The sequence below is a fragment of the Gossypium hirsutum genome, chromosome D12 (genome assembly GCF_007990345.1).
Source record: "Gossypium hirsutum isolate 1008001.06 chromosome D12, Gossypium_hirsutum_v2.1, whole genome shotgun sequence".
NCBI classification, from domain to species: domain Eukaryota; kingdom Viridiplantae; phylum Streptophyta; class Magnoliopsida; order Malvales; family Malvaceae; genus Gossypium; species Gossypium hirsutum.
In genome coordinates this window covers 45,851,028-45,923,116 of record NC_053448.1, presented here as the reverse complement: position 1 = coordinate 45,923,116, position 72,089 = coordinate 45,851,028, and the positions used below count along the sequence as shown (strand labels likewise).

General features: G+C 32.7%; 2 protein-coding genes, 1 long non-coding RNA gene and 1 pseudogene across 5 annotated transcripts; 3 read left to right on the top strand and 1 right to left on the bottom strand.

Annotated features, from left to right (window-relative positions):
• Nucleotides 1-19,106: 19,106 nt before the first annotated feature.
• LOC107943503 (ELMO domain-containing protein A) lies at nucleotides 19,107-24,655 on the top strand. Of its 2 annotated transcripts, none has more exons than XM_041106882.1 (10): nucleotides 19,107-19,358; nucleotides 20,442-20,544; nucleotides 21,214-21,317; nucleotides 21,744-21,812; nucleotides 22,035-22,150; nucleotides 22,334-22,388; nucleotides 22,481-22,601; nucleotides 23,026-23,073; nucleotides 23,172-23,266; nucleotides 23,760-24,655. In XM_041106882.1, exons 3-10 carry the CDS (start codon nucleotides 21,222-21,224, stop codon nucleotides 23,859-23,861), a joined length of 702 nt encoding a protein of 233 aa, XP_040962816.1. In that variant the 5' UTR covers nucleotides 19,107-19,358; nucleotides 20,442-20,544; nucleotides 21,214-21,221; the 3' UTR covers nucleotides 23,862-24,655. The 2 variants fall into 2 exon arrangements, with proteins under 2 accessions (XP_040962816.1, XP_040962815.1); XM_041106881.1 differs by lacking the exon at nucleotides 19,107-19,358 and adding an exon at nucleotides 19,434-19,905.
• A 4,458-nt stretch (nucleotides 24,656-29,113) lies between these two features.
• Nucleotides 29,114-34,366, top strand: LOC107943493 (pseudouridine kinase-like; annotated as a pseudogene).
• A 734-nt stretch (nucleotides 34,367-35,100) lies between these two features.
• Nucleotides 35,101-39,821, bottom strand: LOC107946158 (uncharacterized). Of its 2 annotated transcripts, none has more exons than XR_005921693.1 (4): nucleotides 39,333-39,821; nucleotides 36,906-37,042; nucleotides 36,345-36,567; nucleotides 35,101-35,413 (listed from the first exon to the last, which is right to left on the bottom strand). It is a non-coding gene; the product is annotated as an uncharacterized lncRNA (long non-coding RNA). The 2 variants fall into 2 exon arrangements; XR_005921694.1 differs by having other exon boundaries at nucleotides 36,906-37,105; nucleotides 39,333-39,817.
• Nucleotides 39,822-59,990: 20,169 nt separating this feature from the next.
• LOC107947569 (4-hydroxybenzoate polyprenyltransferase, mitochondrial) lies at nucleotides 59,991-64,443 on the top strand. Its single transcript, XM_016882183.2, has 8 exons — nucleotides 59,991-60,487; nucleotides 60,586-60,721; nucleotides 60,929-61,050; nucleotides 61,316-61,385; nucleotides 61,815-61,964; nucleotides 62,043-62,178; nucleotides 62,271-62,367; nucleotides 62,525-64,443. Exons 1-8 carry the CDS (start codon nucleotides 60,111-60,113, stop codon nucleotides 62,592-62,594), a joined length of 1,158 nt encoding a protein of 385 aa, XP_016737672.1. The 5' UTR covers nucleotides 59,991-60,110; the 3' UTR covers nucleotides 62,595-64,443.
• The last annotated feature ends 7,646 nt before the right edge of the window (nucleotides 64,444-72,089 follow it).

The window sequence follows — 72,089 nt, the reverse complement described above, 5'->3', positions numbered from 1 at the left end:
AGGAAGAGAGTCTCGTTAACAAGGCATGACTAAAATATTCAACCTTCCATTTCTACTTTGTGGTTCTGCTTTGTGCTCTTAAAGTGGATATTAGGAAGTCTTTTGACTGGGTCATTTGGAGTTTTATTTATCAAATTTTAAGGGTGCTTGGGTTCCCAGAAAAATTTTGCAAATGGATTAGGGCATGTAATTTTCAATTACGATTAATGGTGGCTTGCTAATGTATTTCTCAAGGGCTAATGGATATGAATGTGTTGTTAGGTTTATTAAATATTGCTGGTGAGTAGAAGGTTTTTCAGTATCATCCAATATGCCAAAAATTACAGCCAACAAATTTGTGTTTTGCTAATCACTTGTTGGTTTTTACGAAGAGGACAACTGAAACTTACCAAATTTTTTTTTATATATTTTATACTTGATTTAACAAAAACATAAAAATTTTGTTTAATTCAGTTAACCGACTGAATTAACTAAAAATAATTAAGTTCGGTTAAGTTTTTCTGAAAAAAATTTGATTTGGTTAACGATTAAGGGTTTAAAAAGTTTGATTAATTCGGTTAATGGTAGTTCAGTTCGGTTAACCAATTGAACATGCCTACCTATTTATACTATTAAACTTAAATTGCTATGTATTGCATTATTACGCATAAGCATGCTTTGAATAAATTGTCACTTTCTGCTATGCTATAAGATTACTAATGAAACGTATATTGTTATTACTTATGATTTGATTACTGATTGGCACTAATTTACTTGTGATGGAACTTACACTGAGCGTCAGAGCTCACTCCCCCTTTAATTTTCATCCTTTCAGATAACTCGCCAGGTTAGGACATAGACGCGCATCCAGAGGGTCTCGGCTCGATTTTTCTAAAATATTTTTAGATATATTATTTGATATTTCATTATTCAGAGTTTGTATTATTATTTTATTTCAAACTTTGGCATGAGATTTATGATTTGAGTTTTATATTGCATGACACTTAATTTAATTTTAGGATAACAAGATATGCTTATTATTGAGTTTTGCATGAATCCACAGTTTTATTAAAAACAGCCACTTAACATTTTTCCATTGTTAATTTATAATTTTTTTAGAAATAATTAATTGGCATTTAACTAAGTTTTCTACTAATTTAAATAAATGTTTTAAAATGACTGTTTTCAAAACTCCTATAACTTACTAAGTCACTTCGGTGGCTAATGTAATTTTCCAAATTCGGGTCTAACGTCTAGGTCGGGTTAAGGAGGTTGCAATTAAAATTGTTTGTTAAATTTTTGTCACATAGTTGCCAAGTGAGGATTTAGTTTTTAATTTTATAGTGCCACACTAGTTAATTTAATAGAGTAATTTTAACGGTGTTAACAATTGACCCCAAATTGTTAAATTCAAAAAATAAAAAGATTATATTATTAAAAATAAAAACATAAGGATTAAAATCCAAATATAACTTTTAAATTTAACTCTACTAGTTAATTATAAAACAATGAGTATGATCAAACTTTTAATATTCTTTTTTAGATAAGTATTTTTGGTTGCCAAGTTCTCAATTTCTAGAAATGCGGTTTGTCTTGCCCCTACTTTTTTTCTTTTAATTTAACTGAGATTTAATAGAGGTGGGTTAACTGATTTATATTCAAATATTAAATCGATTAATTAAATTATGAAATTTATAACCAATTAAACTAAACTTACAATCAATTTAATTACTAAATCGAAAATAGACTTATGCTCTATTGCTTCATAGATTGGCACCTTTTCTTTTAGCAATTATGGTATTTTTGAAGTCAACATTCTAATTTCTTTTCATATTTTTGTTCATTTCTTGGGTTTAAGAAAATCCATTTGAAAGATTTCATTGTTGTTACATTTATCCTTAATATCCGGGAAATCAAGGCAGAGAAGCAATTGAAGTCCTTGAAAATTTGTAATGTATTTTGATTTATAGAAATAGAAGCGTCTGCTGCAGTTTATCAATGTTTCCAAAACAGCTCAATTCTTGCGTCCTTATTATTTGTAAACCTTCAAATGGTACTATTAGTGCTGCTGCTGTAATCTTTGAGGGGTTGTGAGATGAAGAATAATAGGAAGGTTCCCTTCATTACAAGATCAGCCCAGAAAACCCAACAAAACATCGACCCTATTCATGCCTAGAAGCCATTGTCATCACCACCTGCTGCTTGGGTTGTGAATATGAAGAATTATCTCAAAGCATTTTTAGCTCAATAGAACTCAGACAGTGTGGAGCATGCAAAGAAGTATAAAGTTGTCTCTTACATTCAGTTAGTTGTGTGATTCTGATAGCATAAAGGACTTGGCTTTTTAAAAAACAAAAGGAAGCTTGTGAAAAGGTAAAGGAGGAGTTCTAAGGACGTGACAATGACCAAACAGGTACAAGTCGTCAACCTTGGAACAGATTTTGCGGTTCTGAAGATGGAATATGATGAAACTGTTATACAGCATGTTATATTGACAGTCAGGTACACGGTGAAGCAGATCAGGTTGCTCAACAAGGAGTTTCACTGATAAAAAGATCCTTGAGAAGCTTTTAGTCTGCTTGCCTGAAAATTCTGTCAAAAATCTCATGACATGAGGACTCAAGGGATAGCTCACTTATGTCTTTGACAAAGCTTGTTAATTCATTACAAGCTCTCGAGCAAGAAAGATCCATCAGGAAAAAAACAAACTAAAAAGGTGGTGGTAGGAAAGGCAAATAAATACATCCTCCATGTTTGCATTGCAATAAGAGGGATCACATTGAAAATATATACTGGTTTTCAACCTAAAGTTCAATGTACATCATGAAAGAAGTTTAGGCGTGTCGAGAATTTATTCAAGAACAAAAGAAGATCAACAAGGCCAGCAAGCATAAGTTGTCAAAAATCAACAACAACAAGAAGGGCAATTGTTTGTTGCTTAATGCTATGCTATAATCATCTATAAAATCTACAAACATAGCCAAGTTTAGTAGATCCACATCTGTACATGATCATATATGAATGTAACAATTTCCGGAGTAAATATTGGATAACTTCATCAGATTTCAAGAAGCTGGAATTTGAGGATAACGGACCACATTACACTTAAATTACGACCTTTAAAGAACTGAACAAAGGGTTGCCTCTGTGCATAAAACAGCAACAGTCCTTCCCAAAAATGGAGCCTATATAATCATTGGGATGATCAACCTTTTGGAAAAGAGGGTTCCATAAAGAGACTAAGATCAGTCTGGATATCTAAACCCTTGCTCCAATCTGACTAATATTATAGGAATGCTTTTGGGGCTTATAGAGAACAAGGATCAACCTTTTGGGGATATTAGCAAAAATCCATTCTTCATAGGCAGAGAGGCCATAAAGACAGACAACAAGTTAACATAGCACCACTTCAACAGAAACAAGTATTACTCAAGTCACAGCAAAGTTAATACATTTCGGTTCAACATTGGCAAAAGCAAAACTTAAACCGATACACATATCCACACCCTTGGGCCTAATCATACCTCATTCCTTTAGGAATCATTGTATAACCCAACAAATAATATAGGAATAAAGGAGTTAACTGCAATCAAATAACTGGAAAGCAATCGTTGGATCATAAATACAAATTCTAAGTTAATTTTAGCTGCTGTTATTCACCTAAACATACTAGTCGAAAGTTAAAAAGTTGAGAGAATATTAACTAGAGAGAAAGTAAAGCTTACAGCACAAATTTTACTCCTTAATCATTCAACAACACTTCTTAATGGCGATAGGAGCAGCTGCACAAATTGCTGATCCACAGTTACAAGATTTGAAGGAACCAATTCGCATAAACGACACCAGTGATACCACCACGGTCTTAACCTTAAGCACCATCTTCTTCAGTTTCCGCGACTTTGGCTTGGGTTGTCCCCAGTTGTTGTCCACAGCTGATAACTTGTATGACCTCAAGAAAATCTGCCTTTTCTTAGCTCGATCTCGCCTGTAACTCAAGGAAGCCACCACGCTGTGAGGCCTCCTCTTGGAAGACGTCCTATATTGAGGGGGATTTTCTTCCCTTGTTTCGCCGCTTTGATCCAACAGCTCGTACCCATCCACTCTACGGCTAAAATTGGATGTGGCATTTCGAACAAGAGAGTTCATAGCTACCCAGTGTGCGGCTGGTAGAGAGGAAGTGTATGTAAATGGAAGATGATTCACCTTGACGGTCTTGTTATAAATAGAAAAAGGGTCATTTTCAAAATCATAGATTATATTATTATAGGAATCACCATTTTAATTTGATGCAAAAACCCTGTTGAAATCCATGTTTGACACTCGAGAAGGCGGCTCCTATACAGCATCTGATGGCACTACACGTGGCAGTTCGCGGAGAAAGGAACGGTGAAGATTGATCTGAAACAATAGGGTTGAATTCAAAGACCATTTAATGGGCCCTTTCCTACTGCACATTTGGTGGTTGTTGACCATTGACCATAAGTGATTTGGTGATATTGCTTTACTTTTCCAACCTGATGAGGAGAAAAACATCACATTTTTCATTTACTTTGATGCTAATTAAGGCTTTATTATCAATTAAATTGAACTCAAGATCAAACTATTTAATTAGTGAAATCCTTAAGCATCTCTAATGACTCAAATCCCCAAATACATCTCACCTAACCTACTGTATACAATAGAGAGACAATTAAACCAGATACGAAAGATTAATGCCACAAATCAAATGTTATCCTTTGCTTCTTTCTAGAAGCCTATATAGGGAAGGGAAAATCTGTGTCATTCGTTTTCATGACTTCAATTCTTAGGTTAGTTGGTGTAACTTTCCATTCCCAGGTGACCATAATAATCTAACCAAATGTTTAATTTCTGCTGTAATTTATAGCATCTCATCGATGGTATCGACCAACAAACATTTACTACTTAATTATCAACAAGCTCAAATATTTTTTATTAAGAATGGGATGGAGTAATACGATTCAAATTCGTGTTTAAGAATGGTATCAAGACCTCGTTTTTATAAATCGAGCCGTAAATATTTTTTATTAAGAAAGGTAGTATTAAAGTTTTGTTATAAAATTTTTAACGTTTTGATAGTTAATTAATTAAAAATAAATTAAAAAAAATACAAAACTTGTTAATTATAAGAAATAGTGATTAAATGAATTAAACTCTAAAGTACAAAAAAAAACCCTTAAACTCTCTCTGTTCCCAAGAGTGCTTTGCTTAGAAGTCCTAGAGAAAGCAGTAACTGCTGCGGCTTGGATGGAAGCAAGTGGTGGCGACGACCGAGAGAGGAGGGATGAGATCTCTCTTCTTGCCGAAGAACTAGTTCAGTTATCAGTCAAAAGCTCGATGGTGGTACCAAATTCCAAACCTACATTGATATGTACGTTTTGGACAGAAAAGATGTATAACCCAGATAGCTTTAGGGCTCATATGAAAGGTATATGGAAGACAAGGAAGAAGTTTGAGATCAAGGTGGTGGGTCAAAATTTATTTCTAATAATTTTTGAGTTGGAAGAAGATCTGGAGTTGATCTTGGAGGGGAGGCATTGGCTTTTTCGGAAAAGTTTAATTCTGTTTGACAGACTATGCCAAGCGATGGAGAAGGATCAGATCAAGCTTACTTCATCCCCGTTTTGGATAAAAATTGAATCGTGTTCTCCAGAATTCGATAAGAAAGATTTACTGCATGCTATTGGTGGAACGTTTGGTGGGGTTCTCAGATCTGAAGTTAGTGAAGAATTTTGTCAACTCAGAATCAATTTAGATGCCCAGAAACCACTTAGAAGATGTATTTTTGTCTCTACTAATTATGTTAGTAAAGTTTGGATCCCTTTTAAGTATGAAAATCTGCCATTGTTCTGTTTTGGATATGGAAGAATGGGGCATGGAATGAGTAACTACACTCAGATACCACCTGCAAAGAAAAGCAAAGTTAGTGAAAATCCTCCTTACTCGGTAGCATTAAAAGCAGAATCAAGATTAATTGGAAAAGAAAGTATGAAATTTAATAGTTTGATGAAGCAAACGGGGGTGCAAAGCTCTTACATTGGATGGGAAAAGAAGACGCCCAATAGTATAAAACATGCTGAGGACCGATACACTGAGTGGGGGGTTCACAGGAAAATTTATGTCTAAAGGAAGGGGGGAGATGACGAGAAGAGTACAAACTGGCGCAATAACAACAAAGGCTGAAAGTTACATGAGGAAGAGGAAGTTCTTAGAGGCAGATTTGACAAGTTGTTTTCAAAAAAGTGTTAACAGAGATGGAATTAAGAGGCTGAAATGAAATACTCAAGAGGATTATGACACTGGTCTTTCAGTGATGATGACAGACAATGTTGAGCAAAATGAAGCACAAGACATAATGAGATCGGCAGCTGCCAATAGGCAAGCCAATCGGACACAATGAAAATTGTAAGTTGGAATGTTCGTGGATTGGGGAGTCCACGAGCTGTTAGAAGGCTGCGTTTTTTCCTAAAGCAGCATAATCCCCAAGTGGTCTTCTTAATGGAGACTAAAGTTAATAAACAGAATATGTAAAAGGTTAGACGGAGTTGCAATTTTATGAATAGAATTGATGTTGAGGCTGAAGGCTGAAGGCTCAAAAGGAGGTTTATGCTTAGCTTGGAAAGGAGATTTGATAATTAGTTTACGGAGTTTTTCTAAAAACCACATTGACGTTTTGGTTAAAGAGGAGCAGGTTAAAGAAGAGTGGAGATTTACAGGGTTTTATAGTTCTCCATATGTCCATAATAAGAACGTTTCATGGGATCTATTGATGACTTTGGGACTTGATAAGAATTATCCATGGCTAGTTAGTGGTGACTTTAATGAGATCTTGTATTCTTTTGAGAAGTGTGGGGGCACCCCAAGAGACAAGAGTAGAATGCAGGCATTCCGAGAGGCCCTAGAACATTGTCATTTAGAAGACCTGGGGTGTTCAGGAGTATGGTTTACATGGGAAAGGGGAAATTTACCATAGACAAATATTAGAGAAAGACTTGATAGGGGGTGATAAACGATAAATGGAGGCTCCTCTTTCCGACAGGAAGGGTCAACCATCTCTTTTACACAATGTTTGATCATTGTCCACTTCTAATTAGTACCGAGGGTGATAGTAATCATAAGGGTATTGCAAAGTTTAAATTTGAGGCGTGGTGGTTGATGGAAGAAACGTTCGAAAAAGCTATCATAGACTCTTGGGAATCAGGTACAGGTACTTTTGACGAGAAAATTAGAAAACTGCAAGCTGATTTATTAATTTGGGCGAGAACAATCAAGAAAGGAAGAGAATGACTAAAGAAGAAGTTAATAAAGCAGCTTGATAAGTTAATGGGATAGGAAATGAATGATAACACGTTGGCAGAAATCATGGATACCAAGATTCATCTGAATATGGAAATTGATAAAGATGAAATTTATTGGGAACAGAGGGCAAGGGCGAATTGGCTTCAAGCAGGGGATAAGAATTCAGCCTTTTTTTATAGATTTGCTACATACCGTGGACGTATAAATACAATTTCCAGGTTGGAGAAAGTTGAAGGAGGAGAAGCTAATGAAGAGAATGAGATTAATGAAGTAGTGTCCTCATATTATCAAGAGCTCTTTACGACAAAAGGAGTGGGAGATTGTTCACATCTGTTATCGGGTATAAAGGAAAATATTTTGACTGCTACCAATAGAGAGCTAATGGCAATGTTTACAGCAGATGAATTATATGTGGCATTAAAGGGAATGGGATCTACAAAAGCCCCAGGACATAACGGTTTTCCAGCTATTTTCTTTCAGAAATTTTGGCATATTGTAGGTAAGGAAACAACAAATTTATGTTTGGATATCTTAAATAACGGTGCCAGTTTTGGTTCTTTTAATCATACAGATATTGTGCTGATTCTAAAAATCTCAAATCCCACAAGTATTGTTAACTTCAGACCCATTAGTTTATGTTCGGTAATTACAAAATGGTAGCAAAAACGATTGCTAATCGACTTCAACGAGTTATTGGAAGATGTATTGATGCAACTCAAAGTGCATTTGTTCTGGGAAGGCTAATAACTGACAATGTGCTACTAGCTTATGAGATATTGCACACTTTTCGGCAGAAGCGTACAGGAAAAAAAATGATATATAGTAGTAAAAATTGATATGAGCAAAGCTTATGATAGGGTTGAGCGGGGATATTTGAAGGACGTAATGTTACGAATGAGTTTCACATCAGAGTGGGTCAGGCTGATTATGAATTGTGTTTCCACGACATCCTATGCAGTTAATATCAATGGAAGAAGTGGAAGAATCTTTTCACCAACTAGAGGATTACGCCAAGGGGATCCTTTGAGTCCTTTTCTATTTTTGATATGTAGTGAAAGTTATCATCCTTGATGAGATTGGCTTCAACGGCGAGAACGCTAAAAGGTGCAAAAGTGAGCAGAAGTGGACCAAAAATTACACATTTTCTTTTTGCAGATGACTGTATTCTGTTCAGGGAAGCACCGGATAGGGGTGCTAGGATATTAAAGGATATTTTGAAGGAATATGGAGAGTGCTCTAGAAAATGTGTTAATTTCAATAAGTCTTTAATATTCTTTAGTATGAATACAGTTGAGGATAAGAATGAAGAAGCATCAGCAAAGCTGGGGGTATGGATTTCAACAAATTTAGAACGTTACTTGGGGCTTCCGAACATGGTTGATCGAAAAAAGAAGGAAACCTTTCAACAGTTAAAAGAGAAGATTTTTACTAGGATTGAGGGGTGGAGCACTAGATGGTTATCCCAAGGTGGTAAAGAAATCTTTATTAAATCAGTGTTACAGGCCATCCCTACCTATGCTATATCATGTTTCTTATTACCAAAAACTCTTTGTGGAGAATTTGAAAACATATTTGCTAAGTTCTGGTGGCAGAAAGCGCATAAAAAAAGAGGTATCCATTAGTGTCAATGGAAGTATTTATGCCGTCCTAAAGATGAGGGTGGATTGGGATTCAGAAATATGGCTCAATTTAATATTTCTCTTCTAGCTAAACAAGGGTGGCGTATCTTGAACAACCCAAATTCTTTAGTAGCAAAAGTATTAAAAGAAAAGTATTTTCCAAAAGTTGATTTTTTAAATTCAAATTTGGGAAATAACGTTTCGTATATATGGAAAAGTATTTTTGGCTACTAAGGGTGTCTTAGCTGAGGGATTATGTTGGAGGGTGGGTACAGGTACAAATATTTCGATCAGTCGTGATAATTGGATTCCAATTTTACCGCGTGATAGACTACCAGATTTGAATATGATTTTGAATGATAGTAAGGTTGTGGAATTAATTGATTCAAACAGTAGAACATGGAAACAGGAGTTGATAAAGTATACCTTTTCGGAGGATGTAGCCGAGATGATTCTCAGTATCCCGCTGGCTGAAAGACCACACGAAGATTTCCAAGTTTGGAGTGCTGAAGCGTCGGGGGAGTTCACAGTATGTAGTGCCTATAAACTATTACAAAATACTGCAAATGAACCTAGAGCTTATGCTTTACAAGATCACTATAAGGATTTCTACAGGAAACTATGGCTTCTCGATCTACCTTCAAAAATTAAAATTACGGTTTGAAAGATCTCGTGGAATTTCCTAGCTACTCGCGCTAATATGCTACTTAGACGGCTAACGAGTAATTCAGTGTGTCCTCGGTGTGGTTCTGGATCTGAATCTATGGAACATCTTTTCGAGAATGCCCTGTTACAATATCAGTGTGGAGAGAGTTATCATTTCATAGTTATATGCAGGATAACCAGATGGGGTTTCAACAGTGGTTAACCTAGGTTTTTTCACAATGTTCAGCATCCCACCGTCGGATTTTCTGTGTTGCAGTTTGGGCCATTTTGGGTGATAGAAACAACAGATTACATAACAAAGGAGGTAAATCTGCAAAAGAAATAGGGAGATTTGTTAATAGTTACATTTTAGAGTTAGATTCAGTTGATAAAACTAGTCGACAAACTTCCATAACTGTGAAAAAATGGGTAAAACCAACGGACAGATTTGTCAAAATCAATTTTGATGCAGCTTATGAAAGATGACAAAATAAAGCGGCTATAGGAGTTGTGGCCAGAGACAAAGAGGGTTCAGTTCTCTTATCTTGTTCAGAGGTTCATCAATGGGTTTCGTCAGCCTTTGGAGTGGAAGCAATCGCATGCAGAAAAGCTCTCCAGATCGGCGTTCACATGAAGTGGGACAGAGTTATTATTGAAGGAGATTCGTTATCAATAATAAAGAAGTGTAAAACAAAAAACCCAGATAAATCACTAGTTAGTGCGTTTATTCATGATATCCATCAGCTTTTGGTAAACTTTAAGGAATGTAAGTTCGAGCATATCCCAAGATCTACAAATAGCCTTGCGCATATTGTAGCATCTGAAGCGTTTAAGAGCAATAAAGGAGATTACCTGGTCGGATGAGTCCCTGGAGTCGTAGAGATTCAAGCAGAAATCGAAAGGATGAGAGAACCAGACTGAAGCAGGATAATGGAGAAATGAAGGGATGGTTTCGGAGTAGAGTAGATTTCAGAGTGATTATACTAAGCTCTTGGTTTTTCAAAACGTCTTGAAGGAGAATAGAAATTGAAGGGACAAGACGTGTTTAGACTTTTGAGATTGATTGGGCGGAGGGAACGGCTGAATTAATGTGCTGCAGATTTTTTTCCTTTTTTCATTTCCTAGGTGATTAGGTTTCTTTTTTTTTACTATTATCGTTTTGTTTTTCATTCTGGTGGGCCTAGTCTGATCACTGGGTCTTGTTTTCTTTTTATGTTATAGAACTTTTATGTAATTTCATAGTTTTTATATAGCCCAATCTGAGATTTATTTCAAAAAAAAAGTGATTAAATGGCCTAAATAATAAATAGAGCAAACTTAAAAGGACAAATATACCCAAATTGTGTACTGGACCGGCAAGATAATGAAAAATAATAAAATAAAGCAAAAGGATGGCAAAATTGTAAATTGTATGAAATTAAAAGAGAATTCTAGACAATTACCTTCTTCAACTTTAGTAAACCGACATGGGAGACAGCTTTTAAGCTGATTTTGCATATTTTTAGTGCACGTGAGTATGTTTAGCTCTCATGAGCTTCTGTTCAGCCTTCGGGCTTCTGAAAGCGATGTACTCTTATCCATAAGCCGTTCTTCGATTTGGGAAGATTTGGTAAGTGACTTATGTAATTGAAATTGAAAGACATATTGTTTGTTATTGGTATTGATTTGAAATAAGTGTATTCATTGATTGAAGTTGTGATTGGCAGGGAGTTTACATTGAATGAATTTGATTTAATTGATGTGTTATAGTAGGTGCAGTAAGATTTATGTTTAACCCAACGAACTTATTAAGCTTCATTAAGCTTACTTGTGTTGTTTAATGTCTTTGTAGATTTTCGTGAGGTCGGAAGATCGGATCAGCACATCAAGTCACACTATCCAGCTTATTCCGACAATTTTTGTACGTTTAATACGGTTTATATGGCATGTATAGGGCTGGCATGGATTTGACCATTGTTTGGCTTGTATAAATGTTAGGAATGAAGTTTTTTTATATAACCAACTTAAAATATATATTGATTAGAAAATGAAGTAAATTGGTGATGTGGGTGTGAATGATATAAGCTTATTTGTATGTAATTAGTAGTAAACTTTAATGAATTTATTAAGTGGATTAAATAGGTAAGTTTGAGTATTTAGGGTACATGTGATGATATATTGGGTATAATACATAATTTTGGCTTGTTTTGAATGCTTTGTTCTGGTATTTTGATATGTTAAATATTGTGTTTAGGTTGATACCTAAATGGGTGAGAAATGTGGTCTTGAAATGACCTATTTTCGTCTGCACAAGCAGAGACACGGGCGTGTGTCTCAGCCGTGTGTGACATACTGCCTAACACACGGGCGTGTGGTCTGGCCGTTTGTCCCCTGCATCTTTTAAATTGAGAAACAAAATGCTCAAAATATTCACATGACCTAGCAGACGGGCGTGTGGCTTGGCCATGTGACCCCTGCACCTTAATAATACAAGTCAGTATGCTCACACGGCCTAGCACACGAGCGTGTGTCTTGGCCGTGTGACCCAAGTTAGAGAGCACCCAAGTGTTAACACGAGCTAGGACACAGCCGTTGATACGAGCCAAGGAGGTGACACTCAAAGGGTTGTCTTTCCTAGTGGTCCAATCACTCGAAGCAAGGCACGCCAATTAAAATCAAAGATGAATGCTTTTGTCCAAGACTTTGTTGCGACAAATTTAATTCATCATGTTCGTGACATTGATAAATACGGGAATGCAATTCACTGGACCAATCTTGGAATAGTAAAAGCCCATAAATTGGTGGATTAATTTTTTATGTATCTTATTATTATTATTATTTACTTAATTCTCATTGGTTGGGACACATCATTTATGAGTTAAGTAATTTTATTGGTTAGGTTATTATTTATTTATTTTCTTAGATAATTTTAAAGAGTTTTATTAGGATTCAATTACTCTTTAAAGAGTTTTTATTAGGATTCAATTACTCTTGAAAGAGTTTTATTAGGATTCAATTACTCTTGTAATTTGCCTATAAATAGGCTTGTTTTCTACACATTGAGGGAGGAATAAAAAGAAGAGTATTTGTTTTCTTTCAAATTTGTGTGAGGCAAATTTTTTTAGAGTAGAGTGATTCTTCTCTTGCTATTTAGTTTGGAGTTTGTTACTTTCGAGGGTATTTCGGAGTTGCAAATATTCAAATTTCTTTCCCGTTGATCGGTGTTTCTAGAGGTTCTTCTTCTAGGGGTTTCGTAGGGAGCCGCTCAATCATTGGCGTTTTTGGTTACAAGTTAACCAAGGGTTCCATAGGGCAAATCTATCCTTTTTATTTATTTATTTATTTATTATTTAACTAATTTTATTCTTGTTTTATTTCTAATTTGTGTTTCTCTTGTGTCTAGATCCGGGATTCCGCATCAGTTGATGATACGAGCCAAGGAGGTGACACTCAAAGGGTTGTCTTTCCTAGTGGTCCAATCACTCAAAGCAAGGCACGACAATTAAAATCAAAGATGAATGCTTTTGTCCAAGACTTTGTTGCGACAAATTTAATTCATCATGTTCGTGACATTGATAAATACGGGAATGCAATTCACTGGACCAATCTTGGAATAGTAAAAGCCCATAAATTGGTGGATTAATTTTTTATGTATCTTATTATTATTATTATTTACTTAATTCTCATTGGTTGGGACACATCATTTATGAGTTAAGTAATTTTATTGGTTAGGTTATTATTTATTTATTTTTTTAGATAATTTTAAAGAGTTTTATTAGGATTCAATTACTCTTTAAAGAGTTTTTATTAGGATTCAATTACTCTTGAAAGAGTTTTATTAGGATTCAATTACTCTTGTAATTTGCCTATAAATAGGCTTGTTTTCTACACATTGAGGGAGGAATAAAAAGAAGAGTATTTGTTTTCTTTCAAATTTGTGTGAAGCAAATTTTTTAAAGTAGAGTGATTCTTCTCTTGCTATTTAGTTTGGAGTTTGTTACTTTCGAGGGTATTTCAGAGTTGCAAATATTCAAATTTCTTTCCTATTCATCGGTGTTTCTAGAGGTTCTTCTTCTAGGGGTTTCGTAGGGAGCCGCTCAATCATTGGCGTTTTTGGTTACAAGTTAACCAAGGGTTCCATAGGGCAAATCTATCCTTTTTATTTATTTATTTATTTATTATTTAACTAATTTTATTCTCGTTTTATTTCTAATTTGTGATTCTCTTGTGTCTAGATCGGGGATTCCGCATCAGCCGTGTGCCCCTATTTCGAATACCCACATGGTCAAGAGACATGCTGAGACACAGGCGTGTTTCTTGACCGTGTGAGCCACACGGCCTGGCCACATAGGCGTGTGTCCTATGTTCCTTTGAAAATTTTTGATATTTTCTGAAAAATTCTCTGAGTACCCGGTTTAGTCCCAACTTATTTCTAATGTATATTTTGGGTCTCGAGGGCTCATATAAGGGACAATATGATTGTTTATGGTCGGTTTCTGAAATGTATATTATATGATATGAAATGTCTGTTTTTTATTTGAGAAGTCCGGTAATGCTCTGTAACCCTATTTTAGCAGCGGATAAGGGTTAGGGGTGTTACATAATTAATTTATCAAATACGAAAATCAAATAAAACCATAATAAACAGTTGAAATAAAGGAGAATCGAGATTTTACGAAACGTTAAGGCCCGTGAAACACAGTTTTCTTAAGACAGATTCGGCCGCTCCTACAGTACTCGAAGTAACGTTGGTCGAAGGTCTCTTAGGATATAACAACAGCAGTGATCAAAGTAGCATCACCTCTACCACGATCAACGAACGAATAATACCTTTTTCTATCACTAGAATGTTTGAAAAACACAAAAGAGGAAAATGAAGAGTTTTGAAAGTAACAAAGTTTCGGCAAGAGAAATTATTAGAGAGTATGAGTGTATAAAACCCTTCAGAAATCATGGCCTTCTATAGGCAGAGTGTTGGAATTTTGGAAAAAATTATCCACAAAATCTGTTGAGGAAAACAAGATCAGCCTAAACATTTTGTGTCGTCTATGTTATGCGAGTGCGCCCTAACCTCATCATTTGGACCTGCACCCCTCTTGCACGCCAGGCAGGATTGCAAGCTTAGCCATTCAATTACCCTTTAAGAGAGTTCACATGTATAAACACATTTCACACTTGGTATCTAACCAATATGGGATCTAAGCCTTTACTTTTCCTCAACAATATTTCCAAGTAGCTTACTTTGAGCATCACTCAACCATTTTGAGCATATGATATACCATTGTAAAGGTCTCATGGAGTAGAATATGAAACCATAATTTTATGATTCAAATCTCCACCTTTACCTATTAAAAATATGCCTCAAAGTTCCCATAAAAGTAATTTTTCCAACAATAGCTTTAATACAATATCTGAAAAATAGATAAATTATATTTTTTATAAATATATGATAAAGTTTAAACTTTATATGATATGATTTCTATATATAAATATATAATATTTAAAATAAATTATATTACTTAAAAATACAAAAACACCGTACTTATAGTGTTTGTTGTATTCCCTATAAACTATAAAGGTTGGTGTTTCGTATTGCAATTGGTGATAAGGATATACAATTTATTAAGTTGTGAAATGTCATGACTTTCAGATGTACGATCTACCTACTTCTTTTTATTCTACATTTTTCATCTTCATCTTTCTTGCCTAATTATGAGTTTCCATACTTCCAAAACCCTTATTCTCTCAGCCTTTGAATGAAACATGTATAATTAATGTGCTATTCGTATTTTTGTATTATTATGGTACTTAGAGTTAACACCGTTAATGAATGTTAAATTAATAAATAAAAATTTGATATGTAATTTTTTTTACAAATTATTAATTTTATACGAATAATATAATATTAAGTGAAAAACTAGATAAAATTAAAAAATAACTAAACCTAAACCATATATTAATAAAAAATATATATATATATAAAAGATCTTCCCGAAAGAGGTTTTTAATGGAAATCAAGATGGAGATGGCAATTATTAAAAAAAATAAATCCCCACATGAAGGGACCCAAATATGTTAAAATATGAAATATTATTTTTGACACCAAAATATTCAAAAGTGTGCCAACCAAAGCTAAATCCAAATCAAATTTGAAGTTAAATATGGTAACTCAAACTTATTCCTAAACTTTTCCCTTCACCAAAACTCTCAAACCAAAATTTTAGTTTCCCCAAATTGTTCATCTTTGGAGAAGGATGGTTTATCAAAGAAAGTTCAGATTTGAGTGTGCAGATTTTGACAAAATTTGCATGATTTTACAAGTATATTTTTTCTATTTTAAGCATTTTTTATTATTCTTTAAAGTTTTTCTCGTTTAGGTTTAGCAAAACTGTCCAGTTTGGCCTAAAAATTCTCTTGAAAAATTAGAGCTTTTAGATAAAAAATGGGCTTGGACAAAAAATAAGACCCATTTTCTAAACGGGTTGGGCCTCGGGTAAAATATTTTTGGCCCAGCCCAAATAAATAAAGTATTTTTTTAAGAAAAAGTATCTTGCTATTTTTTTGTTGTTCCTAGTGTTTTGGTGTTGTTATTGTTATTTTTTTGTTGTTATTTTTGTGTATTTTTTATATTGTTTCGCTATCATTTTTAATATTATTTGGATACTGTAGAACCTATGTTTTATTGTTAATTTTGCTACTATTTTAATTGCAACTATCTTAATATAAAGAATTATGAAAAGTTACATTTTGGTCACTAACTTTATCTACTTATAATGTTTTGATAACTTGTCTGTTAATGGTCGATACAGCCTTAATGAAAAAGTGAGATGGCACATTAATTCAAGAGTTAATATCCTATTTGATCCTTAAACCATAGCTAAAACATTTAATTTGATACTCTTACAACATTTTACAGAACAACTAGAAACTCTACCACACGCGTATGTGTGTGGAAGCCACATTTAGAATACAAATTTGTGTTTCAAAATAACATATAATAAATAATTAAATGTATAGTTTGGAATTAATTAATAATACACATGAAATATTTACGATATTAAAATAAAAAATTAAGCTGTAAGTAAAACAAAATTTAAACATAATGAATATAACATATTAAGAATACTAAATGAATACAATTATTTAACATGGTATTGTTATCAATCCTAAGTTGGTGTCAAGTTAATTTGTGATACCATCTTAAATAATAGTATAGATATACAATGATGAATATAATAAAACTACATTGTAAAATTAAAATGTATAAATTATTTAAAGTAAAGCTTTGGTAAGTGATAATTTAAAGTTTTATGCATCGGTATGGGTTCAAATCCCTTATAAGTAAATTTTTTAAAATAAAAAGACTAAAATAATATCGAATAATATAATCTATTTTAAATATAAAAGTATATTTTTGTAATTTTCCTAACTAAGTTGGTGTCTAATTGACTCGTGATACAAATTCAGTCAAGAGTATAAATATACAATTGATAAATGTATTAAACTGTACATAATCATATTAAAATGTATAAATAATTTAAAATAAATTTTGGTTGAGTCGTAAATTTATAGTTTTACATATTGGCGTGAGTTCAAATCTCACTATAAATTTTGTCATTTCTCTAATCGTGTTGGTGTCCGATTGACTCGTAATACCAACTTAATTAAAGGCTTAAAATATATAATAATATAGATTCTGGAAAAATTATTAAAAAAATCTAAAAACATAAAAAAGAATCTTAAAAATGTCTAAAAATTCAATTTAATTTTTGAAATTGTAAAAAAAATGTTTTTTAATTGTAATTATGTAAAATTTAATTAAAAATTCATAAAAATTCTAAAAATTCTAAAAATTATATAATAAACAAAACACGATGTAATATTATATGTGTGATATATAGTAGAGGTGCTCATGGGCCGGGCGGCCCGGCCCGGCCCGATGGCCCGCCCGAAATATGGGAGGGTTTGGGTAAAAATATAGGCCCGAAATATGGGCTTGGGCAAAAAAACGAGGCCCGTTTAGAAAATGGGCCGGGCCTCGGGCACCACTTTTTCGGCCCGGCCCGGCCCGATATAATAAATATATTTATTTTTTTAATTTTAAAATATTTTTTACATACTTTTTTAATTTTTTTTAAATTTTAAAATATTTTTAAAATACTTTTTTTAATTTTTTTAATTTTAAAATACTTTTTTAATTTTTTTTAATTTTAAAATATTTTTAAAATACTTTTTAAAATTTTAAAAAAATTTTAAAATAAAAATGGGCCGGGCCTGGGCTTATGATTTTTTTCTCGGGCCGGGCCTGGGCAAAATCTTAGGCCCATATTTCGGGCCTGGCCGGGGCCGGAATTTTTTATGGACCCGGCCCGGCCCATGAACACCTCTAATATATAGCATACAATACGGGAAAAAAATACGAAAAAACAAGTCCTTAGTTTTTGGTTGTTGTGGTCTGAATTTTTAAGGTTTGTGTAGGGTGTTGTTTTTGATGAATGATCCATTGTTGTGTTCTTTCATAGTAATGGATAAACACAAGCTGGGTTCTTTCTCATTTAAACTAAGGTTTTATTTTATTTTATAAAAAACAGTTTTCTTTTTCTTTCTGATTTGAGTTGTTTTGTTTTTTAAATTTCATTATTGGGTTTTGCTTTAATTTGCATTTTCTAGTATAAAATTGAGATTTCGGTTGTAGGTTTAGGGTTTTTGGTAGTTCAAATATCAAGATAGAAGTGAATATATAGTTAAAAAGTTTAGGTTTTTTTTTTTTTTGGTTTGGTAGATGAGAAAATCAAGGAAAATCTGGGATGTTAAAGAATTCCTATGCAATGAACATTGGAGCTAAAATCCTTGCCATTGGACTTGGAATATGACAAAGTGGAGGAGACCTTTGTGTTGATGCTGTAAAAACAGCATTGTTGGATGAAATCAAAGTTAAGAAAGCATTGAGCGAAGCTTTCAAAGGTTCTAAAAATTATATAATTATGTAAATATGTGTTTTGTTTATTATATATATTTTAGAATTTGCATGAAAATTTTAATTTTTTATATAATTAAAATTTTAAAAAATATTTTTATAATTTCAATAAATAAATAATGAACTTTCAGAATTTTTTAAGATATTTTTTATATTTTTAGAATTAAAAATAAAACTTTTCTCACAATTATTGTTAAAAATGTTATACAAGTACCAAATTGAATGATCAAATTAGATATTAACCGTTAAATTAATATGACACCTCACTTACCCGATAAAACTTAAACGGCCACTAACGAACGAATGAGTAACCAAAAAGTTATAAGTCGATAATATCAAGGACTAAAATATAATTTTTCATAATTAAGTGGTTAAAAAAATGAGGTTGATATTTTTGTAGTTTACCTAACTTCTTATTATTAAGAAAAGAATATTGTCACTATTATTTTTGAAGTGTTTTTTTTTCCAAATAGAAAGTGAAGATAAAAAATTTTAAAGTGGAAATAGAGCTATGTTATAAAGTTAGTAGGTAGCCAAAGTATAAAAATATATAACACCCCATCCCTCCCGAGTGCTACGATGAAGGCAAGTGATCCGGGAACTTCGTGGCAGAGAGAGAGAGAGACAGTAAACAACAATAACACTGCATCTATGATGTATCCAAATTCCTTCTCCCAAACATGTTGCCTTTCTTCATCTTCATCTTCTCGTTCTCTTTCTCTTTCTCTTCTTCCTCCTTTCTCTATCACTTCTTGCCCCACACTTTTGCCCACCTGGCAATCGGGCCCAATTTTCTTCACAGCACATGCATTAGCATTAGCTGGTAGACAAACCCTTTCCAGGTAAAATGTTTTTACTCTTTCTTTATTCCTTGTACCTGTGTTTTAATTTGTCATGCATTGCATGTCAATGTTTTCCTCACAAGAGACAATATGCTATTCCCTTTTATGACTTTTCTTCCTTTCCTTTCTTTCTTTTGCATTACAAAACTTTTATCTTCACTTTGTTCTTTTGGGATTCCATTAAACTTTCTTACATGCAAAAAGTGACCATTGATTGCGCTCTTATTTCTTAATGTTTCTTTTTATCTCAACCCCAAAATGTACTCTTCTTTTTCATTTTCTGGGTATCTTTGTGTTTGTGTCATCATTATATTCCTTGACCCGCTCTCTCTTTCAGAGAGATGGAATGATGAGAAGGGTTGAAAGGGATGGAGGCGCATGAGTTTACTGCAATCATTTGTTACCCATTTTTCCAATCCTTTTTGGATTTTTTTCCCATTTGCGTTAGGTTAAAAGGAATGTAAGGATCTAATATTTTATTTTTGGTTCTCTCATGAGATTAAGGAAGCGTCGACAATGCTTTCCTTCTTGCTCTTCTCTTCACAGAGTAATCCTCCCCCAAGCCCTCCATACCCCTTTTTTTCTGTCTCTGATTTTGATCACTGGTGCTATTACAAGTCTATTAATTAAATATAACTATTAGCTTAAGCTGTTCTTGTTATCAAGCTTAATTTGGGCTTGCCTCTTGGCAAATCTCATGAATTTGCAGTAACCTTTTTTTCAAATATATATATATAAAGCTTGGTTGCTTGCAATCAACAAGGCTATAACTTTAGGAGTATCTATATTCATTGAGTTCCTGCTATTTATATTTAAAAAAATTTCTTCCATTTCTGCATTTAGTAGTTATGTCTCTTGTTCTGTTTTATGTCAGAATGAATGCATTCCATTATATGATGAATAGTTAAGAGCTTAATTATCTGCATGGGAATCTACAATTCAACGTTTAGATTCTTATTGAACCTTCAACCTTATGAAACGAGTTAATTAATTTGCAGCCTATCATTCTCAGTCAGGACAATGCCACTTTTATTTCTATGCAACTAATCGGTATTGACTAGTTCGTCGAAAATTGAAATGTAGGTTGATGAGGATGAAGTTTACTGGAGACGAAAGAAGGGCGGTGAAGAGTTGGAATGGCCACACAATTCCACTCACCTACTATCACAGTTAGCTCAATGTTTTAGTGAGTAGATTTTCCTAATAAATTCTTTTAGCATTCCAATGTTTCGGCACTCCAAATTAGGACAGTCTTAATTGCCTAGCATGTTTGGTATGCAAGTGTATATTTGTTCAATTCCTACTCTACATTGACATACAATGCTTTCTGAAACCAACATCATTATGTAGCTTAATATGTAGCCAAATGGAGGGAAACATTTGTACAGCTTAACTAGTTAGAATTATCTAATCTTCTGACACTTCATGAGTTGTCTTTAGCTCTTCGTATATCACATGAGGTTCCATGATAATGAGTAGAGTTAGCTTTAGACTGACATGTCATTGGCATTTCAAAATATTAGGAGAGCTAAGAACAAAAGTCTTACAAGGTAGAACACAACATAACCTATTGCTAATTCAAATTTGCTAACCTAGAAATTTGCCCTGTTTTTCTAGCTTTCTTTATTATTAGCATTGGTTCTTTATAGGTATATTATGCTTCTTTTCTCCTTTCCTCTATGCCAAGTCTCAACAGCTGCAGTGTAGAGAAACTAAGAGTAAAATTACTCAAAAGTGTGTAAGATGCCATGCTTAAGACCATGTCAACCTATTTCAACATTGAAATGCACGTTGCCTTGCAAAGTATTCTACAACTCATTCTTTAATATCACTGATCAGTCTTGTATGGTTGCAGCTAATGCTATGGTTGGACCTAAATCATGGCTAGGAGGGCTGTTCAATCGCTTTGGAAACAGGCGCAATGAGAAGTTTCTTGGCTACACTTTGACTCCTATTCAGGTAATTGAGAATGTTAAGTATTAGGACTGATTTTCTAATGTCTTCAAAATCTTATGTGTAATTATTTTTTTCATTATACAATTATTTGTTATCCGGTAAGGTTTACGTACACTGTTACAAGACAGTGAATGCAATGTCTTCATGTAACCAACTCCCTATGGTTGACCATAGAAAACCAGACTGTTCTTGAGTAGAACCAAACTGGTTTTTGCCATCATTTCTTGAGTATTCATTTTAATGATGTGCATAGAGAATTTGTGGCATTTGTCCTGCACTAATGAAAAATTGATGCAGAACTAGAGTATTGATTTTGTTAGGCTAATCTATTTTGATGTATATATAGTATACATATACATACACATATTAATTCCATTCTCAGCCTCAGTGATAATAAAATTGATATACTTTTTTTCAAATTCTGATCAGGAACAAAGACTTCACAGGCTTCAAGAACGACTACATATACCTTTTGATGAGACTCGTCCTGACCATCAGGCACTTCATTCTTTTAACATCCATATTGTTTTCTAGCATTTCTAACTTTGATCAGACATGGTTGTACATCGTAAATAACAACTATTTTATCTGTCATAATTTTCTACAATTTGTAAATAGCTATGGTTTGGGGTCTTCTGCCTTCAGCATGTTTCATTTTAATCAATTTAAATGCTGTATAAATTAGATGATTACTGATCTCATGATCCTTTGGTGTCACAGAAAGCTCTCATAAAATTATGGCACATTGCCTTTCCGAATGTTGTTCTAACAGGCTTGATCTCTGAACAATGGAAAGATATGGGGTGGCAAGGTCCTAATCCATCAACTGACTTTCGGTAAATTTCTTGATTCTTTTTCTTTTTTGACTTTTTAACTTGCTACCTGAGGAGGCTTGGAAAGGATATACAACTAATGGCATACAGTAATTGGCAAATGCACTTCAGTGTAACAGTCCTTTTCCCTAATTTCTACATTCAAAATCGAATTTTATTTGTCTAAAAGTGAACTTTTCATTGTAGGGGTTGTGGTTTTATCTCACTTGAAAATTTGTTGTTTTTTGGCCAAAATTTTCCGGTGAGCCTTCTCTTTTGTTTTGGCCTTTTATACGTCTAGATTTTGCAAGAAAATTGGCTTATTTACTAATTATACAAAAATGCAAAATGAAGGCATCTTTTCATAGGTTATTATTGAAGGAAGATGGAGACAGAGCAACTTGGGAATACCCATTCGCCGTTGCTGGCATCAATGTATCTTTTATGTTGATTCAGATGTTGGATTTATATTCAGGTTTTCTCAAAAATATTAAACTTTCTCATTCATGTACCACATGTTTTCTCAAAAATTAAGCTCAATATAACAATATGTTACACAATTATAGTTTCAAATAAAGTTTTTCTAAGTCCTTTTTATCAGCAATTTTCATTCTCCGGTAATTGTTGAGTGTCCTCTGATATACTTGTGAAAACAACCGTTGTAGATTCAATGGACTATTCATGTGGTAGGACAATCTTTCATAATGATATTTTCATTGATCTTATCCTATATATTTTTCAATTATTTGCATGGAGGTCAATAGTTCAAGTTTCTGAATGGTCTGCCAGGTGTAGAGGATCTTTTTGGTTAGAATGCAAACATATTTTATAGTTTAAGATCCATAGTAAAAATAGGTTAGCTGTTATGTGACCTATCCTCTCTCTCTTTTTTTTTGCAGAAAAACCAAAAAATCTACCAGGATTAAATTTCCTGAAACTATTAGGAGGTAACCGAACCGAGGATCTCAGTACTTTATGCTCAAGCACTGTTGGAATTATGAAACTGATTTTTGGTCTCAAGATCTGAATGTTTGAAATTTTGCAGAAGATGAAGAAGCCTTCGATGTACTATATTGTGTAGCTTTTGAATTGATGGATGCTCAGTGGCTTGCTATGCATGCTTCCTACATGGAGTTCAATGTACTTTCTCTCTCTCGCTCTCTTGTCGCATTCACATCTTGCCAAACTTCCTTCTTCCTATGGAACTCCAAACTAAATGGTTTTTATATTTTAATTTCATTTCAGTGCTGCTCTATGTGAAATCATGAACCATCCAATTTGTCCATTTATTTCTTCCTTTTCCTTTTTCTGTATGGTGACTGAACAAGAAAAGATGCTTTATTAGTTTATGTGGAAGTCATTTTTAAACAGAAAAGCTTATGAAAGGATTTATAAGCAATAGAAAAGCTTATGAAAGGATTTATAAGCAATCATTGCATCCAATTGGACCAATCTCCCCCCCCCCTCTCCCCAAACCCTGCACTTTCTTTTGTCCTGTCAAGCTGGCTCCTTGAAGATTCCTTTTTAGAATCTTAATGTATTGCTTGATATCAATCATTTGGATCACCTCTTCTTGTTGAATGAGTCATTTCAATTTTCAACCCCTAATTCTCTAGTATTTTCGTTCTTGCAGGAGGTTTTACAAGTAACACGCACACAACTGCAGAGAGAACTGTCTTTGGACGATGTACATAGAATACAGGATTTACCAGCTTACAATCTGTTATACAAGTAGCTCTGCTATCAACAGTTCTTTGAAGCCACCAAAAAAGATGGTCATTATTGGACAATTTTGCCAAATGGGGGGAATTTTCCTAATTTAATGGCTAATGTAATCTATGGAGGGTTTTAGTCATTTTAGCCGAGGTTTGTGAGCTAAAATAGACAGAACTGAAGCTTAAACCGTGGAGGATATGAAGGCAGGTGATCAAGTCTAGGTACATTATCAGACAGGGATAGATGGAAGTGGTAGTACTCTAAGCAATAGCGAATACATTATAGGTTTCACAAGTTTCTATACTTTCAAGCCACCCGCATGCATGAGAATACTAACAATCTCAAGTTATGGAAATAGTTTACCATACTGTTGTCTTTGCTGTTGGTTCTTTTCATGCATATGCAAAAAGCTTCAAGAATTTCGATTCCTTAGCTGTCTCAGGTTTCCTATTGGAATCACAGTAATTCTTTCTGTTTCCAAGTTCCTGCTCCAGTTGGTGGCTTTGTAATTTTCAGATTGCTCGTCTTAATCTGATCATTCTGAAACCTCTGAATCATCTGATCTGTCTGTCCAAAATATTGAACAGTGGGATTTGTTGAAAGCATAGATTATAATTTCGTCTCTTTAGTATGCAGCTTTTAAGTGCTGCGTGACTGTCCATACTAACCTGTAAAATACAGTTTTTTTTATTTTGGGGGGGGGGGGGATTGGAGGTTAAGGCTGTTGAAAATGGTATGAACGTGGAATTTATTGAAGTACATAATTGATGTGAGATTTATGGTTCCTTTGGGATCATATGATGTCTTTCTCCACGTCGTCAAAGGTTTATTTTTCTTGTTCGCTTTGACCATTTGAACATTGCAGTTTATCAGTAAAGGCATTTTATAAGTTGAAGACATGAGTTTGCACCTTTCCAAGTTGGTGACATAAACACATACAATTGATTGAACTTTCCAGCTTGGAAACATAATCATTAACCTTCAGATACTTTTCAATGCTAATGAACAAGACTACTTGAAAGCAGTATTGTCTGAATAGGTCTAGTTAAGGTACCGGTTCAAGGAAAGGTATCAAATCGGTTTATCTATGAATTGATATAAACAGATTGAATTGAATTCACTTTCAGAGTTTTTGAATTAATATTTTATTTTTATTTTTGAATTATTTATTTTTTTTATCCATTCAAATTGATCGAATCGAGAATTATTGATTTGGTCATCAATTCGGTTCTAAAAAACTCAAGTACATTAATGCCTATTTTTGTTGATAAAACAAATTTATGAGGTCATTCTGAAATCTAAATACCTTCTAATAGGTATATAAATTAATGTAGAATTTTTTTTATTGTTCTTTCTCTACTTCATTAGTAAACTTTCTTTTAAAATAATTTTATATTTCTATTAAATATTTAGACCGAATATATCTAAGATTTAAATACATAAAAGTTTTCATAAATTCAACATACCATTAGTAATTTTCTTTCAAAAAAATAAACATCATGCTTTTCGGTGTCATGAAAAAGCAATATATCAATTTTTTTCAAATATAAGATTCACAATAATCACACTAGCAACAATAATTTTTAAATAAAATGCTAAATTTCTAATCAATCTTAATTTCTTCAAGTATTTGTATTAATCAATCCTAATTTCTTCAATGATTGTATTAATCATCCTCTAAAAATTATTATCCACTCACGATGTTAGGAATCTAATACAAAATCAATAATCCCAAAATCATTCAATAAAGAAAAATTGTAACATCCTCAAAACCCCCTTGGTCGTAAATAATATGAGATAAAATTTTAGTGAAATAAGGTATAAGATAAAAGAAAATGAAAGTTACAATATATCAAAAGAGAGTTAAATCAAGAAGCATGACATGATGTATTAAGGAAGGGACTAAATTGCAAATATGCATAAAGTTCTATGGCACAAGCATAAATGTGACATCCCTACAATTGATATATAATAAAAGTAGTAATAAATTGAATAATATATAATTGATTTTTCGGTAAAATGAGAAAATGATATAAAGCGGATAAAAGAGAATATTGAGGAGTATAATAATAATAATAATAATAATAATAATGATGATGATGATGATGATGATTAAGAAGTAGGTTTTAGTATATTGATTTAAAGTAAAGGCTAAATTGTAAACATGTGGAAATTTTTTGGCTCAAGTGTAAATATTCAAATTTAAGGGATCAAAGTGTAAAAATGAGGAAGTTGAAGGACCAAAAGTGAAAATAATCCAATTTACTAAGATATGAAATTGGCGTGCAGGGACCAAATTGAATAGGTGAAGAATTGTGAGGGACTAAATTGTAATTTTACCAAATTAAATGATGATTCAAGGATGAAATTTTGAAAGATCATAAAGGGAAAAATAGTCAATTAGCAAGAGGGAGAGTCTAGAATGTAATGATATGTTGATGATATTTTGGTGATTTTTTAATTAATTAAATAGTTAAGTATTATTTTATTAATATTTTGCTTAGATATTTATCATTATTTTATTTAGAAAAATAATAGTATAAAAAGAGAGGAAGGATGAAGGAAATGGATCATCCTTCCAACGTGAGTGAAAGGTTAAGAAAAGAAGTTTTCTTTTCTTTATAATTTAGTCCTTTGCCATGAAAATTTATTTTTTTACCCAAAATTTTTGACAATTTCCTTAGATACTAAAAAGAGAAGATGAAGTAGAGATTCCAGAGAATATGTTCATCAATTTAGAAGAAAGAAAATAGTAGATGAAAGTGGAGAAAATGAGATGAAAAAGGAAGGAAAGCGGTGAAGATGAGAAATGCATAGAAATGAAGGAGAAATAAAGAAATTCTTGACAAAGGAGATAAGTTTCATACTAAACCTACTTGTATTTCAATATATTGAGTTAAATATTTTTTTAGTGGGATGTATGAAACATGTATTTAATCTAAATACTAGAAATAGAAAGTATTTGATGAAGAATAGAAACTTAAAACACTAAATTGGTAAGAGAGAATGTGATTTGTATGGTGAAAAGTACTAAGATTAAGAAATTAATATGTAATCTACGCATAAACATAAGTGTCTAAATTGTATAGTAATCAAAAGTATGTCAATTATGTGTGAATGAATGAAAGATAATGCAAAGAACCATGGAAAAGAAAATATTTTTTTCCATTAAAACAGTTTAGACAGAAGCAATGACTTAACTTTGAAAATTCACCAAAAATTATAAAAATTTAGTTAGTGATTGAATTAAATATTATTGAGTCTAGTTTCATATGGAAGAAACGGTGAAAGAAACGGAATTTTATAATTTGAGATATCTTAATTTTCGTGAAAGAAGGTCGGAGTGGATTCAGGTTCCCCTGTTCTGACTTTGGAAAATCATAAAAATTTTTAAAAAAATTATTATGGTTTTAAATTTTTATTTTTAAATTATTAATGAGTCTATTTTTATGAGAAACAAATAGAAACATCATCCAAACCCCGTACTAAGAGATAATTAATTTTTAGTAAAGAAAGGTTGAAGCTGCCAAACAGCAGAACATGGGCAAATTTGAAGAATTTACTGTACTTATTGGCTAAGTCATAAATTTTGAAATTTTTATGGTGAAAACATATTTGAGTCTAGTTTCAAAAACATCAAGGGGATCTTAATTTCAAATTCTATATCTCAAGATATAAATAATTTAGTGACTATGACTATGACTCAAGTGAACAACTTTGATATGAACACATAAGTAATTAGTGGAATTTTAGATAATATTACATATAAACATGTTATATACTAAAAGCTAACTAATATATACATAAAGGATGTGGAATGGAGAGGAGGAGGAAAAAAATATGAATATATATATAGTAGATGAATTTGAAATGTTTCGAAATGGTTGCAAGTGATGGAATGATTAATACAAGTGAGTATGTTTAAACGAATTGATAAAATAATAAGTGAATAATTGTTAATTGATGTGATATTGAATTATTTGTTAAAATTTTATGAAGAATTAAATTGATTGGCACAATTTAGAAATAAATATGAATTATACGTAAAGTGGGTAAACTACTTTTGAAAGTGCAAGTCCTCCAATGGTCTTATTTGTAAAACTTTAATATTTGTGTTAATTTTATATATTTTGTTATCTTTGATTGAATATCATGTTTTTATGAGGACTTGATATTAGAAATAGATGTAAGTGGATGATATGTAAAATGAAGTTGCGGTTATGACATCTGAATATATACTCAGGTAATGATATATGAAAATAAAAATAAAAATAAAGCGTGGAACTTGTAAGAAAATAGAGACGATGTCACGATGACAAGTTCGCCATGTCACGACGTGGAAACCCCAACGTCGTGACGACAGTTCAGAAACTTTTATGAATATTACAGTTTGACCTTTGATCAATTGTAGATGTTTTAATAAGCTCCTTTAACTCATTATTAGTTCTATCGTAAATTCAATTATTACTAAAATGAGTTAATGATCTACATTAAGTACATAATATGATAAATTGATCTGGAATTTTCAGTAGTTGCTTCGGCAACGAATGTGACATCCTGATGCATTGACTTCACTACCGAGTCGGGTATGGGGGTGTTAAAAAAACTAAAAATTGCATAAAAATCCTAATCTATCATAAGAAAAGCCACAATCCTAATTTTTTAGAGATTAATCAATAAAGCATGAAATGAAAAAGAAGAATTGTTACCAAATTGGGAGACCAACATGAAAGTATTAAAAGATTGAACACCTGGCATTTTAAGTGCAAGATTTTCCACACAACATCAAACTGTTACATGGCCTGGAGACAAGACCGTGTAACCTTATTTTGATCTGTATGCGGGCTGGCACACGGGTTGCGACACGGCTGTGTGACTCAAACTTTGAATTGTACACAGTTTGACCACACGACCGTTTGACCCCTGTTTCTAAAATTTTCAAGTTTTTCCATATTTTCTATTTTGTTTCAAATTAGTCCTTGATTGTTCCCAAACTATTTTTAAGGCCCCGTAAACTCGATTTAAGGTTCGTAAATGTAATTATGCTCTGAATGAAATTTGGATTTGAATTTTGTTAGTTAAATTATTAAATGAATGGTTTAATAATGTTAATTGTTTTGATATGTGTCGTAATACTTTGTAACCCTAATCTGGTGACGGAGACAGGTTAAGGATGTTACATTTGTGATTGTTTTTAGCCTTGACAAATATTTTAAAGGTCAACTAGAATTCTGATACACACTATTGAGAATACTAAAAACCAAGGTGAAAATGGAGAAGCGAAGGAAAGATGGAAAGGCAGAGACAGTCCTAGTAGTGATAGGGGGCATGGTTTTGGACATTCAAGCCACTTCTTCAATTCCTCCACATTTAAGAACCATTTGTCCTGGCCAGGTCTCTTTCTCATCTCTCTCTCTCCCTTCCTTTTTGTCCTTTGATTTATTGAAGTAAGGAATAATTTGTTTAGGTACATTATGCACAAGGCGGCGTGGCCAGGAACATAGTCGAATGCATGACAAACCTTGGAGCTCAACCCTTTATGATTAGTGCTTTGGGATTTGACATGCCATGTCATTTCCTTTAAACATATCTCTAATGCAGCCTTATGATAATATATACCTTTTTCATAATATGGTTTACTAGGAATCAGATTGTAATATCTCCTATAATAATGAATATCATGTAATTATCTTATATCCATGGAACCTTGGTGTAGGAAAAAATTCTGAATAATCTAGTTTGGTCACTGAGATACATATACGCTTACCTATGCCCAATTTTATTTACATCAAAATATGTGTCTTAACCACCAGATTTGGGCTCTTCCCTTCACCATTTCCTTAATACTAATATTTTCTCTTTATTTCTTATCAAGAAATTTGTTGTTGGAGTATTGGAAATCTGCAAGGCTACAGACAGAAGGTCAACCTTCCTATTGAAATTCATTTGTTCTTTATTTATGATGGCTATTGTTGATTTGCAGTAGCAACATGATCATCTTAGTCTTGTTAATGTGATATATACTACAGTCAGCTTGATCAAACTTCTTGTATTTCTAAAAAAATAGTGTTGATGTGATAAGCCACTTTAGTTGGGTTTCTATAACATCTTACAGCTTTAAGTTTTTTTTTGTCTAAGATGTACCAAACAACTAGCTACATATACTCCACTTGTTTTTGGTTTTCAAGCAGGCATTAGGAAGCACCAAGATGTTGAGACTCCTATAGTCTGTCATATACTTGATGTTACTAGAGAGGTGGCGGTTGGTGTTGCCAGTATGGAAGCAGTTGTAAGTAGTGTTTGAACAAGTTGTTCATTTATATATCACTAAAAGTAGTAACTTGTATAAGTTTTAAGAACTATAATTAAATTTTGAACTTCTTTGCACTCATGTGTGTGTGTGTTTTGACTTAATGTAGGAAATGTTTCTTTCACTCGAGTGGATTCAACAATTCAAGCACACAATACATTCTGCTATTCTATTGATGGTTGATGCAAATTTGAGTCGTCCTACTTTAGAAGTTGCTTGCCGACGTACTTTTAAAACATCACTTTAGATTTGTCTCTCCCCTGGGTTGGTCTTCTGCTTTCTGCTAACTATTACGACTTCTATTCATCACTTGTTTGTTTTTTTTTTCTATGGTAGCAGCAAAGTCAAACATCCTAGTGTGGTTTGAGCCCGTATTGATTGCAAAATCTAAAAGAATTGCTCCGGTTGTAAAGTATTGTAACACCCCTAACCCATATCCGTCATTGAAATAGGGTTACAAAGCATTACCATAATTTATAGATTAAATACAGATATTTCATACCATTTAACATTTATATAAGAAATTAATCATATTTAATCATATTGTCCCTTATATGAGCCATTGAGGCCCAAAATATACATTACAAACAAGTTAGGAATAAACCGGGTACTCAGAGAACTTTTCGTAAAATTTCAAAATTTTTTCCAATGTGCAGGGGACACATACCCGTGTGGCCAGGCTGTGTGTCTCACAGGATTAAGAGACACACCCGTGTCTCAGGCCGTGTAGGCGTTCGAAATAGAGACACACGGTCGTGTCCTAACCCTTGTCCAAATTAGGGTGCTCATTGACTTGGGTCACACGGCCAAGCCACACGCCTGTGTGCTAGGCCGTGTAAGCATACTGACTTGCATTAAATAGGTGCACGGGTCACACGGCCAAGTCACATGCCCGTGTGCTAGGCCGTGTAAAAATACCTGAGCATTTTGTTTTGAAATTTTGAAGATGCAGGGGATACACGACCAAACAACACGCCCATATGCTAGGCCGTGTGTCACACACGGATGAGACACACGCCCGTGTCTCTGCCCATGTGGATGAAAATAGGCTACTTTCCAAGCTACATTTCTCACCCAATTTGTCTTCCACCTACATTAACAGTTTAACACATTTACAAGCCAATACAAGATCTTCAATTCAAGCCAAAATCTAGTTTTATACTTAACATTTCAGAACTTATATTCAAATATCCAAACTTACCAAATTAACCATATGCACATATATTTACATTTTACCAATTTCACTAACTCAAACCATGCCTCAATATACCTATTGTTTAACCATTATTTAACCATTTCAAACACATATTAAGCATGATAATGACACATATATACATATCAAAATGCACCATACACAACCCATTTCAATGGATATTTACAACAAAATACTTATAAGCCAACATTGGCCAAATTACCCTATACATGCCATTATATCCAAAAATTAACTTTCTATATGTACCGAAATGGACTGATGGATAGTGTGAGATATCGCCGCCAAGCTTCCAACCTAACGAGCTTCCAAATTACTATAAAACAGAGGAAATAAAATAGAGTAAGCATTTAATGCTTAGTAAGTTCGTATAACATGGAATTTAACTTGCCATTATTTTACATATAAGGTAAGCATACAAAACATATTCCAAACAACTTGTCCAAAATCCTAAACACATATCCTCAACCATCATGTTAGTCGTATAAGCACATGTAATAACCATTGATCATGGATGAATAGGGTCATCAAGCAAGTTCCACAACATTCAAGTAATAACCAAGTCATGCTTCAGGTATATCAAGTAATATCATTTCCATGTATTTCATGTATATATAGGTATTAGTTCGTTTCGAACTCAATTTATCTTATGTCAGAACTTTGCCCATTGAATCATTCAAAATATCGATGGATACACAGGTAGTACACACAAAGGGTACAACACTTAAATATGTCAATTCATATTCAGGAGTGCTCATAAGAGCACATAAACGGGAAACTCTCTCTCGAGCCATATAACGGGAAGCTCATTCAAGCTGTATAACGAGAAGCTCATAAGAGACGTAATCAAGAAGTTCAAGCTAGCCATTATCGAGAAGCTTCGAAGAGCCATTAATCAGGAAGCTCATAAAAGAGCCTTTAATCGGAAAGCTTCGAAGAGCCATTATATCGAGATGCTCATAAGAGTTACGGTGTGTCCACAGCATATGCAAGATCATAACCAATCAGGATGCTCCAAAGAGCTATTAACAGGAAGCTCGCAAGAAGCATATAACGGGAAGCTCGTGAGAGCCAAATATCGGGATGCACATGAGAGCTAATAACGGGACACTCTTTCGAGCTGTGGTGTGTCCGCAACACATGCAAGACCACAACCAATTTGGGAACCCTGTATCTATCGAATTTTATTCATTCAAACGGGACTTAATATTTGTCTGTGATTAACTTCATATACATGGAAATTGTACAAATCACAGACAATAATATTCAATTTAAAACATATAAATGTACAATTTAGTTACATGAACTTATCTCAACAAGTGTTCGTGTATTTGTAATCTACTAATCCGATACCTTCTCTTTTCCTTGTTCTAACTCCATATTTGGTCTATTCGAATCTATATGAATGAATTTAACATCAATTCATATTCAATTCAATTCAATTCACATCTTTGGAAAAATTATCATTTTGCCCCTATACTTTCATTTAATTATGATTTCGTCCCTAGGCTCGGAAAATAAAATTCATAAAATTTAATCCTTATTCCAAGCCTAGCTGATTTTTACATGTAACAATAAAAACCCAAGTATTTCATAAAATTTAGAATTTTCCATCTTTACAATTTAGTCCCTAAATCACAATTTCATCAAAATTCACTTTACAAAAATTATTTATCTATCAACAACCTTTCATTTTCTACCATAAAAATTCATAATTAAACTATATTCATCCATGGAAAAACCCTAGTACTTTGATAACTTTGCAAATTAATCCCCGAGATATCTAAATTAAGTTATTACGATATCGGAAACATGATAATTACTAAAAACGGGACAAAAATACTTACCCAATTAAGCTAAATAAGCTTGCTACCTTCAAACTCTCCTAACTTTGGGAAAGATGATAATATGATGATATTTTCATTATTTAATCATTTATCATCTTTTATTATTTTTACTTTCCAATTTAGTCATTTTCTTTAATAAATTTTCCAAGGATGAATTATCATTCTTATCTACTAACTCCTCTTAATGGTCTATTTTCCATATAAGGACCTCCAATTTTGAATTTTATAGCTATTTGATCCCTTTAACTACTAGAACTCAACTGTTGCATTTTATGCAATTTGGTCCTTTCCATCTAATTAGACACGTAACTGATAAAATTTCTTTATGAAATTTTTCATACGATATTTCAATCATAATACAGACCATGAAATAATTTAAAAATAATTTTTCTTCCGAACTCGAATTTTGGTCCTGAAACTACTATTCCGATTTCGTTGAAAATGGGTTGTTACAAGTATATGAGTGTGCTTGTTTTGTGCAATTTTATACTAATCTGTGATACTATTTGTAAGTTACAGTTGAGTGCTTTCCTTGCAGTTATCTCTCTCTTGCTATCTTTTGATTACTAATGAAGAGGTTTTCTGTACATTACTTTTGCTTCACCTAATAAAGATGAACTAATTGCTATGGCAATTGAAAGGAATAATTGTTCTACGGATACTTTGTTCCTGATGCTAAAACCAGCAATCTGGCTTTTGTTGGAGAAAGGTGTCAAAATTCTTGTTTTGACTATTGGTTTAGATGGTGTACTTTTATGCACTAAAGGGGAATCAATCTTTGAAGAATTTGTTTGGAAAAGATGAAGTAACATGGATTTAGTTGACAGTTATTTGAAAATACAACATCAACCTGCCCTTCAAATTTGTATTCTGATTCTAAGGTTCTTAAGAGAAGCCCAAATTTCTTAGCTATGCATTTTCCTGTACCCCCTGCATCTGCTGTAAGGGTTACAGAAGCTGGTGATTGTCTAGTCGGTGGAATGTTTGATTCCCTTTCTACAAGTTTAGATGTGATGTAGAGTGTAGCAATTGGTATAGCTGCAGCCAAAGCTTCGGTTGAGGTGGACAATAATGTACCTTCTTAATTTAGTTTGCCAACAATTACAAGTACCTTTGATTTTAGATCATCATTACTTTGGGTATTGTTTAAGCAGTAATCTACAACTTAAATATTTATATGAATAATGTGGAAGTAAATTCCATTCCATTATGTAGGTGATGCTAGATTGTGTATTCAGTTACCAAACTTTTGCAACATCAATCTAACTTGTAATGTCCAAACAAGGGGCATGGAGTTTTGGTAAACACCCGAAGTTAAAGCTATATGTGTTTGCCTTTTTACTGTTACACCAAAAAAAACCCTAAAAATTACGAATTGAGCTTTTATACACCATATTTGTAGAATAAATAGCAGTGTAGCCTTATATTTTGTTGGCATGACTATATCCTATTTTCTTAGTCTATTACTAAACTAACATTTTTTTAGATTTACCTCACTACAGCAAAATAGACTTTTAGCGGCCTTTTTTAGGCCTTTAGCGACGCTTTTAAGCGCCACTAAAAGTATTAGTAGTGCTTTCACAAGCGTCTAGTGGCACTTTTCAAAAACGTCGCTAAAGATCATGACTTTTAGCGGCGCTTTTATCACTAAATAACAAACCTTTAGCGGTACTTCTCGCAAAAATGCCACTAAAAACATAACCTTTAAAAAATTATTTTAATCAAATAATATTTATTTTTATGGTAAATATTATATTTTATTTTTTAAATTTGAACTTTAAATATACTTTTTAAGGATAAATAAAAAAATATTATTTAAATTAAATTTTCTATGAAAATTTTAACTTTAAAAAAATATAAAAATTAATGAATTTAGTTTTAGAATTTAAAATAATAAATTAATAACACAATTAATAACGCAACCTGAAACAATATCGACAAATAAAATCCACAGAACTACATAATTCTGCTCCAAATGCTAATTAATCTTTAAAAGGCCGGAAAAAAGAACTAGTTGCAAGATCAAACAACCACAGCAATAGGCATGTCTTCCCAAGGAGTTTGAGCCATATTAAATCTCCCAGTGACACTTCCCCTTCAAATCGCACGGCTGCGGATTCCTCTCATTCATTGTTATCATGAATTCTGATACCAGCACCACTTTTATCTTCTGTAGGTAGTCTTTTTTGTGACTCAGACACAATCTAGTTTCAAAAGCCAGTATGTTTGAAGACATATACATGACCACACCAAGATAAAAAAAGAAACATCAGCCTTAAAATAGATATCCCAAATCCAATAATATAGTATATTTTAACAGATCATCTAATGGGATTTTATTAAAATAAATAAATAAAGAGTAGAAACACATTTAATTACTAATTGCATTTGTGGATGAGCCCCAGAAGCCCATAAATGAGACATTATCAATTTCAGACAAATGATGCACTCTCAACCGATCAGTTGATCATACACTTGAAAGAACATGCTTCAATACAATTTGCATGAATATTAATAAGGAAATTATACTGATTAACTAGACAAAATATAAGATTCTTTAAAAGAAAAAAAAGTAGGTATATCACAACAGAAATAGCTTCCCAGTAATTCAAACCCCAAGAAAACTTAATTCCTTCAGAACAAAATAGTTGAGAAAAAAATTAATATCCTAACCACTCCCAAAACTAGACAAATAGAAAATTAGTGAAGGCCCTAACATCATAGATTACAGCAAAGAGACTGACTGAGTTTGGTGTTACAAGTGAAGTGGACACCAACTCAGTTGGGGGAAAGACAAATAAAACAAATTTACAAGAAAAAATTAGTACAACAATAAGATCAAATAAGAAATTCAATTTTTAATTTTAACTAAAAGTCACTCCTAGTTTTCACTTTAATTTCTCTTTCATTAATAATAATTAGTTTTTTCAAAGAAGAAAAGAACATTAGTGGAGAGTTATTTTTAGATTCTTTTATTTTTTTCACCCACATGATGAGCATATAGTAAACATAGTATAGTTACAAGTATATATTATGCATCGAAAGATGGCACAATCAAGAAAAGAAACAAAACAGTGCCATTCATTTTTCTTTATAATTAATAAGACAATCCCTAAAGAAACAAACTACACTTACAGATATATACTGAATGACTTCTTCACTACCAACAATAGAAGCAGTTATGCGCTTTGCTGGCTCAACAGAATATTCAGCTCTAGCATTCCGGATTGCTCGAGTCTAGCACATAAATTACCAGAGCTTGTAAATTTTCAAATCTTTTTACCAAATCAGTACTCCTGGGAAGAGAAGTTTGTGGCCAGGAAGATATTATAAGAGCTTCTCTCCGATTGGGAAGTGCCTGAAGATAAATAAAATAAAAGAAAAATCCACAGTTACATCTGCAGAAAACCTTAGGGGATGCCTAAAACAATAAAAGAAAAGAAAAAATATCATTTCTTGTATCAAGCACTATTCATGTATGCTATAATGTGAACCCAAAATTCACTTAAGTACATGTGCATAACATTAAATCTAGACTTGATAAGGTGCTCATAAACGGAAATTGTGTTCCAGCAGATTTTATCCAAACTTAATATTAACATGAATGATCAGATTCAAGAATATGGTAAACTAAATGAGTTTAAATTATAAAAATTATATTAACAAAAAAGGTGGTAAACACTACAAAGCCCACACCTGCCACAGTTCCTCAGTTACGAATGGCATGAATGGATGTAATAATTTCAGTATATTCTTGAAAACGTAGAGTAGAACTGTCTGAGCTACTAAAGCAACTGAATCATCTCCAGAGTGGTGAATGCGAGCTTTACTGACTTCAATATACCCAAGCAAACAACAAAAACATAAATCCCTAGCATGGGTTGCAGATCTAAAGACTGTACATATAACACAAAAATAACTATAGCTAATCAGAGTAAAAATTATACCAGTATTTTTTGCAAAAAAAAACATACAACCATGACAGGTATTTCATGTATGTGTCAACAGCACATACTGATCCAACTTACAATAGAATTCTAGTAATGATAACAATAAAATAACACACACTATCCACCAAATGAATTTTATAACTTTAACCTTAGAAAAAAAGGGCATTACGTGCTATATAACAATAGCATAAACTTCATTACTTTTCAGTTTTCAAGATCTGTAAATACCAAAAAATCCAGACCTTAATGGCATAAAACAATTATACCAGTAACTTTCATTTACAGAAAAATTAAGTTACACCCTATGCAATAATAATAGATTTCTTTTTCTTCTGAGAGTAATAACATTAGTTACAAATGCAAGCATAACTCAGATTAATACTGTTGATAGTACAATCAATAAACACAGTGAATACTCCACCTATCCAATAATTAATAATATATATGTGCCATCGAAACAGTATAAGTTCCTTTGCAATGCCATCGAAAGAAGCTAAACATATGTCACAATAGCAACCAGTAGAAAATAACAAATCAACAAGACAAATGTAGGGGTGAACATTCGATCGAATCGAATCGAAAATTTTCGAGTTAATCGAGTTTTCGAATCTCATTTTATCATCCTAACTTTATTTGAAGTTTTCTCGAATCGAGTCGAGTGAGATGGAATTCAAATCGAATCGAATCGAATATATTTGTTCGAGTTAAATTTTAAAAAATAATTTTGGGTCATTGTAACCACTGTCACCCATCGTAATAAAATTTGTCTACCTTAATCAAATTTTTTATTAACTTTCATCACCTCATAATTTATTTATTAATTTTTTATATACTGGTTAGTTTTTTTGCTTGCTTAGTTGTTTCAATTATCTTCATATTCTTGTCACCATGTATTTTGGAATTAAAAAATATATTAAATGTAAAAATATAATTTTTTAATAAAAGTTATTTTAAAAATAAAATGTGAAATTGATATCAATATAAAATTTTAACACGAATATTTTATAGCATAATTAATAATTCAATTTTAATACAAATATTCAATATGACTAAACAATTCAATAATATAAATAATATAAAATGTGAAATTTAATTTAATAATATAAATAGTAGATATGAATAAAATTATTACTATTTATGTTTAGTGATTTTTTTTGGATAAGTTTGATTTTTTATTTAAGAGTAAAGAGTCAGAAGTAAAATTTTAAGGGGAAAATAAAAAGTTTTGGAGAATAAAAATTTGAGGGAAAGTAAATATGGGGGAGTAAAATTTGGGAGAGAAAATATTTAAAAAAAATTAGAGGGGGGAAAGTTTGGGGTAGATGAGAGGTGGAATGGGAAGGGAATAAAAGTTTTAGGGAAAAAGTGGGAGAGAGTAAAAATTTTGGAAGAAAATAAAAAATTTTGAGGGTTTTAGGGAGTAAAATTTTGAGAAAAAGTAAATGGGAGAGTAAAATTTTGGTGGGAAATGAATTTTGGGTAGATTGGGGGGTTAGGAGGGGAGAGGAGTAAAAGTTTTGGGGGGAAAGTGAGAATGAGTAAAAGTTTTGAGGGAAAAATAAAAAGATTTTGGAGTTTAAGGTAAAAATGTAAAATATTACTGTTTGATATTCGAATTATTCGAGTTATTCGAATTCGAAAAATCAACTCGATTCGAACTCAAATTTTGAACAAAAAATTTGAGTTGATTCGAATAACTCGATTAACTCGAATAACTCTATTCGTTTAACTTGAAATTCGAATTTTTTTCGATTTTTTCGAGTCGAATCGAGTTTTACTCACCCCTAGACAAATATTTAGAAATACAATGTAACACTAAATTTTGGACAAACCAAAGCAAGAATTGAGTTGAAAACATAACATGGAACACATATCAAAAGATGTTATGTAATTGCAGATCCAAATAGCAAATAAAAGATAGGAAACTACATTAAAGAAAACAACTTTTTAAAGTGACCAAAACAGCAAACAAAATGCAAAATTCCAAAATCAAAGTCAAGATATAAACATCCATACATCAAGATCCGAGGCTTAAAACCAAAAGTAAAATAGTATTAAAAAAGTTGGATCAAACTCAGATCTTTAAAATGAAGACTGTTTTCGGAGAAACCCACCAAAACCCAAAATTCAAAAACAAAAAATAGAAGAGGGAAGAGACGAGGGTTGAGCTTACAAAGCAGTCATCATCAATGGTATAGACGTATTTCTTCTTGGAAACCATGTACTCAAAGCACCTACAAGTAGAATCCTTGAAAGAGATACAAGAAGCCTTAGGACCCAAAATGGACATTGAGCAAAGAAGAGCAGAGTAACGGATTCTCGCCGCGGGAGTGTCTTGACATGGGAAAATGGAATGCGCGTGGATACACTGGCATTGGGTATAAACAAAAGGGTGTTTTTTTGTTAAACGTTTGCGGCGGGGATAACCATTGGAGAGCAGAAGAAGAAGAAGAGGAAGTAGAGAAAACGATGAAGAAGGAGTTCAAAACATCGTCGTCTGGTAGCGAGATGGAAAGCTGGGTTCCTTTGATAGGGTCAGGTGAAGAGGAAAGAGAGAAAGGGAGAGGGGAAAGGGTAACAAGAGAAAGGACTTAGTGAATAGAAAGGAACGGGTATCAAAAGGTTCAAAACATTGTCGGCCATGGGAAGATTAGGGATTTCACGGGGGAAAATTTCGGGTAAAATGCGATTTTTAAAAGTAAAATATTTTTTGCGGCGTTATTTTATAAAAATGTCGTAAAAAATTATTTCATTTTTAACAGCAAGTTGTTTTGCTCTATTAAATATTTTTTATTTTATCTGTTAAAAATTATTAGTTAAGTGATTTTATAAAATATTTTTTATTATTTTTTATAAATTAAACTTTTATAAAAAAATTAAGTACTCTCAAGATAAATATCATATATTTTAATAAGAAAAAAATATTAAATGGCTGTAATTAATTATTAAGTTTGAATTATTCAATGTAAGCAATTAATCTTTCACGTATCAAATTTCTATTCAAGATTGAGACGTTAATAACGATTTTATATTATTCATTTTCGATCTAATCTCCATTTTATTAGAGATATTTCTTCCAAACTAAAATATAATTATTTTGCTAGATGTTCGATGTGGAATGATTTTAGATTTTGTATTTCATTTCTATTTGTTATAATTTGGTCCTATCCAAAATAGATAGTTACTTATCCATATCAATCTGTTACATTAATTTATTTATTTATCAATTTTTTAAATCTAATATTTAAATATATCAAATGGTTTAAACGATTTAATCTAAATTTAGATTAAATATTTTTAAATATAAAAACATTAATTAATTATATAAAATTTCATCATTTAACAAATCTAAAGTAAACCTTAAATCCTAAACCATTTAATATATATAAAATTGATCTATTATCTATTAAACAATTTAAACTATAATCATAATTTTAATATATTAAAATTAATATTATCTCTTTTATAATTATATAAGAAATTATTTATTATATAAATTACAAAGCACCAATTAATCTAAACCCTAAACCCCTAACCCCTATCTCTTGAACCCTAAATTATAAAACATAAACCTTAAGCCTCTAACCCCTCTTTTACAATTATATAAGAACTTAATTAATATATAAATTAAAAAATACTAATTAATTTAAACCTTAAACCCTAACCCGACCCCAAATCTCTAAACCCTAAATCACTAACTCTTAACCTCTAACATCTAACATCTAACCCCTAACATCTAACCCCTAACCCCTATCCCCTAACTACTAACCCCTAAACCTTATTTAATATATAAATTAAAAAACACTAATTAATCTAAACCTTAAACCCTAACCCAAATTCCTAACCCCTAACCCTTAACCCCTAAACTTTATTTAATATAAAATAAAACACACTAATTAATCTAAACCCTAAACCCTAACCTAACATTGAATCTATAAACCTTAAATCCCTAACTCTTAATCTCTAACCCCTAACCCCTAAAGCACAACCCTTAAATCAGAATCCCTAATCCATAATCCCTAATTCCATAATCTATAAACCTTAAAATTGTAACTCCTAAACCGGCCTTAAATCCTAAATTAACCATATAACCTAAACTATATATATTAAACCCTAAACTATAATGATAATTAATTAAATATTTTAAAATTAATACTATTGTATCTTTTACAATTATATATGAAATTATTTAATATATAAATTAAAAATCAATCAGTCATGTACTCAAAAAATTTTAAAATTATTTTAAATAATAGTATTTTAATTTTTCTATTTTTAACAAATATTTTTCTATGTTTTTTATTTCAAATTATTTCTATGTGTCATTATTTCAAATTCATCCATTTTTAAAAAATATTCAATTAAAAATAAATTGAATTTTAATTAATATAAATAAACAAATTAAATAGTAAATAGATAGATAAAATGGTTTTGCGGTACTTTTTTAAAAACGTCGCTAAAAGCCTGAGCATTAGCGGCGCTTTTTCAAAAACGCCGCTAAAGCCCCAAAAGTAGAAAATTGAGCTTAAGTTTTTTGCGGCGTTTTTCCAAAAAATACCACTAATACTCGATTTTTAGCGGCGTTTTTTGTCCAAACGCCACTAAGAATATCGCTAAAAGCCTGGTTTGGTGTAGTGCCTATTATAAAATCTGAAGGTGTTGCAAGGAATTGGATTGCCTTTGTTACCAACGTATTGTTTGGTTTGGAGATATGAAATTTGATTCTCATGGTTTTACTTTTTTGAAATGCATCTGGATAAGGAAGGGTGAGCTTTGCTTTCCGAAACCATGGTCCAATCCTTGACTAGATGACATGTGAGCATTTTTTACCTCAATGGTCATGGATCCATGTGTTTCCAGTTTTGTTTCAGAATTTTTGCTTTGACCGGTGCATGCTATTAAAATGCTTTGCTTGTGAGTTGTCAACTTTCATTTTCCAGTTTGAAGTTTGTCTTTAAAGATATTCTTCAACACATTGTAGCAATCTTCCATATTTCCAACTCCTCATGATCAAGAATTATAGCATGATATAGGATTGGATAAATCTTCCATATTTCGTAAAAAATATTTTAATATAATTTAATATAAAATATTATTTCTAAATTTCAGAAAATATAAAAATAAAATATTTTAAATTTTTTATTATAATTTAATATAATTTATAAAATTAATTTATATACAATATGTTAAATATAATTTAATATAAAAAATAAAAAATCTTTTAATATTGTCGAAACCTTTTTTGAAATCGACTTTTTATGAAGTGTGATCGGATCACCTCGTAATTTGATTTACTAAAACAATGATTTTTGGTCTACAAAATTCAGGAAATGAGTTTGGGAGTTGGTTACGCACGAGGAAGGATTAGCACCCTTGTGATGCTCAAAATTGATACCTAGTTGATTACTTGATGTTTTAGTATCGAGAATTGAAAATTTGAAGGGAGTTTAAAATACGATCCCACCTTGCATAATGATATTTTTAATAAAAATCACTTAAGTAAATTAAAACGGATGTAAAAGACCTTCTTATCTTGAGGTAAAAGGTCACAACCCATAAGTTAGGACACAACATCTCGAATCCTCAATAATAAGCTTGCTCATGATTTGATTATTTAATTAAATCTTATGTAGTTTAACTTTAAAAGGGATGTTCAGTTATCTAGGTTCAAAGAGAAAGTCGAACCCCGTAAGTTAGGGCACGACTTCTCGAATCTCCAAATATGGAACATTGCCTTAATTTTAAAATTTTATTTTTTTGAGTAATAACAAATGTAATATTTAAAACAATGTGTATTTATCTTATTTGGATAAAATACATCGATAGATAAATATATCTAATCATAGTGTATAGTATAGTAATAAATGGAATAACATATAATAGCCATATGGGTAGAATGTTATAATAAATAGAGGAATACTATAATAATACTAATGTAATTGTAATAATAATAACAGTAATATTAATGATCAAATCATAATATTAATAAAATAGATAAAGTAATCTTAAAATAAAGTAAAATAGAAAATGCATGATAATAAAGATAAATAAACACGACATGATAAAGTAATCATGCTTTTTTTACTTTTATTTTATTATTATTCTTTTGAAATAAGATGAAAAAAAAAGTCACCTTTGTTAATGTTTTTCTTCTTTTGATTGTTTTTTTTTGGTATGAATCTGATTTTTTTTCTTTAAAAAAAAAAGAAGAAGTCCCCTTGAATTTTACAAGAAATAAACTTTTATAGCCGTTTGAAATTACAACATTTTCTTTTCTTTTTTGTTTCTGCACTGGTACTGTTTTTTTGCTACTGTTTGTCCTTTTTTTTATCCCTTTTTGCAGGTTTGACACTCGGTCAACGGAGGAGAGAAAGACAAACCTTTTGCCACTTTGGTGAAACGGCGGTAGAAAGGGTGCGTCAGGCCTCAGGCGGCGTGCGTGCGAAAAGGGAGTGCAGTGGGAGGCTAGGGTTTTCAGTTTTCTGAAAACTTAGTTTAAGCTGTTGGGCCTTCAGGTTTTTGTTAGTTTTGGGCCATTTGGACTTCTTTTTCATTTGGGCTTGTAATTTATTTTTCTATTCATTTGTAAATTGGGTTGGTGTTGTAATTTGGACTTTGGATTTATTTTAATTTTTGTTTTTGGTTTCTGTTTAGGGCCCGGACAAAATTGGGCCATTACAAATATAATTTAGTATAAAATATTATTTTCAAATTTTAGAAAATATTAAAATAATTTATCATAAAATATTAAATTAATTTAATATAAAATAATTTATATTTAAATATTATTAGTTTGATAGAAAATATTATTCTTTAATATTAAATTGATGTGGAAAATACATTAAAATGTCAAAAGGCATATTTGTCATTTGAGTTTTTTTTTTTTTTGCTATTACATATCTATTTCTCTCAACTAAACACATAAAAACTATTACAATACTCCTTCCGTTCCATCCAACCAAACTATTGTTTTGCCTATTCAATTCCATTACAGCACTATTTCACTCCCACAGAATGGATATTCCATTATGGTCTTATTTTATTTTAGTGAACCAAACGTGCCATTAGAGTCCTAAAGTACATCAAGCATATCTTTATCTCGATGGACATCCACTTAATGATAAAATATTCATAACACTTCTTTTTGGATGTCTATTGGTAGATAATGTACATCGTTAAAACCTTACTAAGATAAAAACCATATGAGAAAAAATCTTAATGAAGGAAAAATAGTACATATATTTATAATACATATAACATATTGTCTCATTAAAAATCTTACCAAGAAAATCCAATGGGACAAAACCTTGATTAAGGAAAAAATAATATAACGTGCATTTACTCCCCCTCATGACAACATCACATGATATCTCAAATTCTACGTATTCAATCTTGAATGCTAGCTTTTCAAATGATCACTTGAACGTATTTACTAAGCATTTATATCATCATTTTTTGAAAGTCATGAGTAAGGAAAAAATTGGGGGAAATATATTTTGATCTCTTCAGGAGTTCCAACAATAATCATAACAAACTTTGATAATGATCATTTTATAAAAATATAAATAGGAATTTTAATCATTTTATAATATTCTTTCAACTACTATTCACTGAGACGAATTTATCACATATGTTCAAATCATTTCAATTTATATAAATATTTACGCAAACATATTTTCTTGGGAATTTCTATATGCTTCTAGCATTTTAAATACTTTAAGGATTTTAATATAAACTTTACTATATAGTGATTCATATAAATGTTGCAACAACAACTATTACACGTATGTCAAATCTTTCACGAAGTGCTAAACCAACAAGACATATCAAGATTATTAGATCCACCACAAAAGAATATTATAATCAATATCAGGACTTAGCGAAAAATTTCATTTATTGCATTTCATAAAATCATTCATTTGTATCTTGCTAGCTTTATACCTTTAGACGTTTGGACTATTGGTCCAAAAACTGCATGAATTTAATACTACTTGAATTGTGTCTTTCTATTTTGGTTGATCTATTCATGTCTACATTTCTCAAAAATTTTATGAAGATTCTAATTTTCTTTCATTATTTTAGTAATATTATTACATGCAAAATCATTGTCGACAACATTTCATTATCAGTTTCGTATTTTCTCGTATTGACATAACTTATCGAGATCGCTTTATTTTTACTATTTCAATCTTCAATTTCAGGTACATGAATTTTTTTGGAGTTTTAATAATTAGTTATGTCTCGGGTCTCTTCAAGAGCACCCGTCTCCACTATATGAACAAATATATATTTATTGTTTTCTTGTCGAGATTTTTCACATTTGAACCAATTAATCTACAATGCTTCAGGCATGCAATTTATTCTAACAAGTTATCCTACTAGAACTTCAATTCAAATCAAAACATTAGTTGATATATAACACTTGGTTATTCTCATTAGGTTAGCAAATCTATTTGACAGTTAACTTGCAATAAAATAATAAAGAGAATTTTGTTATAAAAGAATTTTGTTTTGTGAGTTTTTTTTAAGGGAATTTTGGTTAGAGCATAGTACTAATAACATGTTATGAAATAAATAATAAAGTAAACAAAGAACAAAAGAAATAGAAGAAGCAAGAGAACTCTGAATTTTATTTGTAGTAGGCCCAATTTGCCTGGCCCCAGCAAACAATCCAAATGTCCATTACAAATAGTCCATCAAGCCCAAAATTACATCTAGCCCAAGTAGCCCAAAATAAAAAAACCTAGAGGCCCAACAGGCTCAAAACCTAAAACCTAAAACAGAAACCCTAACCCTAGCCGCGCTGCACCCTAGCCTGCCACCACTAACTGCTCAGCCACCTCTGTCAGCGCCGCACCAACTCCTCTGCCACTGCCACTGTCACGTCGCCCACTTGCACCGTCCACTTGCACCTGTAAAAATCAAAAACCAGAAGTGACAATATACGAAAATAGATTAAAATTTTTTGTAAAAATTGCTATATAAGCCATGGTAAATCTTTGTAATCGGGTTGGATTTTTTTAATACAAAAAAATAGATTCACAAACAACAAATAGCAAAAAGCAGAGCAGATCGAAAGGAAAAAACTAAAAATGTGCTAAAACTATTTATATTCAAGTTTTTTTTGTTATTTATTTCCCTTTGTTTTTTTTTTGTCAGATAACAACTCAAATTTTTTTGTTTTTTTATTTTCTTTATTTTCGGTTTTCTTTTTAAACTATTTATATTCAAGTTTTTTTTGTTATTTATTTCCCTTTGTTTTAAAAACTGCATATAGATAAATATATATCATATATAATATATATTTAAAAAAAAGACAAAACTTACCTGAAGGGGGGTCCAACCACCATCCACAGCGGCTCCCTTCGTCGGATTTTGAGCAGGGGGCCCAGAGAAAAAAAAAACAAAGAGGAAACCCTTTTTTTTGAAAAATATGAAGCAAAAATGATTTTTTTTTCTTAAGATTTTAACTTAAATAGGCCCTATGAAATGACGTCGTTTTGGGCCAGTGCTCCAGGCGCCAAAACGGCGTCATTTAGCCCCAGACCCGCGTGTTGACTCAACCCGCTTAGGAGGATCCGCGTGTTTTTGCTTAATGGGCTATTTGTGCTTTTGGCCCTTCCGCTTTTTTATTTGTTTACAATTAAATTTCTTTTGTTTTCAATTTTTACCTAAAATTTATTCCGTCTTTCAATTTGGTCCACCTTGAAGCTGTGCGTTTTGAGGGGTGGGGATTATTGCTCATTTGGTCCATCCTTGTTATCTGACCGTTCTATTTGGTTCTTATCTATTTTATTTATTTTTTATTTGCCCCAAATTTAGGTTTTAAAGTTCAATTTAGTCCTTTTTGTTATGTTTGCTATTTTATTATTAAATTAATTAATTAAATAAAAATTATTACCATTATTATTATTCTCCTTTTATTTATTTACTTATTATTATTGTATTATTAAATTAATTATTTTTGCATTATTATATTTATTTATCTAAATTTTTTAAATACATTTATTTTATTATATCGCTTTATTTATTTACTTATATCCTTTTAATTGATTTTTTTATTATATTATTTTTAATATCATAATTATTATTAATATTATTATTCTTAAATTGATTTATACAATATTTGTTTATTTATTTAATATTAGGTCTTTAGCTTCAAGTTTTTTAGTTTGTTATCCGTATTATTTGTCCTTTTTTTTGGTTTGTTTATTTTATTTTCGTTCTTCATATTGTCGTTCATTAACACATTTATTATTCTGTTATGTGTATTAACACCGTACTTTATTTCTATCAATTCGTGTTACATTAATCATTACCCAATACATAAAACTTTTTAAATAAGCAATATGTCGTATTTTGAGATTCGAAAAGTCGTTCCCTAACTTACGGGGTTTCGATTTTCTCGATAAATTTGAATACACGAAACCTTTTTAAACATAAGTTTTTTAATAATCTCGGGGATTAAGAAAAGGTCGTGTTCCAACGTATGGAATATGGTTTCTTTCTAAATCGAGATAATCGAGTATCTTTTAAAATAAGTAAAACTTTTGGTGTTTATTCTCGTTTCAGGGATTTAAGACATTGTGTCCTAACTTACGGGACATAATTCTTTTTATCGATTAACATGAAATACCTCATTTTCTAAAAAAATTTAATTAAGCGATTTTAACAAAAGATCGTATTTTAAATCTCTTCAAAATTTTCAATTTTCGACATTAAGACACTAATTAATCAACTAGGTACCAATTTTGGGCGTTACGAGGGTGCTAATCTTTTCTCATACGTAACCGACTCCCAAACCCTTTTTTTTTTTTGAATTTTGTAGACCGAAATTGTTGTTTTAATAAATCAAACCGTTTATTTAAAAACAACCACTCTTCGAGGTGACCTAATCACACCTCATCAAAAAGGATTAGTGGTGACTCCCATGTTCGTTTTTGTTTTCAAAATCAATGTCGACCCCGTTTATAAAAAATGGCTTCAACAGCTTGGCGACTCCACTGGAGATTTAAAAATTAGAGAGTCAAGCCATGTGTTGATTACTTTTTGTTTTTTGTCGAAAATTGAAAACTTGGTTCAAATTCACGATCATTTTGTTGCATTTCATCCGTTTTTGTTACAATCTTCATCATTTTGGTTTATAATCGCTTTACTAGTTTGAATTTTTTATATGTTTCTGCACATTGCATTACATGACCGCTCGATTATACCTTTTTAAGTGGGAGTGAGAAACTATTCTTTCGTGAGGTCTTCACCTTCGTGTAGGAGAGTGGATCGCTTTCGGGATATATCTATACCTATGTCTTCGTGAGATTTTCATCTCTGCATGACCATAGGAAAATATATTCCCCTGAACTGAATTCGGTCCATATAAACCTATAATGGGTGAGGATCGAGGAATCTGCAATCTGCAGGTTCGAGTACCTTTACTTTTAGAATCGAACCCCATATAGTGAGCCTTAAGAGCCCATCCTAGGTAGAACTGCACTGAACCCCTAATGGTAATCTAAATAGGTACTCTTTTCGTTATTTATGTTTTTTTACTGACGTGTTTTCTTTTGTTTTGATTATGATTGCGTTGCATTTTCATCATAGAAAAGATGTGTTGATTCACGTTCAGTTACTAAATAGAGAGCTTGTCATGGAAAATAGATTTCTTGATAAAATAGAAGACAATACGGTCGTCCGAATACAGTCCGAGAAAACATAACGAGGGAAGGGTAATAGTCTGATGAATGAATACATGACTTTGCTTCGTTGCCCGTGGATTCAAGCTAACAAAGATTATTCGAGAGCCGTCAATGTCCCAGCTTTCTTAAAGAAGCTAACGAGTATTACGAGGATGAGTGAGCAATGGGTCACAGCTCGGATCGAGCAAAAAGAAGCTAGTAGAGACATCCATTGGAAAGTTCGCGAGATTTGATCTTAACATCCGAATATGAAGAAAAGGATCGATGTCTTCGCCTAGAGTATGAGGGCAATGCCGTATAAATATCTGTTTTATGTAAAAAGATTTGTTTTCTAGAAAAGTTGTTCTAATAGAATTGAATCAGAATCAACGCCTCTTTCTTTTGCATTCATTGCATTCATGCATTAGCATTGCATTGTATCATATGCATTAAATCTCACAAAAGGACCCTAAAATCTTGGCAGTTATCTTGTAATATCGATACACGAGGAAAAACTAAAAAAATAGACCAAAGATTAGAGAGATTAGAGCAAATGAAAATACAGATGCAAGAGCAATTGGCCAAAATTCAACAAGATATGAGGGATCAGATGCTAGAATTCCAAAGAAATGTGATGAGCTAGTTAACCCAGTTGCTGGCTGGAGGGTTAGAAAAAGGAAAAAACCCTATGGCCAATTCCGAGGACGATAACGAGGACCCTACTTATCCTCCAAGCTTTACCCCAACAAACACCCAAGCACAACCAAACGCATATCCACAAAGGGTGTCTGTTAATATCAGACCCTGATACCAGACTGCTACCTTGACACCGGCGAACTTCGTGACTGGTTCAGGTTCTAACCCGGGGGATAATCTAACCAATCTTATTGTCCTTGATTTGGATGATCTAACGGAAAAAAAGGCAAAAGTAGAGCTTCCAAAACAATTTGAAGATCGTTACAAACAGAAAAAGTGAGAGTGGAGCTCCCAAATCAATACTTTAAAGGCCCCAAGGAGGAGGGAAAATAAGGGGAATAATGCGAGTATGTATAACAAGGGCTATTTAAAGTCGATTGCCGTAGGCCAGCCAATGACGGCAACTACTAGCCATTAGATCCCCCATGACAAGAACCCAATCCAAGACCGAACTCAGAAAAACTCTGGTTCACGCCCATCCCAATCACGTATGGGGAGTTGTACCAAAGTTTGTTTGAGGCACATATAGTATCCCCTTTCTACCTAAAACCTATGCAGCCCCCATACCTCAAATGGTACGACGCGGACGCCCAATACGAGAACTATGCAAGAATCACAGGACACTCGATCGAGAACTGCACCGCTTTCAAAAAGATAATCGAAAGACTCATCAAAATGGGTATTGTGAAATTCGATGATCCATCTAGTGTAGAAAATTCGTTACCCAACTATTCTGACAAAAGGATAAACACGATAATCGAGAGTACAGGGAGGAGAATCAAGACAAATGTAGCAGAAGTGAAAACCCCGCTGAGAAAGGTTTGGAAGACAATAGTAGAACGAGGATTAATCACACAGGATTTAGGGGAGAAACCCGGAGAAGCAATGAACTATTGTGAGTTTCATGATGAAGAGTGTCACGAGATTTAAAAGTGCAATGAATTCAGAGCCTTAGTACAAGGCCGGATGGATAATAAGGAACTAGAATTCTTCGAATATACTGAAGGCCCGGAAGAAATGTTCAAAAATTGGAGCATCAATGCTATATCCAAAGAAGGAATTGGAAGAGAAAATCTATCAGGCAATTGCCCTTATGAGCCTGAAAGTGTTCTGGACAATTGGACTGCAGAATAGATTCTTGTAGTTTTTAGAGCTGATTCAGAGCAATGTTTAAAACACGTTTGTTGCTTTAAGCCTAGAAGCAATAAGAATCCTTTTGTGAAATAGGCTCATGTCTAACATCTTTATTTCAATAAAAATGCATTTTTGTGTCTCATTTTGAGCAAATATTCTTTTATTATTTCCATTTAATTCATAATCATACTACACAGATAAATATTCTTTGATTCTTTTGTTCTTTAGATCTTCCTTCGTCCCTATAACAGGTCTCTAGATATCAATGATATGAGCGACATTGCTATTGACTCAGAAACTTCTTTTGAGCAAGATATGTGTTCAGAGGAACTTTAGGACTTTAAAGATGACCGAGATTATAGCTTATCTCTTAATTTGTTAAGGATGGTAGAATAAGATGAGAAACAGATCCTACCTTACAAAGAATCAATGCAATCCATGGCTTTTCTCTATGTGGGGCATGGATGTCATTGGGCCGATCTTACCAAAAGCTTCTGGCGGTCATCGATTCATCTTTGTGGTCGTTGATTACCTCACTAAGTGGGTGGAAGCTGCCTCATATGCCAATGTCACAAAGTCAACAGTCAGCAAATTCTTAAAAAAATCATATGTCAGTATGGAATGCCAAAAAGGATCATACCGGACAATGTATTGAATTTGAACAACAGCATGATATCAAAAGTTTGTAGTTTGTTCAAGATTAACACCACATCGCCCCAAAATAAACGGCAGTGGAGGCAAAAAAAAACTCTACCGGGATAACCCCTTTCTCTTTGGCTTATCGCGATTTTGCCCATTAAAGTCAAGATTCTTTTTCTCCGAGTTTTTTTTGGATCCAATCCCAATTGAAGAGAAAGGTTGAAATTTATCCGTCATGGTCAAATGTAACAATAAAATGATGCTAGCTTACAAAAAAAAAAGGTTCGCCCTAGAGAATTCCATGAGGGGGACCTGGTATCGAAGAAGATCCTTCCCATACAAAAGAACTTTAAAGGAAAGTGGATGCCAAACTGGGAAGGATCTTATGTGGTAAAGAAGGCCTTTTCTGGAGGAGCGTTGATATTGACCGAGATGGATGGTGTAAGGCCCAATTTTAGCCCGGGCTTGCAAAAAAAAAAAAACCAAAATATATATAAATATATAAAGTCCAGATTACAAAACCAAATAATAATTAAAATATAGACCCAGCTCTATGCCTAAACCCAAATTAGCCCAAGTACTAAACCCTAGCCCAATTACAATGTGGCCCAAAACAAAATTTCTAGAAGCAGAAACCCTAGGGCAGCGACAACAGCATCCAGCGCCGCAGCAGCCAAGCCCTCCCTCACGCGTGCTGCGCCATCGCCACATGCCTATAGCTGGCCGAACCTATAACAAACAACAAAGAAAGCAGCAAAAAGGACAAAACGAACTAGAAGGAAGGGGCAACAATTTTTTCGACAACAAATAATAGAAAAAATAGGGAAAATAGGGAGGAAATGTAAAAAAGTTTCAAAATTTTCTTTTCTTTCCACTCTATTTCGGCAATATAAGGCCAGATATCAGAAATTGTAAGGGGTTACGGATACTGATACGAAATCAGTGAAAAAATACTAAAAGAAATCAAAAAGTAAAAAAAAAAGTTTTGAAAAGGTGATTTCAAATTTTTTTTAGCAATTATTTTCTTCTTTATTCCTTTAGTTCTTGGAATATTTTGTTTGCGGTTTGTTAATGGAATAATAATTAGAAAGAAAGTTAAAAGGAGAAGAGATTACCTGGCGTCGTTGAAACTCTGCCTGCTCCGTCTCAATCGGAGTTTTGGCGAGATTCAAAAGGTCACGAATCGGCCGAAGATTAAGGCAGCGGAGGGCTAGGGTTTCATTCGTTTGAGGGGTGGCCTTAAAGTTGGCTTAATGTTTGCTTTATAGTAATCCCGCAACAACACTATATAGGGCCAGTTCCAATGGCTCCAAAATGGTTCTGTATCGAACCATACCCGATAACCCGATCCAACTGCGGCTAGATTTGCGTGTTTTGGTATGGGAAGAGATAATTGCGCGCCAAGTCCTTATTTTGCATTGTGTTTCAATTTGATCCTTTAAATTTCTTTAATTTTTGGCAGCATAATTTGTTGTTGATTTCATCTTGGTCCACTATTCAACGCAGCGTTTTGGGGGACAAGATATTTCCTATTTCAGTCCGTCATGTTATTCGCGCTTTGTAATTTTGTTCTTTCCTTTTATTTATTTTAGATTTCTCCCCTAAATTACTGCTTTAATGCCAATTTAGTCCTTTGTTTTGTTATTATTGCTAAAATTGTTTAGTTTATTATCATTACTATTGTTATTATTGTTATTATTATTACAACTTTGTTTTCACCCATTTTATTTATTTTCCCCTTTAATTAATTTTTATAAATTATTTTTCTTAATACTCATTCGAGCATTTATTTATTCATTTGCTTGTACCTTTTAAATTTAACATTATCTTATTATGGTTGTATTATTTATTGTTATTATCTTTTTTATTTATTGTTGTTATTATTATTGTTATTAACTGTTATATTTACCATATATTATTGTTATTATGCTATTTATTGTTGTCTCATTCATCGTTATCTTGTGTTGTTAATTATGTTCGATAGTTTAATGTTTTATTGACATATTTTCAAATATTACACGAATTTTCATCCCATTTCAAAAAAGGAATATTATAAATTACTAATAAATGACACTCGGTATTTGGGATCTTCGAGAGGATTGAGCCCTAACGTATTAGGTTCCAATTTTCTTCGTTGGATCTAAATAATCAAGACTATTCTTTAATCAAAACACATAGATAAAGAGCTCATTCCCGAGGATTTGATACGTTGTGTCCTAACGTATTGGATATGGCGTTTTGTTTTCTCGAGATGAGGATTTAAAAAAAAAAATAAAGGCAATATTCAATGTTTGGAATTTTGAGAAATTGTGCCCTAACGTATTGGGCTTCGATTTCTTCATCTAACTTAAATAATTGAATATCCTTTTAAATTTCATTGCATGAATTTTCTAAAGGACAAGCTCATTTTTGAAGATGTGAAATATCATGCCTTAACCCATTGGGTGTGACACTTTCTCTCTCAGAAATGAGAGGGTCTTAACATGTAATTTGATTTATACAAGTTTTTTTTAATACAAGGATCATATTTTAAAATCTTTGCACATTTTTTTATACTAAGACACTAATTAATCAACAAGGTGCGAATTTTGGTAGTGTCGAGGGTGCTAACCCTTCCTCGTGCGTAACCGACTTTTGAACCCATTTTCTGGATTTTATAAGACAAAAAATTATCATTTTAGTAAATTTAAATTTTTATTAAAATGATTTAACCATGAGGTGACCGATCACACTTAAATAAAAAGATCGGTGACGACTCTAATTATCGTTTTTTTAAGTCGACTCTATTTTTTTTCAAAAAATGGTTTCGATAGATGGCAAAAACCTGCCTAATCCTGTGAATTCGGATTCAATCAAGAAGTACTTCACCTAAAAACAAAAAAAGAAAAGAAAAGAAAAAGGAGAGGCCAAGGTGAAAACTCGCAAAGGGCGCATTGAGACCAAAGGGGTTTTGAATTGAAAACCTAGGAATGAACAATTTAAATTTTTGATCAAAGGTGGGGCATGCGATAGTCTTACTATGCCTGAATTAGCAAAAAGGAATGATACTACATCTGGGGCCATCAACAAAGTACTCAAGGACTTCTAAACACATATCAAGTTCAAAGGGCCCTCAAGAAGTTTTGCACAGAGAAGTTCATACTACGATATCTAGGGCACCTATTTCCATCTTATTCATTTCGTATCTTAGAAAAATTTTCTATCTTGATTAATTTATTCATTTCGAGCTTTGCTCCCAACAAAATTCCATCTTGTCCATTGTGAGAATCTTTTTCAAGCATTTTTCATTGAAATTACGATTAATGGACTAATAATACTTTCATAAAATGAGCTTTGCATATTACTTTGGAAGCTTCTAAATAGTATAAGGACCTGAAACATGACTATTATTTAGAACTAACCAGACCTAAGGGTTGGAAACATTTAAGAAAGAATAGTCTAAATTATGGCTATTTCTTCGGGCTTTCTATCAAAAATACCGGCTGAACAAGAAGGCAAGGTAATGCGTCAGTGATAGAACCTCGATGAACAACGAGCAATATTAACCTAAGCAATAAAAGAGGATCATTCTCGAAAAATGACAATCTTATTTCCCTGAAGTTGCAGCGGAGCAGACTGAAGACAACGAATCTTATTTCCTTCACCTTGCAGTGGAACAGATTAAAGCTACAAATTATGACAGATCTTATCTTCCTGAAGTTGCAATGGAGCAGATTGAAGCCACCGGCCTTATCTCTCTGAAGTTGCAGCGGAGCAGACTAAAGACATCGAAGCTTATTTCCCTAGCATTGCAGTGGAACAGATTAAAGCTACAAATTATGGCAAATATTATCTTCCTGAAGTTGCAGTGGAGCAGATTGAAGCCACCGGCCTTATCTCCCTGAAGTTACAGCGGAGCAGACTGAAGACAACGAATCTTATTTCCTTGGCGTTGCAGTGGAACAAATTAAAGTTACAAATTATGGCAGATCTTTTCTTCCTGAAGTTGCAGTGGAGCAGATTGAAGCCACCAGCCTTATCACTTTGAAGTTACAGCGGAGCAGACTGAATACAACAAATCTTATTTCCCTAGCATTGCAGTGGAACAAATTAAAGCTACAAATTGTGGCGGATCTTATCTTCCTGAAGTTGCAGTGAAGCAGATTGAAGCCACCAGCCTTATCTCCCTGAAGTGGTACCGAAGCAGACTGAAGACAGCAAATCTTATTTCCCTGGCGTTGCAGTGGAACAGATTAAAGCTACAAATTATGGCGGATCTTATCTTCTTGAAGTTGCAGTGGAGCAAATTGAAGCCACCAACCTTATCTCTTTGAAGTTGCAGCGGAGCAGACTGAAGACAACTAATCTTATTTCCATGGCGTTGTAATGGAACAGATTAAAGCTACAAATTATGGCGAATCTTATCTTCTTGAAGTTGCAGTGGAGCAGATTGAAGCCACCAGCCTTATCTCCCTAAAGTTGCGGCGGAGCAGACTAAAGACAGCGGATCTTATTTCCCTGCGTTGCAGTGGAATAAATTAAAGCTACAAATTATGGTGGATCTTATCTTCCTAAAGTTGTAGTGGAGCAGATTGAAGCCACCAGTTTTATCTCCCTAAAGTGACAGTAGGTAAGAACGAGGCTACATGAAAAAGATGAGCACCAAAGTCAAGATTCGATGAGACCAGGCAAAATTAGTTCTTCTTAAAAGTCTTTGCTCCATTCTCATTACACGATAACGAACAAAAAAGGGCAGCTGTAGTAGGCCCAATTTGTCTGGGCCCAGCAAACAGTCCAAATGTCCATTACAAATAGTCCATCAAGCCCAAAATTATATGTGGCCCGTGTAGCCCAAAATAAAAAAAAAACCTAGAGGCCTAACAGGCCCAAAACCTAAAACTTAAAACAGAAACCCTAACCCTAGCTGCGCCGCACCCTAGCCTGCCACCACCAACTGCTCTACCACCTCCGTCAGCACTGTACCAACTCCTCTGTCACCGCCACTGTCATGTCTCCCACTTGCATCATCCACTTGCACCTGCAAAAATCAAAAAGCAGAAGTGACAATATACGAAAATAGATTTTTTTTTTGTAAAAATGGCTATATGAGCCATGGTAAGTCTTTGTAATTAGGCCGGATTTCTTAAATACAAAAAAAATAGATTCACAAACAACAAATAGCAAAAAGCAAAGCAGATTGAAAGGAAAAAACTAGAAATGTGCGAAAGGTTTTTTTTATTTTCTTTATTTTCGGTTTTCCTTTTAAACCGTTTATATTCAATTTTTTTGTTATTTATTTCCTTTTGTTTTTAGAACTGCATATAGATAAATATATATAACATATGATATATATATATATAAAAGACGAAACTTACCTGTAGGGGGATTCGACCACTTTCCACGGCGGCTCCCCTCGCCGGATTTTGGGCAGGGTCCAGAGAAAAAAAGAGAGAGAAAACCCTTTTTTTTTTGAAAAAAATGAAGCAGAAATGATTTTTTTCTTAAGATTTTAACTTAAATAGGCCCCATGGAACGATGTTGTTTTGGGCCAATGCTCCAGGCGCCAAAACGGCTTCATTTAGCCCTAGACCAGCGTGTTGATTCGACTCGCTTAAGAGGATTCGCGTGTTTTTGCTTAATGGGCTATTTGCACTTTTGGCCCTTCCACTTTTTTATTTGTTTACAATTAAATTTCTTTTGTTTTCAATTTTTGCCCTAAAATTTATTCCGGCTTTCAATTTGGTCCACCTTGAAGCTGTGCGTTTTGGGGGGTGGGGATTAATGCCCATTTGGTCCCTCCTTATTATCCGCGTATTCTATTTGGTCCTTATCCGTTTTATTTATTTTTGATTTGCCCCAAATTTAGGTTTCAAAGTTTAATTTAGTTCTTTTTGTTCTTTTTGCTATTTTATTCTTAAATTAATTACTATTACCAGTATTATTATTCTCCTTTTATTTATTTACATATTATTATTACTATATTATTAAATTAATTAGTTTTGCATTATTATATTTCTTATTTATTTATTTATCTAAATTTTTAAATACGTTTATTTTATTATATCGCTTTATTTATTTACTTATATCCTTTTAATTAATTTTTTATTATATTATTTTTAATATCATCATTATTATTAATATTATTATTCTTAATTTGATTTATACAATATTTGTTTATTTATTTAATATTAGGTCTTTAGCTTCAAGTTTTTTAATTTGTTACCCTTATTATTTGTCTTTTTATTTTTGGCTTGTTTATTTTATTTTCGTTCTTCATATTGTCGTTCATTAACGCTTTTATTATTTTGTTATGCGTATTAACACCGTACTTTATTTCTACCAATTTGTGTTACATTAATTATTACTCAATACATAATTTTTTTAAAAATAAGCGATGTCTTATTTTGATATTCGAAAAGTTGTTCTCTAACTTACGGGGTTTTGATTTTCTCGATAAATTCGAATACACGAAACCTTTTTAAACATAAGTTTTTAAATAATTTCGGGGATTAAGAAAAGACCATGTTCCAACTTACGGAATATGGTTTCTTTCTAAATCGAGATAATCAAATATCTTTTAAAATAAGTAAAACTTTTGGTGTTTTTTCTCGTTTCAGGGATTTAAGACATTGTGTCCTAACTTACGGGACATAATTCTTTTTCTCTATTAACGTGAAATACCTTATTTTCTAAAAAAATTAATTAAGCAATTTTAACAAAGGATCGTATTTTAAATCTCTTCAAAGTTTTCAATTTTCGACATTAATACACTAATTAATCAACTAGGTACCAATTTTGGGCGTTACGAGGGTGTTAATACTTCCTCGTACGTAACCGACTCCCAAACCTTTTTTTTTCTAAATTCCATAGACCGAAATTGTTGTTTTAATAAATTAAACCGTTTATTTAAAAACAACCACTCTTCGATGTGACCCGATCACACCTCATCAAAAAAAGGATTGGTGGTGACTCCCATGTTCGTTTTCGTTTTCAAAATCAAAGTCGACCCCATTTATAAAAAAAATGGCTTCGACATTATTGATCAATAGAGATATTTACAATAGTTTTCTAAAATTTATATTTATAGATATAAGAAGTATAAATGAAATAAAACTCTATTTACATCAAACTTATCTTGATTTTGATGGGCATTGACATTCATAATATTTGTATATTTTTTCAATTTTACCTTTTGAAATATTTTTATTTTTCATTTTAAAGAGTTTGTTTTTCCCATAATTTTGGATTTTTATAATTTTTAAGTAGTTCTTACTTCATTTTTTTTTACTTTTTTTTATATACTTTAAAATAACCATTTGCCACTTGATTTGGTGCTTTAGCTTTGTGGAATTATTACGGCAGCCAGTCCATTTCTAATGATGCAATCCATAGTGTTGGAAAACAATATTCCTGTAAGCGACCCCTAGTGTTGGAACTACATGTCCATTTCTAATCATGCAATATTCCATAGTTTATTGGTTTCTTTTCTTTCTTTCCACGAAATTTGTTGACTTCCACACCGCTATTACCTTTGTTTTGAATCGGTATAGATTAGACCTCATCAATGGGTGGGATATCGTTAGGTCCGAAAGTTTATCTGAAATTTAATAGTTTGAACAAAAATATTAGATTCGAAAAATAGGATTGGATAAAAAATTAAGCCCGTTTAAAATATAAGTTGGGCTCGGACTCGTTCTGGCCAGACCCATTTTTAAGTTTATAATACTTTATATTATGTTTTTATATATTATGTAATTTATAACACAATAAAAAATAAAATTATACTAAATATAAATATTAAAATAATGTTAAGATGACTATATAAAATATTTTAATAAATAAATAATAAAATTATTAATATTAAAATATAATAAAATAATTATTTTTAAAAAAAAATTAAAATATAATATGGACGGGTCTAAACTGGACTTGTGTTAGTCTTTTATAAATATAAGCGAGTTTGGGCAAAAATTTAAACCCATATTTTAGATCAGGCCAGACTTAGACAAATATAAAATATATTAATATCATACTTAAACTCGATCCGACCTATAAACACAAGATGCTAATCTATCGAAATAAGTTGATATTATATCAATCGGTACCATCCTTAAAATACTTTTTTAAAATTGAAAAACACATTATTCAATATAGTCGATATATACCAATAAAATTCCAATTACCATGCTGAAAATCAGTCACCCTCTTTATATTATAAGACTCGTCAAAGTATTTATAATACTGACAATCCATTAAACTTTTTTATACAATTTCTTTTTGAAGAATACAATTATTATTATTGTTATTATTATTAAATTACTAAAGTTAGATATTTTACATCTCGAGAGTGTTCATTAATTTTTTACACAGCTTATTACAGCCTAGATATTTTTCTTTGTCCTGAAAAGACAAGCTTGATTAGAGGCCTTATACTAATACCATACCATCCCATGAAATAAATTTAATTACTTAAAAGACTTGCCAATACAAAGTCACCATTTGAACCACTTGGAAGTTGGGACATTGTAGCAAGTAAAGAGTACTGGGTCTTCTTTTTTCCACAATTTGTTGCCCTTCCACACCGTTGTTAAGTACATAATTTTTGACCTAGATTTTTGTTTTCAAATTGGGGTGGTTTCATCTCCTCTCTTTATATATATATATACATGATATAAGATATGCATGCATAACCACATTCATCAGATATTTATAGTACCACCAAGTTCACCCTTGAGCAAAGTTTAGTCCATCTTTGTGATCAAGGTGAAACAATTACTTACCTCATTCATACACCCAAACATTCTTTACTCTACACACAAAAGAAACAAAAAATGGCTTCCTTTTCAGTTGGTGGTGCTCATTCTAGCCTCCGAACCCCCTCTCTCTTTCCTACAGCCCCAACAATAAGGATGCTGAAGCATCATCCTGTTTTAAATTGCACCCCATTCTTCACCACTCCATCTTTGTTTTCTCCAAAAAACTTGTCATTGCGTTCCTCAAATCACAGAGCCGGAATAGCTTGCATGTCCACAACCACATCTCCAGTAGGCAAAGATGATCAAAAGCTAATTAGTGGGCAACCGAATGAGAAAGTGGTTCAAGTTTCATCGTGGATTGATTACTTACCTAAAGAAATTCAACCTTTCGCTAAGCTGGCTCGCGTGGACAAGCCCATCGGTACTTGGTTTCTGATTTTTCCCTTTGCATGGTAACTAACACTTCCTTTCCTTCCATTTTTTATGTTTCGGGTGATAATTAAATAATATATCCTTTAATTCCTTAATTAAATTTTGTGTGTACGTATAGGTCAGCTACGTTGGCAGCAGCGAGTGGAAGTATTCCGGATTTCAGGAATTTAGCTGTATTTGCTTGTGCGGCTCCATTTTTTAGGGGTGCTGCTTGTACCATTAATGATTTCTTTTATCGTGATTTTGATAAAATGGTAAATTCCTTCTTCATGCAAGACGGTGTAAATATTATTTTCGACCAAAGTTAACAACGTTGGCTAGAGTTCCTAACAATTTTTTGGGGGGTTTTTTCTATTAAATAATCGCCTTATTTTGTGGGAAATATTTATTGTACCAGCAAGTACTTATGACACATTTTATTAAATGAAGTTAATGTGTAAAAGAAATTGGGTAAAATGCAGGTGGAGCGTACAAAAGAGAGACCGATGGCAAGTGGGGCTGTCACACCATTTCAAGGACTTTGTTTCTTTGCGTTTCAATTGCTACTGAGTCATGGAATTTTCCTCAAACTCACCAACTATAGGTCTCACTTCTCCATTGTTAATGCAATACGTAATTAACATTTTATCATCACTAAATTTATGAGTAGAATAGTATTTATGGTATACGTAAAATAAAATTAATTCAATATTTTTATTGTATCATTTTTATTTATATTTATCAAATAAAAATCTTTTTATTTTATTTTTTCCATAAACGAATTTATATATATATTCCACAATTAGTTCTTTTTTGAGTTATTCTAATTTCCTTCCATCTGATTTTGGCTTCGTATTTTTTGTTTACAGTTGGATCATTGAGGCTGCGTTCATCTTCCTAAGTTGTACCTATCCTCTCATGAAGAGACTGACGTACTGGGTAATGATGATTACATAAATATATGTCAATGTATCATAAAAAGGGAAAAAAAAAACCTTAAAGGATAAGTTTGTTACTATATTTTCTAATTGAATTTTGTTATTATACTACGAGATCGTAGGCAACTTGACCTCTAAATAACCCTCACCTTCTGCTTATACTCTAACATAGATATATCTTTTACGATCGCTGGCTATTTATTTATAGGTTTACTTAATTGGTTCCTATATATGATTTATTTAGTTACTTTCTTTTAATGTATTCTTATTCTTGAAGTCAACAAAATTCAATAAATGTATGCATTTCCAAAAATATTACCTTATGAATCCGACAATATCTAGTGGCATTGATTAAACACTTTTCTCCAATTACTGTTTCTGCCCTATCCCATTAACTTGTACGTTTTACACACACCTCTATATGGTGCAGGTGCAAGCTTATTTAGGTTTGACAATCAACTGGGGAGCAGTACTAGGGTGGTATGCAGTTAAAGGAAGCTTGCAACCGTCGATTGTACTCCCACTCTTCCTTTCTGGTTGTTTCTGGACTATTCTGTACGATACCATTTATGCTCATCAGGTATACTAATTGAACATATATCTCTCATGTTTTATATATTCTCTATTTAACAAAAGTGCTGGTGTCACTAATGAACAGGATAAAGAAGATGACGTGAAAGTTGGCATTAAATCCACGGCCTTAAAATTTGGTGAGTCAACAAAAGAGTGGATCACTGGCTTTGCTATTGCAAGCATTGGCACCCTTGCTCTCACTGCATACAATGCTGCATTAGGTATTTAATTCCTAATGATTATGCTGCTTTTCAATCACAAACATTTCCGTGTTTAGTTAACAATTAATTCTGTAATCTTGGTGTGGGAGCAGGGCGGCCATTTTTTGTGTTTTTAGCGGCTGCATCCGGACAGTTAGCTTGGCAGATAAGGACAGTTAACTTGTCATCCGCAGCCGATTGCAACCGAAAGTATGTTTACGTATTCCGCTTTAAAGTATTTGGAATTCAATTTAATGCATAAGAATATTTACCTTCGACTTATATGTTCCGTACACACATATTTAGATATAATGAGTAAAAATATGAAATGCAGGAACCAAATTGAATTATCTGTTTTTGGTTGCAGGTTTGTGTCCAACAAATGGTTTGGTGTTCTAATTTTGAGTGGGATTTTATTAGGAAGGGTCTTCTCTTGAATTACTTGTGAACAACGGTTATTCCATTTTAGCTATTCAACACTATATATATTCATGTTTTGTTGTTGTTCCAAATGAGCTGTGAAGGCTCTGCTGAGATCAAAATCATCTTCACTGTTGGCCAATAAAATTGTTTACTTATTATTTTAAGAAATTCTTACATTTTTTTGCCCAAACAAAATATCATTTCTTTCATTATGATTCAAGTACAGCAAAACAGAGTAACAACACGTGTACAGCAAAAACCAAAGTAACAACTCCACCTGTACAAAACAAATGACACGTAAAACAAGAAATATCTTTATGTTTCACTTTTATTAAATTAAGGCTCCACCTAGTAAAATATTTGAAAACTAAATTACATAGGAAAACCTTTTCTAAAGCACGGGTAAATGAAATGGCCTTTTACGGAAAACGTCTTACTGATTTTATTTCTGTACCACTCTCATCATAGCACTTCTTCTACTTCACTCTCTTTACAACAGTTGTTCTTCTTCCTCTTTGTCCATCAGCCTCCACCTCTCCTCCTTATCTCTGTTTCATTGGCCTCACCTCCGAATCCGAGTCTCGTCATCTCGTCGTCCTTACCAAGTCTGCATTTTGAAGAAGCCCCAAAATCTAGCTTTCCAATCCTATCAAGGTATATCACTATTTTTTATTTTGATTACTCTGTAAATGAGCAGTTGGAATTTCCTTTATGGGAGTTAACTTGTTGCTTTTCTCTTTGGCTATTTCTCTGATTATTTTTGTTTTTCAAAGTTATTGTATTTTGGTTACCCTGTAAATTCGTTGCTTTCTCCATGGCCACATGTGAGTTTCTCTTTTTCTCTTTCTATGTGATTTTTCAGGGTAAGCTGACCCAAATTTTAATTGGGGGGTTTTGGTTGTTTTTCAAGCTTGGTTCTTGAATTTGCGCTTTTTTTTTGGTAACCTCTTGAATTAGCTTTTGTGTGTAAGGGAAAGGGTATTTGGTATATTTGGTTTTTGTTTTGTTAAGAGACTGGGATTTTTTGGAATTGGAATTTGTTTCTTGAATTGTTAAGAGATTGGGATTTAAGACTGATTGCCATTTTGGGTTTTTATTTAGCATATATATAGGAAATTATTTTTCATTTTTTTCATTTGATTAATAGTCTGTTTCCAATTGTTTTTTCATTTTTCATTTGTTTTAAACTCTAAATATTAACCTTTTGTTTTATCGGAGAAGATCAATCTGAATATTTTGTTGGAATGCAGCATGTTTGACACTAAAAAGCTAGTCCATCTATCATTTTTCGTTGTTTGAAGTCTGAACTTTTGAGGTAAATGTGTAAGATTCTAACTGTGTAAAGTTTCATGTCTCTTGAGGCGCCATTGGCTCGCATGCAGCTTGTGATGTATGCACTGTTGTAAGGCTTGAGTTAGTATCTTCCATCCTTTGCAGGCAAAAAAAGTTTGTTTCTACTATACTGCAGTGAGAAGAAACCTGTATATTTTTGCCTTTGTACTTCCATTCTGACATGCACGCTCTGACATGTTTGATAGTTTCTGATTATGTTACCATGTTATAGACTGATAAAGCTGTAAATTTGCTTGTAGTAATGTAATGTATCTATGCATGCATGACATGTTGTAGACCTTGCAGGGCCACTACATTTATTGTGCATATTATGATCTTTAAGCCTAATGCTTTGCATTCTTTGCTTTGAAATGTAAGTCATAAATTAGATGTTGGAAATGCTTGAGCCTGATAGATGAATTCATAACTTTAAAAGTCCAGAAAACCTTTTTGTCCCATTATTAATCTGAAATGACTTGTCTAATTGTCTCTTTACAAAATCAATAAAGATTTTTAGCAATTAATTATCTTATCATTGCTTGAGAAACTTGCATATATGTATGTATTTACTGTTTCGGGAAATTTGTATAAGGCAAAGACCAGTGCAATATATTTATGGCGAGGGATAAATCCCTTGATGTACTTTATTCATTTCACAGTGAGGTATGGGGATATAGAGTTGAGACAATAAACTATTGTGCCTTCACTAATAGTTCTTCTAGTTCTTAAAGAAATACAGCAGTCTCATGAAGACATATTTACTGCGGAATTTTGCTCGTTTCACATTAGTAGCATATTCCCTCGTGGATGGCTTTACTAACTAATATTTTCTTAAAAGCCTTTTGTGAGTATTTGGTAGATAATTCATATATGTGGAGTAGACCTGTCCATGGGTTGGGCGGCCCGGCCCGGCCCAACGGCCTGCCCGAAATATGGGCTTGGGCAAAAAAAGAGGCCCGTTTAGAAAATGGGCCGGGCCTCGGGTAGAATTTTTTGGCACTGGCCCGGCCCGAAAATATATTAAATATATATTTTTATGTTTAAAATATACTAGTTTAAGTTTTTTATGTTTTAAGTTTTTTATGTTTAAAATATATATATTTTTTATGTTTAAGTTTTTAAAATATATATATTTTATATAACAAAATATCCTGCACATGTATTAATATTGGTTGGTTTTAAGATAAAAAAAATGTAAACTTATTTGTTTACAAAAATATTTGATAATACAAAAATGTAAACTAATCAAATGTTAGATTTTGTTACAACAATTAATACAATTAACAATTAATAGTTTGATAATTTTACTAACAATTAATTTTAATAACAATTAGTTTTAATTTTATCAAAAAAATTAATTTTAATTAAAACGGGCCGGGTTGGGCTCGGGCCTCATTTTTTTCTCGGGCTAGGCTTGGACAAATTATCGGGCCCATATTTCGGGCCGTGTCCGGGCCTAGGCTTGGACAAATTATCGGGCCCATATTTCGGGCCGTGTCCGGGCCTAGGAAGCTGGCTGAAAATTTTTTGAGTCTAGCCCAAATCTGGCCCGGCCCGGCCTATGGACAGATCTAATGTGGAGTTGTGTTTATATGTATAACAAAAGAAATGCACACTACTTGTGCAGTGGTTTATAAATAGAAAAGTAGTTTTTGGTTTCTTTACGTTGGAGGAGAATATGATAGTTTCTATGGTGCAACTTGAGAATCAAATATAATTATTAAATGAATATTTATTTTTTTATATTCAAAATTGTAACCTTTGAAAATCAAAAGTGTAAAACAAAAAAACAGTGAAAAATAGAATTTTGTCCTTATAATTAAATTAGACAATAAATAAATAAGAATGAGGTGAGAAATGATATTGTGGTTGCAATATACATAAAAACAATGTAAAATATAAATTTGTTTATAGATATAAAATAAACTCAATTAAATTCTCAAAAGTATGTTTCATTTAAAACAAGTTTTCTGAAATATTTTCAAGAAATCTGCCAAACAAGAGAAAATATTTTACACAGATTCATCCAAACACCGAAAAGTAAATCATTTCCAGAAAACTAAATCATTTTCCAGAAATTATTTTATTGGCAAACAAATGGAGCCTAAAACGAGTATTTTTCCCCTTTTATGAGTTTGTTTAATTGATGTTATTAGGAGTAACTAAATATATCAAATTTAATTTTAGGGTAAACTATGATAACAGTCATTTAATTTTGATAAAATAATAAAACAATCACTAAATTTTTAACTCAGCCACTAAACTTTAGAAAAATAATAAATCAATCACTAACGTTATCGAAAAGTGACAAATCAATCTCTCACTAATGTTTTTGATTACAGGCGTATTAGAATAGGTGATGTGGCTAGTTAACTAACTGACATGGCCAATTAACTTGCCACGTTGGACATGAGGAGCCGAAGGGTTTAGGGTTGGACGACTGGGCAAGATTGAAAAAAGAAAAGAAAATAATAGAAAAGAAAGATTGGCCATTAATTGAAATTTTTAGGGTTTCTGCTCCAACGGTGGGAAGGATTGAAATTTTTAAGGTAAGAGAACGATTATACAATTAAAGGATTGAGGGTTTAGAAAAAAAAACCACTAGGAGAAAAGAAGACAACAAAAGATATTAGGTTTTAAGGTTTGGGTCTAGAATGGTTAATAAAAGAGAAGTAATCGATGGTGTTGTATCCATTGTAATAGATAAGTTTTTTTGTTGGTTTATGATATTTCAGATTTAGGGGGATTTGGGTTTATGATTTTTTGGATTTCTTTGTTGAAATATGTTGCATTTGCATGGGGTTTATTGTCTACCATGTGCATGACAGAAATAGATTTCTTTAGTTATTTCATCATATTCTATTTAGTGATTGTACCATTATGTGAAAATTTGTTTATGGATTGGGAGTTTGAGATTTAGCAAATCAATGGATTTTCATTTTATAATTTGGTTATTTACATGTTTAGAAAAAAGTTTTTTTGGGTTAATTTATTTTCTAGTTAATTTGGAAAGATTTGGATTATATGAATATGCAGTTAATAGGAATCTAGAGATTAAGAACATTTTTTAAAGGGTAAACTATAAAAATAGTCACTTTTGTTTGTCTCAGGTTACATTTTAGTCACTTATGTTATTATTTTGTTACGAAGTGATCACTCTTCCGTTACGTTCCGTTATCTCCCTAATGGTAATCCTACGTGGCAGTCCAACTAGATTTTAAGTGCCAACTTGGATTTCCTAATGGGATGAGAATAGATTTTTGGTTAAATAAATTTAATTAATTAAAAATTTTAAACCCTAAATCTTAGTTAAAAAACCGTTCATCTCCCCTTTTTTTAGTTTTTTTTCAGTTGACTAAGAAAGCTATTATCATCAGAATTTTTTATTCACCTACAAAAACAAAAGAGGATTCAATGGAGGGTCCAGGTATGTCTTCTTCACTGACAAATTAATGTTCTAAGACTTAAAATCAAGTGGTTGTCAATAAATTTATGTAATAAGATGAACTGCAATGATTGTAGCATGTGAAAACCAAGCCAAAACCTGAAGAAGCAAAGCGTTGCCATTACACCATCTGGAGACTTTCCGAAGGAAAGTCCAGAGGCAATGGAAAAGATCACCATGAGCATCAAGGTGAGTCCATAAACTCGTTTTCGGCCTAATTTATCACCAAGCCAACCAAAGAAAAGCTGTCCAGCTAAAGTTCCGCAAAAGGCCACACCATTAATAGCAGCTGCAATACGAGGAGGCAAAGTTCCAGGCTTTTCAGAAAGTGCATCGACGTAGTAAATACAACCGAGCAATTTTGTGATAAGAGAGATGCTAAAAAGGTCATAAGCATCAGTGAAGAAACCCATTCCAGCAATCACAATTGTAATGAAATGGTACCATTGTGTCTTTCCTGCATCCAACGCATTAAGAACTCCAAGCTGGTTTGCCATTTCTGTCTTTTTTTTACCTGAAACCAGATCAAATAGGAAATTAACAAAACATAGGAATTTTGAGTTTTCTCTGAATAAACAATCCCATGTCAAATAAAAATGGAAAAAGCCCCAAGTTGAACAAAAGCTAGTTCAGCCATTAAAACAAACTATTTTGGCTTTTCATTCTAGGATGTTAACTGGAACATCATTTTTTCACATGCTGCAGTCATTGCAGTTCATCTTATTACATAAATTTATCGACAACCACTTGATTTTAAGTCTTAGAACATAAATTTGTCGGTGAAGAAGACATACCTGGACCCTCCATTGAATCCTCTTTTGTTTTTGTAGGTGAATGAAAAATTCTAATGATAATAGCTTTCTTAGTCAACTGAAAAAGAAAACTAAAAAAAGGGAGATAAACGGTTTTTTAACTAAGATTTAGGGTTTAAAATTTTTAATTAATTAAATTTATTTAATTAAAAATCTATTCTCATCCCATTAGAAATTCCAAGTTGGCACTTAAAATCTAGTTAGACTGCCACGTAGGATTACCGTTAGGAAGATAACGGAACTTAACGGAAGAGTGATCACTTCGTAACAAAATAATAACATAAGTGACTAAAACGTAACATTTCAAACATAAAAGACTAAAATGTAACCTGAGGTAAACAAAAGTGACTATTTTTATAGTTTACCCTTTTTTAAATGTTATTCAAATATGATTATTAAAGATTATCAATATGAATATGCAATGAATTGGATTTCTTTAGTTATTAATGTGTATGGCAGGTTTGGATTTCTTTGCTTATTTTCTTCTATGTGCATGACAGAAATATGTGTTGTATTGTATTGTGTGATGTCCTTTGCTTGGTTATTGTCTACCACTGCCTAGGTTGTGTATGTCAAAGACCCCACTGGCTTTATTGATGTTAAATTTGTTTGGCAGGTTTACTTGATGATGAATTTAATGAGAGTGAAGAAGAACTGTTTGATTTTGATGTGTTTGATAGTGATGATTTTGAAACATTAAATAATGTTGGAATGAATGCAAGAGATAGGATTATCTAGATTGGCTTAAATATGGATGATATAGAAGTAGGGGAACTGTCTGATAGTGATGATTCTAGGATCAATCACAACCTCAATCTTTTTAGGATCAACCCGGATCCCCTTAGTAGAAACCGTATGCCCCAAAAATGTTACCTCTCACAACCAGAACTCACACTTGCTCAACTTAGCATAGAACTGTTTCTCTTGAAGTATCTGAAGCACTACTCTAAGATACTCATTATGCTCATCCTCAGTCTTAGAGTACACCAAAATATCGTCGATGAAGATTACGAAAAAATGATCCAAATATGGCTAAAAGACTCAGTTTATCAGATCCATGAATGCAGCCGGAGCATTCGTCAAACCAAAGGGCATAACTAGGAACTCATAGTGCCCATAATGAGTCCTGAATGCCATCTTATAAATATCAGCTTCCTTAACCCTAGGTTAATGATACCCAGAATGAAGACCTATCTTCGAGAATACCGCAGCCCTACGAAATTGATCAAAGAGGTCATCGATCCTCGAAAGTGGGTACTTATTCTTCACAGTCAGTTTTTTCAACTATCGATAGTTGATGCACATCCTCATGGTACTATCCTTTTTCTTTACAAATGGAATCAGTGCCCCCTATGAAAACACACTAGGACGAATGAAACCACGATTTATAAGCTCTTGAAATTGAGCCTTAAGCTCTATAAACTCTTTGTGTCATACGGGATGGAGTGATAGACACGGAGTTGTACCCGGTAAAAGCTTACTATCGAACTCAACTTCTCGATTTGGAGGTAAACCTGATAACTCCTCAGGAAAAACATCTGGAAATTCCCTCACTGTTTTGATATCCCAAACAAAAGAGTCTCCAGAATGTGAAACACTGACGTAGGCTAAATACGCCTTACACATACTTTCCCTAGAAGACTATCATATTGCGTGGATTCATAAACTCATGCCTACGAGCATCTACATAGCTCGCGCCCACGTACTTTCCTTAGAAGGCAGTATTGAAGTAGTCCCAGTTCAGACGATCCGGTTGAGTACCCTCCTCAACCGACAACCACTACTGATAAGCTTTGTCGCGAAGCAAAGAGACTGCACCCTTCAGTTTCTTTTTAAGAGTGCAGTCAATATCGTTCATAATCCTCTTAGTGGCCTCAAACCAATACTCAACCATAGTAGGAGCGACTCCAGTGATGCCCCTAAACAATTCAGCTCCATTGGACCGGAATCATTTAGTTACAAACCCACAGCCCCCAAATCAAAAATGGGGTCTAGCGACCCTCTCCAACACTCTCAACATGGCTTGCGATAGTGCGTCATCCCCTGCCGAGCGGCTTTGAGGCCCAGTCTAACTAGCAACTTGAATCGGTGTCTCACTCGTGTCTAAATTCGGCATACTGCCTAGAGAGGAAGACTCAGCTCGGGCCCCCCTACGGTGCCTGCCGCACCCACGAATACCACGACTGCGAATTCCACAAACGCTTATTGTATTTTTAGTTTTATCTATATTAAAAATTACAACCTAAGTTTTACAACCTGGCTCTGATATCACTACATGTAACACCCTAAGCACGGCTTAAACGTTATTTAATAAAATATTCAAGTATTATAAAACATATTCATTTATATATATTATTGAAACCGTTACATGTTGCCCTTTATGGTTAACCAATTATTCACGGTATAAGTTTGAAAATTGTTTAAAACAAAACCACGTTTGTGTTTTTAAAAATAACATTTTTTCGCGTAAAATCGATATTTTGTCGAATCTTCGCAGTTTAGAAATTATAATGCAATCAAACAGATGAGAGAAAGTCCAAAAATTACACAACTCTCACGAAAGCCTGATTTTAAAATAAAACCATTATTACTAAATAAAAACAGATATCGATAGAGTGGTCACCGCTGAACCTCCGTCGCACTAGCCCGCTTAAGTCTGTGGATTACCTGAGTAGAAAAAACAAACAGATGTAAGTTTTCGTAAACCCAGTGTGTAACCCAAGAGAAATAGTCATGCAACATACACATAATTTCATATACAATCAGACACAAATTCGGACCGAAGTCCATAACAGATACAGATATCAGAATTAGTTAAGTAGAATAGATATATAGAATCCTATCCTCATCATCTACACACTATCTCCGACCATCCTATCATGCCATGTGGGATTAAAAACACCTACCCATCCCAACACACCATATAGTGTCAATGCGACACATGACAGAATAATATGCAATCAAGCTGCCATAATATAGGCGAAAGGTTGCCGTATAGATCACTTTCTCCACATATACAAATCCCACCTCAAACACAGATACATAACACAGAACTAATAGAATTAACATGCTTAACATGCTCGTATACACATAACATATATATACTCAAACAGAACAGTCAGACATACGCATCAGTGTCCTACTTATATTAGACTATTAGAATATCAGATCACATGAATTAAGGTTCGGTTAGCCTTTACCAACCTTACGATAGGCCTATTAGAGGTAGTCTCTCGATCAAGGAGTACATTACAAAGATTCAAAATGTTAATGCCTTATTAGAGGCATCCGGTGCTCGAATATCAGATATAAAAAATGTCAAAATCGTACTTGTAGGTTTACCTCTAAAATTTAATACTGTTCTTACCTTAACTTCGTTCTCATTGGATTTTACCGTTTCAACGTCTTGTGAATGTACTACTCAAGTATGAAAGTCGTTAGGAGCGTGCGATCCAGGATGTACCTCTTCATGCTAATCTTTTGGAAACTGGTTCGTCGTCGAATCTGGCGGGTGGTCTGTCATCGATTTCAGTAGAATATGTCCGTGCCAGTTACGTTTCGTCTGGAGGGCACGGGCGAGGGTTTCGGTCCCACGTACAGTGTCAAATCTTTGAAAGGTTCAACTATCTAGCCCAACGGTACTTCTTCAGTTATAATTATTGTTATGAAAGGTCATCGGCAATTTGAGCTGCAAGTTTGGCTGATCGTCGTAGCGCTGGTGAGTTGCTCCTGTCGTCATTCTCTGGTCCAATTCCTAGCTCTATCTTGGTGGAGCAGCAGGGCACTGGTTTGGGAAGACTATTTTGGCCAAATGCTACGCCACTCATTTCTCACCATTTTTGGGGTTCTAAACGATTTTTACAGGGAGCTACTGATGTGTGTTATGGGCCATCTGTTGGGTCACAGTTTCAATTTGAAGT

Coding starts and splice junctions, on each gene's coding strand:
- LOC107943503 (XM_041106881.1), top strand. CDS start 19,852: ATGAGATTAAGGAAGCGTCGACAATGCTTTCCTTCTTGCTCTTCTCTT. Junction 22,602..23,025: donor GATGTTGGATTTATATTCAG/GTTTTCTCAAAA, acceptor TTTTTTTTGCAG/AAAAACCAAAAAATCTACCA. Junction 23,267..23,759: donor CTTCCTACATGGAGTTCAAT/GTACTTTCTCTC, acceptor TCGTTCTTGCAG/GAGGTTTTACAAGTAACACG.
- LOC107947569 (XM_016882183.2), top strand. CDS start 60,111: ATGGCTTCCTTTTCAGTTGGTGGTGCTCATTCTAGCCTCCGAACCCCC. Junction 60,488..60,585: donor CTGATTTTTCCCTTTGCATG/GTAACTAACACT, acceptor GTGTACGTATAG/GTCAGCTACGTTGGCAGCAG. Junction 61,051..61,315: donor CTCAAACTCACCAACTATAG/GTCTCACTTCTC, acceptor TTTTGTTTACAG/TTGGATCATTGAGGCTGCGT.